Source organism: Mustelus asterias, unplaced genomic scaffold, assembly GCF_964213995.1.
Source record: "Mustelus asterias unplaced genomic scaffold, sMusAst1.hap1.1 HAP1_SCAFFOLD_291, whole genome shotgun sequence".
In the NCBI taxonomy this organism is placed as follows: Eukaryota; Metazoa; Chordata; class Chondrichthyes; order Carcharhiniformes; family Triakidae; genus Mustelus; species Mustelus asterias.
In genome coordinates this window covers 250,457-322,545 of record NW_027590256.1, presented here as the reverse complement: position 1 = coordinate 322,545, position 72,089 = coordinate 250,457, and the positions used below count along the sequence as shown (strand labels likewise).

The following is a 72,089-nucleotide window of genomic DNA, read 5'->3' as shown; positions in this document are numbered from 1 at the left end:
CATTGCTCTTGCAGAGTGTCGCACTGGCTTGATGGGGCTGAATGGCCTCCTGTGCTGTCACCGTTCTATGATTCAGATGCAAGTTATCTTCTCAGTGTCTATTAGACCCCACTCTTTCCTCCATGATCAGTTACAGCATTTTAAGTTCAGATCCCAGAACGTTTTATTTGGGGATTTGAGGAGTGATTTGTTTTCCAGCCTGGCCGAGAATTTGATGCTGTAACTGAAGCCACAATGGAATGATCCTGAGGTCAGATTATGATCCACTGAGACACAGCTGGCTCCGAGCTTCTCTGAAAAATGTCGCTGTTGTGTTCCCGGCCAGATGATCTCTCCGTCTTGTGTCGGCCGGCTGTGCCACAAGGATCTGGACTTTGTTCCCAGATGTTCACAATGTTTATCAATGATTTGGATGTGGGGACCGAATGTAATATTTCCAAGTTTGCGGATGACACAAAGCTCGGTGGGAATGTGAGTTGTGAGGAAAATGCAAAGTGGCTTCAAGAGGATTTGGACAGACATTGTCTCTCAGTGCCTCTCTCAATCTGGCTCTCTCTTTCTCTCACTCTCCTTGACCCTGTCATCTGTTGGTCTCTGCATCTCTCGCTCTCTCTCTCTCTCTGGGAATTTGTAAAAACATATCCACGAACATGCACACAGACAGAAACATACACACACACACACACACATAAACACACACACATACGCGACTGTGAGAATTGTCACAGATCAATCCCAATATCAGTGAGTAATCTCCAATTCAATAGTTTGTGACCAGGTTGTGCAACATGCATTGAAATGTGGCAATATGGAAGTTGGTTCACTCAGTTGGCTGGACAGCTGGTTTGAGATGCACAAAGTCTCCAACACGTCATGAAAGCCCAACCCTTTCAACCTTTCCCCCGGCCTGAGGTGTGGTAAATCACCGCCAGTGAGTTCTCCCCCTCAAAGGGGAGAGCAGCAGATCGTCATCTGGGACTGTGGTCACTTTCCCTTCACCGATGTTCAACTTTATTTCCCTTCCTCAATTTCTGCTCATCTCCAAGAGACTCGAGCGAAATTCACCCAATGTTTCAACACCAATATTACACACACAATACTGGAGCAATTGGACATTTCACACAACACCCAATAGCTGGTAACAAGACCAAACAAAAACTGTTCCAAACAAGAGTGGTGGCACCAGCTGACCCACACAAATATATAACTTTAAAGGAATATTCGTCTATCCATCCAGCTGACTCTCTTTCTCTGTCTACCTAACAGAGAGATTTTTCAGTGCAGTGACAACTGAAACAGGGTAGAATGTAGGAATAAGAAAGACAGGAACTTGTGTAAAATAAAACTGAGACACAGGTGAGTTGAGTAATGAATGAAACAAGGCCGAACACAGCAGTAACTCCGATGATGCTGAATGAAAGAGAAACAGATCAAATCTATTCCTGGGGAAGTGCAGCAACAGCTTAGAAATTCTCGGGTGTGGTGTAGATAGAGGCATGGCTGCGTGCGTTAATAACTGTGACTTCACTGAGTGCATTGGAAACAGTGACATAGTTGAGTGAAGCAATAACTAAGTAAAGACCAATTGGAGTATATACAGAGGGATGGCCCCATGCATTAAGAAGAGAAACTGTATCTAGTTTCTAGGGGTGGCACAGTGGTTAGCACTGCAGCTTCTCAGCGCCAGGGACCCGGGTACAATTCCCGACTTGCGTCACTGTCTGTGTGGAGTCTGCATGTTCTCCCCGTGTCTGGGTTTCCTCCGAGTGCTCCGGTTTCCTCCCACAGTCTGAAATACATGCTGTTCGGTGGATTGGCCATGCTAAATTCTCCCTCAGTGAAGCCGAACAGCACCGGAGTGTGGCAACTAGGGGATTTTCACAGCAACTTCATTGCAGTGTTAATGTAAGCCTACTTGTGACACTAATAAATAGCATTGAAACTGTATAAAGTGTTATATGCACAGATACAGTGCTGAGGTAAAGAGAAATGGAGACATGCTCCACATTCATTACCCTGACATGGTCTAGTTTATTTTTTATAAAGAGTGACATGGTTAAATGCAGTGATAATTTAAGCAGGTTCCCTCCCTAACAGCACTGTGGGTGTACCTACACCACATAGACTGCAGCGGGTTCAAGACGGCAGCTCACCACCACCTTCTCCAGGGCAACTAGGAATGGGCAATAAATGCTGACCTAGCCAGTGACACCCACATCACAAGAATCAATAAATATTCATCTAACCCAGCACATTGTCCAATGAAATATCAATCCATCCACGGTATTAATACTGTGAGAACTCAGAAAGGGTTGATTGTAGTGTCCACAGCAGCATGGTGTAATGTAGTATTCACTGAGACAACTTAGCGTATAAACAGCGACTGGGTTGAGTGCAGTGATAACTGGGAAAGGAGCTAATGTCCGGGATTCTCCGGCTGTTCACTCATGGGGAATTCTCTGCTCTCGTTCCCCTGCCTCTGGTTTCCTGCTAGCGTGAGGTGACTTCAATGGGAAATCCCATTGACAGCGACAGGACCAAAAACTCCCTCTGCTAGTGAACGGTGTGTCACCTCTCACTGCCCAGAAAGCTGCTGAGGGGAGACTGGAGGATCCCAGAAACTATGTTAAAAATAGCCATATTGGCAACAGCAGGAAATTATTACATCCCAAACTCAGTAATATTCAAAATGATATTCTCCAATCAGCTGAAGGGCAGAATTTACTGATACAAGACCCAGATTGTAATAACTGAGGGAAGTTTAGGGCAGCGATTACTGATACCAGGCCCAGATTGTAATAACTGAGAGAGGTTTTGGGCAGAGATTACTGATACCAGGCCCAGATTGTAATAACTGAGAGAGGTATCAGGCAGAGATTACTGATAGCAGGCCCAGATTGTAATAACTGAGGGAGGTTTAGGGCAGAGATTACTGATACCAGGCCCAGATTGTAATAACTGAGAGAGGTTTAGGGCAGTGATTACTGATACCAGGCCCAAATTGTAATAACTGAGAGAGGTATCGGGCAGAGATTACTGATACAGGCCCAGATTGTAATAACTGAGGGAGGTTTAGGGCAGAGCTTACTGATACAAAGCCCAGATTGTAATAATTGAGAAAGGTTTAGGGCAGAGTTTACTGACACAAGGCCCAGATTGTAATAACTTGAAGAGGTGTAGGGCAGAGTTGACTGATACAAGTCCCAGAATGTAATAACTGAGAGAGGTTTTCGGCAGAGATTACTGATACAAGTCCCATAATGTAATAACTGAGAGAGGTTTTCGGCAGAGATTACTGATACAAAGCCAGAATGTAATAACTGAGAGTTTGAGGTCAGTGATTACTGATACAAGTCCCAGATTGTAATAACTGAGAGATGTTTAGGGCAGATTACACTGACTCAACGCCCAAATTGTAGTAACTGAGAGAGGTTTCGGGCAGAGATTATTGATACAAGGCCCACATTGTAATAACTGAGAGAGGTTTAGGGCAGAGATTACTGATACAAGCCCCAGATTGTAATAACTGAGAGAGGTTTTGGACAGCGATTACTGATACCAGGCCCAGATTGTAATAACTGAGAGAGGTATCGGGCAGAGATTGCTGATACAAAGCCCAGATTGTAATAACTGAGAGAGGTTTAGGGCAGAGATTACTGATACCAGGCCAATATTGTAATAACTGAGAGAGCTTTCGGGCAGAGATTACTGATACAAGGCCCATATTATAATAACTGAGAGAGTTTCGGGCAGAGATTACTGATACAAGGCCCATATTGTAATAACTGAGAGCGGTTTCGGGCAGAGTTTATTGATACAAAGCCCAGATTGTAATAACTGAGAGAGGTTTCGGGCAGAGTTTACTGATTCAAAACCCAGATTGTAATAATTGAGAGAGGTTTATGGCAGAGATTACTGATACCAGGCCCAGATTGTAATAACGGAGAGAGTTTAGGGCAGAGATTACTGATACCAGGCCCAGATTGTAATAATTGAGAGAGGTTTAGGGCAGAGATTACTGATACAAAGCCCAGATTGTAATAACTGAGAGAGGTTTAGGGCAGAGATTACTGATACCAGGCCCAGATTGTAATAACTGAGAGTGGTTTAGGGCAGAGATTACTGATACAAGGCCCATATTGTAGTAACTGAGAGAGGTTTCAGGCAGAGATTACTGATACCAGGCCCAGATTGTAACAACTGAGAGAGGTTTGGGGCAGAGTTTACTGATACCAGGCCCAGATTGTAATAACTGAGAGAGGTTTAGGGCAGCGTTTACTGATACAAGTCCCAGATTGTAATAACTGAGAGAGGTTTCGGGCAGAGTTTACTGATACCAGGCCCAGATTGTAATAACTGAGAGAGGTTTAGGGCAGAGATTACTGATACAAGGCCCAGATTGTAATAACTGAGAGAGGTTTCGGGCAGAGATTACTGATACAAGGCCCAGATTGTAATAACTGAGAGAGGTTTAGGGCAGCGTTTACTGATACCAGGCCCAGACTGTAATAACTGAGAGAGGTTTCGGGCAGGGATTTCTGATACCAGGCCCAGATTGTAATAACTGAGAGAGGTTTCGGGCAGAGATTACTGATACCAGGCCCAGATTGTAATAACTGAGAGAGGTTTCGGGCAGTGATTAATGATACAAGGCCCAGATTGTAATAACTGAGAGAGGTTTAGGGCAGAGTTTACTGATACCAGGCCCAGACTGTAATAACTGAGAGAGGTTTCGGGCAGAGATTTCTGATACCAGGCCCAGATTGTAATAACTGAGAGAGGTTTCGGGCAGAGATTACTGATACAAGGCCCAGATTGTAATAACTGAGAGAGGTTTCGGGCAGAGATTACTGATACAAGGCCCAGATTGTAATAACTGAGAGAGGTTTAGGGCAGAGTTTACTGATACCAGGCCCAGACTGTAATAACTGAGAGAGGTTTCGGGCAGAGATTTCTGATACCAGGCCCAGATTGTAATAACTGAGAGAGGTTTCGGGCAGAGATTACTGATACCAGGCCCAGATTGTAATAACTGAGAGAGGTTTCGGGCAGTGATTAATGATACAAGGCCCAGATTGTAATAACTGAGAGAGGTTTAGGGCAGAGTTTACTGATACCAGGCCCAGACTGTAATAACTGAGAGAGGTTTCGGGCAGAGATTTCTGATACCAGGCCCAGATTGTAATAACTGAGAGAGGTTTCGGGCAGAGATTACTGATACAAGGCCCAGATTGTAATAACTGAGAGAGGTTTCGGGCAGAGTTTACTGATACCAGGCCCAGATTGTAATAACAGAGAGAGGTTTCGGGCAGAGTTTACTGATACCAGGCCCAGATTGTAATAACTGAGAGAGGTTTCGGGCAGAGATTACTGATACAAGGCCCAGATTGTAATAACTGAGAGTGGTTTCGGGAAGAGTTTACTGATACATGATCCCGACAGGATTTACTGTTTGATAATACAGCTGTTTGGCCCCGTTATGAGCACACCTTCCATGGCCATCAAGTCCGGAAGTCGGCCTTGAACCCTTGAAGAATGAGAGGCGACCCCATTGAAACAGACTTAAAATTCTTACAGGGTGTGACAGGGTGGATGTAGATTGGATGTTTCCCCTGGCTGGTGAGACTAGAACCAGGGGACACAATCTCAGAATCAGGGGCAGACCATTGAAGACTGAGATGAGGAGGAATTTCTTCACTCAGAGGGTGGTGAATCTTTGGAATTTTCTATTCCAGGGGGATGTGGAAGCCCAATCATTCAGCATGTTCAAGACGCAAATCGATTGTGTGAAATAAAATAGGAATCTGTGTGTGTGTGTTTGTTTGTGTGTGTGTGTGTGTGTGTGTGTGTGTGTCTGTTTGTGTGTGTGTCTGTTTGTGTGTGTGTGTGTGTGTGTGTGTGCATGCGTGTGTGTGTACGCGTGTGTGTGTGTGTGTGTGTGTGCATGGACATGTTTCCGTGTGTGTTTATTACTGTGTGCGTGTGACTGTTACTGGGTGAGAATATCTGTTTCTGTGTGTTTTCATAGAATCCTAGACTCCTCCAGTGCAGAAGGAGGCCATTTGGCCCATTGAGTCTGCACCGACCACAATCCCACTCAGGCCCCATCTCCATAACCCCATGCATTTACCCGATCTTGTCTCTCTGACGCGGAGAGACAATTAAGCACGGCCAATGCACCCTAACCAGAACGTCTTTCAGACTGTGGGAGGAAACCGGAGCACCCGGAGGAAACCCACGCAGACACAGGGAGAACGGGCAAACTCCACACAGACAGTGACCCAAAGCGGGAACCGAACCCGAGTCCCTGGCACTGTGAGGCAGCAGTGCTGTGTTTTTGATGTGTGTGTGTGTGTTTCTGTGTGTGTGTGTGTGTTTCTGTGTGTTTGTGTGTGTGTGTGTTTATTGTGCGTGTTTTATGTGTGTTTGTGTGTGCGTGCTTTGTGTGTGTGTGTGTTTTGTGTGTGTTGGTGTGTGCGTGTTTTGTGTGCGTACGTGCCCCATGATCTGTTTGAATGCTGGCGCAGGATCGATGGGCCAAATGGCCTACACCTGCTCCTATTTTCCTTTGAGATTTAAATACATTGACACACATGCACGCTGACACACACACACACACAGAAAGATACGCACAGTGTTGACGTATTTATTGACCACTTAATGTGACTGAATGCTACACATCCCAGTTTACCAAAGACACACAATATTCAGCAGCATTGTAAACAGCGCAGCTGGAAACATCAAATTGGGAATTTGGTTTGAAAAAGGGTCAAAGCCTCTCTTGCTAAAGGCTGTTTGTCTATTGTGCTGACAGTGATACACTGCCATCCTCTGCTGCCTGCTGGACATTGCTCCAGCCGCAGAGAGAGTGAAGTAGATCAGAAACTCACTGGGAGAGAATGCAGCTTCACACAGTATCCATCCAAAATGACAGGAGCATCAGCACACACACAAGCTCCGTGTGGAGACTGAGAGGGGCTCAGTGTGGAACACAAACCTTCACACTAAACCTGGAAGGACATTGATAAAGAGTTTAAAACAAAACTTCAGCAAATGTTTTGAAACATTTTGGTCCGTGGAAAAGTGCAGTGTGTAAAAAGCTGAAGATGTTTCCATTTCACATCTTCCTGCTTTGGGGAAATGGGAGTTATCTTTGCATTTACAAGGATGTGGGGAGGGAGATGTTTGAATGGACATTCAGCTTTTTGGGTGATTAAAGTGGTAACTTTGTTTCCAGAAGCTGTTTACAGTGATTGTCCCGAGAGATTGTATTGTTTCAGTGATGTCGACGTCTCCAATACTTCAGACAGACGAAGGAAACAATATACAAAAGGAAAGATTGGGGGAATCACTACATTGAAGGTGTGAGGCCTCATCACTCTCTGTCTGGTTTTGTTCTGAAATCTTTACATTTTTAAACAGTGAAACCTCTTGCCCTTGTTGGGAATATCAGTGCGGTTTGAGAAAAGCAAACACTGATCCCACACTAAACACCGCCCCCCCAACACAGGACTGAGCAGAGAGTGTGAAATGTGACTGGTGTCAGAGTGGATTGTCAAACAGAAGGGATTTGAAAAATCTCTAAATGATTCATTGATTAAAAACTCTAACATTAATGTCCCGCATCATAAACATCTGCTTCATTATTGTATCTTTCTTTTACAGATCAAGTGATGGGTTGAATTTTGGACGTTGTAGATTTCCCTCAGCTGATTATTAAGATTCCTGATTGACACAAATACAATATCTGCTGTCGGTGACTCCAACAGTGAAATTCTCTCAGTTTATCATTCTGAATCTGTCACTGAGACAATTGTGGGCGGTAGTTCAGTTTTCAGTGTGAAATGTAGAAGGTAACTTTTGTTGTAATGTAATTGTAGTTAATAGTTTTCCTGTAGTTTAAATTCAGGTATAAATTAATAACTTTTCTCGTTCCTGATTCACAATTGTTCATTTCCCGTGATGTTGAGCTCTGGTTTTCTCTTTCTGGTGTCTGGTACAGCTGTACAGATATTGGGCAGCTCAGAGCGTCGGGGTTCAGATCTCATTGTGAAGCTCAAAGGTCAGATTCACTTTTGTTAACTTTAAAATCAATTTTCCTGTAAAATATTCTCTGAATTTTTAAATAAATATTGAATGGAAAATTAAATCTGACTTTGCCAAACTCTCTTTCTGTATTTCTCTGTTAGTGTGTTTATGTGTGTGTCTCTCTGTCTCTATCTCTCTGTGTATCTGTGTGCCTCTCTGTCTCTGTACTTCTCTGGATCTGTGTCTCTCTCTCTGCCTCTGTGTGCATATCTCTCTGTGTATCTGTGTGTGTCTCTCTGTATCTGTCTCTGTGTTTCTCTGTCGCTGTGTGTCTCGATGCTAAGGGCCTAGTATTTCAGGCTCTGACCTGAACCCACAATCTCTCTGACTCTGAGCGAAGATGACTCCATTGAAGGTGTGAGGCCTCATCACTTTCTGTCTGGTTTAGTTTTGTAATGTTTACATGTTTAAACACTGAAACCTCTTGCCCTTGATAAGTTGGGAATATCACTGCGGTTTGAGAAAAGCAAACACTGATCCCGCACTGAACACCCCCCAACACAGGACTGAGCAGAGTGTGTGAAATGTGACTGGTGCGAATGTGGATTGTCTTTTAAAAGTGGGTGAGAAACACTTCATTTTCAAATCTTTACCCTGCTTCTGTAGCGTCTCAGATTCCACCTAATCTGCACATCTTTGGACTGTGGAAGGAAACCGGGGCACCCGCAGGAAACCCATGCAGACACAGGGAGAATGTGCAAACTCAACTCCCAACCGAGAATTGAATCCTGGTGCTGTGAGGCAGCAGTGCGAAACACTGTCCACCATGTCGCCCTATCCCATGTATTGGGACACGGTGAAAAGTATTGTTTCTTGCACGCTACACAAAAAAAACATACCGTTCATAGAGTTCATTCGGGAGAAGGATAGGAGAGCGTGCAGAATACAGTGTTGCAGTTACCGATAGGGTATAGAGAAAGATCAGCTTAATGTATGGTAGGTCCACTCAAAAATTAACATTCTGACCAAACACTAAAGCTTTCCACAAAACAAGGCTCACAAATTCAACACCACTTTCCTTTGTCCAGTCTCCCTTCATGCTGTGTTCGGAGTCTCTGATCGATGCTAAGGGCCTAGTATTTGAGGCTCTGAGCTGAAGCCACAATCTGTCTGATTCTGAGGGAAGATTACTGCCACTCAGATACAGCTGGCTGCAATATCCCCTTGAAATATATCTGTTGTGTAAAGAGTCACATGTTTTTTTTTCACTGTGTCTGCTGTCCTTAAAGAACTATTGAATAATCTAAAATCCGCATTAATTATCACAGAACAAGGCCAACATGGGGGAATCGAGTATCAGGTTTAAAAGTTTATTTATTAGTGTCACAAGTAGGGTTACATTAACACTGCAATGAAGTTACTGTGGAAAATCGGTAGTCGCCATGCTCTGGCGTCTGTTTGGGCAACTTGGGGAGAATTTAGCATGGCTGATACACCTAACCAGCGCGTCTTTCGAACTGTGGGAGGAAACCGCAGCACCCGGTGGAAACCCACGCAGACACGGGGAGAATGTGCAAACTCCACACTGACAGTGACCCAAGCCAGGAATCAAACCCGGGTCCCTGGTGCTGTGAGGCAGCAGCGCTAACCACTGTGCCGCCCCTCATCGAAAAATTGTGCAGTTGTGGAATGCACAGGATAGGAGGGATGTGATAGCACTGGAAAAGGTGCAGAGGAGATTCACCAGGATGTTGCCTGGCCCGGAGAGTTTTAGTTCATAGAATCATAGAACCCCTACAGTCCAGAATGAGGCCATTCGACCCATCAAATCTGCACAGACTCTTACCCAGGCTTACCCCGTAACCCCACGTATGTTCCCGCTAATCGCCCTAACCTATACATCGTGGGACCCTCAGGGCAATTTTGCATGGACAATGCACCCGGAGGAAACCCACGCAGACACGGGGAGAATGTGCAAACTCCACACAGATAGTAAGCCGAGGCCGGAATTGAACCCGGGTCCCTGGCGCTGTGAGGCGGCAGTGCTAACCACTGTGCTACCGTGCCGCCACTCGGACTGAAGAGATTTTATAGACTGAGGGTGTGATCTTACCACCTGTTCACGCCACACTCCCGCTCAGCGAGGTCAGAGAATCCGGTGACCAGCCAAATCTCCTTTCACTGCAGTGGGATGGGAAAATCCTGCTGGCTTGAACGGTGATAAGATTCCTGCAGTCGGGAATGGGTTAATGACCCTTGTCACACTTAAGCAGTAAGACCCGAACTCTGTAGTTTTCTTTAGAACACTGCAGAGTCCATGTTTTTGTCAGAATTCGGTGTTTTTCATGTCTGTGCCAGATAATAGGAACAGCTATTCCTCTGTCTCCATTTGTTATCAAGAAATGCGATTAACCCAGCTCGAAATAAGCTAAACAGTCTCCATTTTTATGTACCTTTGTTTAACACGATGGAGTTGGCATGTATGCCTTCTGTCTTTGAATCACCATAGATTCATATATATAAATTCATCATACGTTCTTCATCTTATCCTGATATAAAGTATTATACAAACCTGTATGTAGATTAGTTAACTTGTTTGTGCAAAACCTGTAATATTGTTTCAAGGCAATGGCGAACGATCGTGGCCTTGGAGATCGAACAAACTACGCAGAGGAAGATACTGCTAAAACAACAAGAATCTCACCATGAACAATGACAGACATCTTAGAGAATTGCAATGTAATGAGGGCGGGGCCCGGGACATATATAAACTCTGTTCTTACTTGTGTTCGATGAGAAGCCCTGGGTCCACTGTTAGGAACCTCACTTCTCCCACAATTGTGAAAATAAACCTGCATTTTGATCCACTAATAGTGTCAGAGGTTTTTTACCTACAACAATTCGGGGCTCGTCCGGGATAATCTGTTTACGGTCCGGTCGAATGGCCACGACCGGAGCACCGGAATAGATTATCGAACTCTAAATAGAGTGGGTCAAAATGCAGTGCGTGATCATCTGTGATAAGAGTGTGTGATGTTTAGACGTGAGTGAGATAGAGACTGTCTGAGTGATCGCTGGGGTTTGAAGGAAAAGCCGGCTTAAAAAAAATAGTATAAGCGGTGGTACGGAGGGATCTGATCAACCCTTACAGGTATCACCGGACTCCGATAAGAGCGACCTGAGAGAGGGAGAGCGAGAAGGGAGAATAAGTCACTCCAGGTGGTGAGTATAAACTTATCAGTGTTATGGCGGGACAAAGACAGTGGGGACCCCCTGGGTCCCTGATAAATGAATTCATGACGAAGAGGGACAGACTCATAAAACAGATGATAAAAGGGGGATGGGATTTGGACCATCCACTGGACCAACAACGAAAATGGTTGGAAAAGGAAAAGAAAAACAAAACTAAGAAAATTGGAGTTCTCTTAGTTCATCAATTGGCTGGATTAATTGAACAGGTTTCAGTCTCGGGTAAGAAATGGGCTGATGTCAAAGAAAAAATTAAAATGTTAATCAACAAAGGGGTGAAAGAGCCTATGAATTTGCGGAGCGACTCTTTAGAATATACCAAGAATGTTGGGAAGTACCCGAAGCTGCACGAACAGATAGAGCCTTTTTACAAGCATTTAAAGACGGGCTGTCGCCAGCTCACCAAAAAATCCTTAAAATGGGAGTTCTCAATACCCAGACTTATGATGAATTAGTGGAATGGGCATCTGGAATTAGAGATGGACCAGATGAGAAACCATACCTACAAATAAAACAGGAAAACGTCAGTGCAAACAGCAGAGAAGATAAACCAAAGGATGTGTGCCATAATTGTAGGAAACTGGGTCACTTTGTCAGGCACTGTAGGGCTCCAAAGGGGGATAATGCACGTAGAAGAGGGTATGTGTATGTGATAATGAGCCTAAACTTGGGTAATGTTGAAATGAGAATGTGAGGCGTATGAGAAAGACAAAAGAGATAGACCAGAACGAGAGAGACTGCAAAGGAAAGACAAGACCGAGAAAAAGATTAGAACAGCAAGCCAAACAAAGGAAAGATAACAAACCGGAGATAATAGGCTTGCCAATGTTGTTCCAAAAGCCCGATACGAATGAACAGGAGGGTAGAATCTACGTGTCTGCACAAGTAGGGGGCAGACCATGCGAAATGCTGGTGGACACGGGAGCCTCCATATCTATCACTGATCTACCCTTGCCCACCACAAACAAAATGATTTATATAAGGGGTGTGAACGGACAGAAGACTCCTGCCTACTTAAGTGAAACCACCCTAGTAGAAATGAATAACCTGTATATACCTATGCGATTTTATGTATGTCAAAATAATGAAGGAACTATTATGGGAAATGACCTGATGAAAGAATACGAAGACTTAATAGATTGCGGGAAAGGCGAACTGATTTGGCCCCGCCCCGATGGGAGAAAAGACAGGGTAGGAACATATGTTAACCATTTAGAAACCATCCATGCAGCATCTGCAACTGGACGCAACTGGCAGTTAGAATGTAATGGATTTGGCACCATTTGCGCCTCAATCCCTGGGGTATAGGCGGAAACAAACCTGGATACTGGATTAGTCAAAATTCCCCCCATCCTCGTGGAAGGGCCAGAACATAAACCACACCGACATTACCCAATTAAGCCCGAGGCCAAAAAAGCAGTTGAAGAAATTGTAAAGGGATTGGTAAAAAGAGGGATACTACGGGAAACCACTAGTACCACCAACTCCCCCACCTGGCCGGTGCCTAAACCAGACGGGAGTTATAGATTAACCATTGATTATACCGCTTTAAATAAAGTGACCCCCAAGTTACACCCCATCGTGGCTAGTCCATCTACCATTTTAAACGGGTTATCATCATCCCATGGAATCTTTACGGTATTAGACATCGCCAATGGATTTTGGTCCATTCCCCTGGACTTTAATTCACAAGATAAATTTGCATTTACCGTCGGTGATAAACAGTACACATGGACTAGGCTCCCGCAAGGCTTCCACAATAGCCCGGCTATATTTCACCGGGTAATGAGTAAGATATTAGAACAAGTAGAGGTCCCAAGGGGGAGCACAATCCTGCAGTATGTAGATGACATCTTAATAGCCTCCGAAACTAGAGCAGAACACCAGACGGCACTATACTCAGTCCTGAAACACTTAGAAGAACAGGGACTAAAGGCAAGCCCCAGGAAGGCCCAAATAGGGAAAGCGCAGGTGTTATATTTGGGACACCTGATATCCCAGGGGACCAAAGAAATGCCATTGGACAGGAAAACAGCCATACAGCAAATGCCAAGACCAGTAACCGACCGGGGGTAAGGAAGGTTTTGGGGTTGTTTAATTACAGCCGCAACTTTATACCAGAATTCGCAAGGCTCGCCGAACCAATACAAAGGCTAGTAAAGGGGGGGAAACCCGCTCTAGAAGTTATAGAATGGGGATCAGAACAGGAAAGGGCATATAGTAAACTAAAAGTAGAACAAATGAAGGCTCCAGGGCTTGGACTGCCTGACGCTAGTAAAGATTTTCCTATCTATTGTAATAACGAGTGGGGGTTTTATTCGGCAGTAGTCACACAGGTCCATGGGGACAAACAGCTACCCGTGGGTTATTATTCCACAGCGGAGGGCCCCGTAGTAACCGGGTTACCCAGATGTATAGCCGCACTAGATTGAGTGGCATGGGCAGTAAAGGTCAGCAAGCCCATCATAATGACGGGGAATATTGTTTTCCACACCAAACAGACTTTGGTGGAAATGCTGAACACAGGAAAATTGCGGTCTGTCTCAAATATGAGAAGGGCGAAGTGGGAGGCTTCTCCCACCCACTAAGTCCATCACCATTGTACGAGACATGGGAATGAACCCCGCAGAAGGAATGTTAGGTGAAGGGTCTCCCCACTCATGTGGGGACGGAGACGAAGAGGTAGAGGAGAGTAGAATAAAAGATGCGCCCCTGGAGGCACCAGATTTGGTCCTGTTTGTGGATGGATCACGGAAATATGCAGATGTAGGCCCATTACGGGACAGGATTAGACGATATGTATTAGAGTTAAGCTCCCAATTAAAAGATATGCGGAAAACAGTACGGGACAAACAAATAGTGATAGATGAGCACAACAAACTAGAACAGACCCCGGAGGTACCCCCGGCGGGCAGCAAGGTTATGGTAAAAACACTACCAGGAAAATCTGGATTTGCCCCCAAATGGAAAGGCCCCTATGAGGTCATTATCAGTGGAGACACCTGTGCCTGCATAGATATGCAAGGTAGGGGTGTCTGGAAGCATTGGACTCAGTTAAAGGGATACACCAATTACCGCAACAAAACAGTTAAAAGGGGAATAAAGGGTTAAAAGTAAACAAGCAGGTTGTAAGTTTCTCTCACTCGAGGGAGGGAGAGAGAGAGAGAGATGTAAGATGTAATTGCGATCGAGAGCCTCATGTGATGGAACGGGGTATAGCAGATCAATGCGAGTTTAATAAATTAATAAATTTTACAACAGGGGCATCGGACAGAGATTTGGGGAATGTGGGAATAATAACATTAGATTACATCTGAAGAGTCGTAAGGAGAGTTACTGCATCTGCCTGTGTATAGATAATTATTTTAGTAGGGATATTTAAAAGTGATAAAATAAATGGATTATTTGGAGCAGGCTTTTGTTAAATTTGAAAATGTATTTTTGATAGAACGAAAGTTGAAAAGATAAATAGAAAGAATTATTCCTGCGTATTTGAAATGATGATGAATCACTTGTTTATGTTCCTTTAAGTTATAAGACTTGCAGTAATTTTAAGATATAGTCAAAATTTAACAGAGAAGGGAGTTACATAAGGTAGAATGTGAGTGCGTGTGTCATACTGGGAATTATTGTACTGCCATGATGCATTCTAATTAAAATGTGTTACATGGATCAACCATGAAACTGTATTAAATAACAGACAGGCTAAAAGGGAGTGCCCGCCTATAATACCAAATTGACAAATCAATATAATTAGAGATGAGGGAAATAATTCAGTGGAATAATGAGATAAGAAAATGCTGGGGAAGTATTTGTTACAAACGGTTAAAGATTAAAGTGATAAGATTTCTTGAATTTACTTCTGTTTTGAGTTGAATTACAGCTTGGAAGGCAGCAGCATAAAAGCGACTGTTAATCAACGGTCTGTATTCTTAAATGTTTTACTTCCATCCCAGCTTAAGATGTTAAGTCTGAATAAATGTTGGAAGCTTCCATGTGTATCTGTGTGTATCTGTGTGTTTAACAACGTGATTGCGTGAATGTTTTGTTGTTGTTCGTTTTAATGTTGAGAAAGGAGTTAGACCTTGGAAGGACCATGTGCTCTTTCCTTGTCTTGAAGTTGAAATTATAAGAGTGTAGTTGAGAAGTTTTTAAAAAAAGTAATTTTGTGAAAAATAGAAAAGCAGGAACAAAAGAATGAGGTGAATATACTGTCTATGGGTCAGTTTAAAGTCCATCAAATCAATGAATCGTAGTTCCGATTATCCCAATTTACAGCAGGAGATGAATCAGTTAAAACCTCAGTTGTTAATACAAATAAAGATGTTGTCCTTGAGTATTTTTAATTTGCATTTGATGCCAACCATTGAATACCATGAATTATTGGAACTTGTGTTGCCAGTTAGTTACCGATATGAAATTCAAGACTTGTGTGATGTTCCGATAACATGCAACAAATTACATCATTTAAATCATCTCACATTGATGATAGTTCTGATAGTGTAACTAGTTAAAATTATATACTGCCATTGGAATTGTTCTATCTATTGTTCAAGGTTTTCCAAATCTAAGAACACTGCAAAGCTTAGAACCTAGCCAGCTAGGAAGCAAACCAAAACATTTCTAATCAAGTAACTCTTGTTATTGTTCTAAAAGTGCAAGGAATTCTGATCTGGAGCTCAGTCTAAAAATGGAAACAGATTACTTTAAAACTAAATTAAGAGTGTTTTGAAATACCCGATTTAATTTGTAATATCTTGCACAATTAATATTAACATGACAGGGGGTGAAACCGGTTTACTGGAGAGAGAGAGACAGAACACGAGTTGGAGACTGGCTTTGCAGCCAGACTCAGAAATCTTGCATCATTTCGGTTACCTGTGTTTTTAAAGAGCGGTGTCTGACAGCATAAACTATTGACATCTGTGAGACCTTATGAGACAATTGGCGTAGTCTGGAGAAGGATCATTTCTGCTGAAACATTGCACTTTCAAGTATGGACAAGCAAATGATCAAATGAGATATAATGTAAGAATACATCATACAAAGATCGGAGTTGTATGATATGTGATATAAATGAGAAAAGCGATGTCTTTTGATAGAATGTCCAGCTGCAGCCAGTGCAAAGTGTTGTGTGATTCGCCCCAAGCCAACTGAAGGGTCTGTTTATTTCTTCAGAATAAACTCGACTGATCTGAAGTAAATATGCCTTTCTTTAAGCATTGTTTTCGAAATAACGGTTATTTTAGAGAAAGAAGGAGAGAGAGAGAAAACAGCCATACAAGCAGTCTCCAGCTACATCAACAACTTGGCCATGAGAAAGTTTGTTTACCTTACATTGTACTTTCAGAGATGCAGCTAAGTTTCTAAGTTGGACTCAGAATTCCAAGCTGCCGAGGCCAAATGAGCTTAAATTACCTTAAAGCATAGCACAATTATTACATTGGGCAAAAATACTTTGCACTGGCGAAGGCCATACAGACATCGGAAAAAAAATGTGGATGAAGGTATTGCCCACCATACTAAATGAGATTAAGGGTTGCTACAAACCGAACCGGATTAACCCCTTATGAGCTAATGACAGGACGGACGACGCAATTACCAAAAAGCATCATAACAGGTGGGACCGATGTAGATCCACTAAAAGATAAAATCAAGAGATATGTTTTGGAACTAAGCACCCAACTAAAAGGGATGCATAAATCGGTAAAAAACAATCAAGAAATAAGAGACGTAGAGAGAGCTTGAAATGCTCCCTGACAGTCCCAACAGTGGGATGTCCTAGTAAAAATATTACCTAACAAATCAGGGCTTGTACAAAAATGAAATGAGCCATATGAAGTTATAATTAGTGGAGATATCTGTGCCTGTATATACTCAATTGAACATGCTGAAATTAATTGGAAAAATATGTGATATACTCCACTTACAGATATAAGCAAACAAAGTGACCTCCAAGCAAGCTGAACGGGTTCGCGGATCCGCGGTGTTGCGCGTGGGCGATATAGCCTTTGGACCATTGTATAACGGTCGCGCGGGATATTAGTCAGTGATAAGATGCTTCTCATGCTGATGCTCACGACCCTGGCCCTGTTAGCCATAGCGGGAGAATATAGATTGAATTATGAGTTAGGGGTGAAGCACAGTGATCATCTCTGTAATGATGACTCTGTCTATTGTATGAACACCTTTGTGTATATGTCTTATCTGTATGCATCACAATCGAATCTGAGCAAGTGCTGGGTCTGTTCACACATTCCCATGCACGGAGGAAAGGGAGGAAGTCCCTTATTTCCTATCCCTTTATCAGCTCCAGAAGTAATTGAATGGGTTTTAAATAAGGAATGGAACCCAGAAAGGGACAAGGCAACTGACATTTAAAACCCCATCGGGTACCACTATGCAGGGTATCAGCAACAGTGATGTTGTTCCAAGGCCAGGGGGCGGAGGGTGCACTTTATCGTCCTTTAAGAAGAATTACCAGCCCAGCTACAACAAATCAGATTCCCCACCCTACTTCATTGTGAAAAATAAACAAAGGGGATCTATCTGCCTGATAAGAAATGGAACCATACCTGTTGGCCGTAGCTACTGTATACAACAGATTGATATCACTGATGACGCTGAGGCCATGATACAGGTCACAATCCAGTGCCCCACAGCCACTGTCCCGGTTAGCCTCTCCTCTGCTTATGTAAGCGAGATTACTGCATATAATGGGACCTATTTTGTCTGTGGAAACAATGCCTATCCGTGGTTTCCCTGGAATTGGACAGGATCGTGTTATTTGGCATATGTGGTGCCCTATATTCACCATTACATTGACTTACGGGACCACCCCGAGATACACCTGCTTAGGGCTAAGCGAGCCATTAGTGAGACAGAACGATTCTGCATGATAGCCTACCCATTTTTTGGGACAGCAAAGGCAGCACAGGAACTTATACGGATGGCCACAACCCTAGAGAAAGTTGCAAATAAGACTAAGGATGGGTTCGAGGAGGTGAGCACGGCCATCTCTGAAATGTCAGCAGAGGTCGTAGCTATTCGGACTGTGGCGTTACAGAACTGATTGGAACTCGATTGTGTGCTAGCCTCCCAAGGTGGAACATGTGCCATAGTTGGCTTCGAATGCTGTACGTATATTCCCGAAGCTTCGGAGAATATAACTCGCTTAGCAGATCATATTAAACAAGTAGCAAAAGCAATACAGGAAGAAGGGAACCAATATCATGATTATAACCCTCCGGGCTGGCTGGGGCAATGGTTCGGGTCGTGGGGTTCATACCTGATGCATGGATTGATTGTATCAATTGTAATTGTAATTACTTGCTGTGTTTGTATGGCATTATTGAACGCCTGTTGCAAAACAGTAACAGCGCGAATTATGACAGTCGCAAGTGTACAGGCGAAGGGGGCAGACCTCCCGACCAAGGAGCTAGGCCCATTCCCCGATACAATGTGGTTCTGAGTTGGTCATAAATGCCATGTTTGGATCTGTCATCCGACCAGAAGGGGGGAGTGCAGTCGGGAATGGGTTAATGACCCTTGTCACACTTAAGCAGTAAGACCCGAACTCTGTGATTTTGTTTACAACACTGCAGAGTCCATGTTTTTGTCAGAGTTCGGTGTTTTTCATGTCTGTGCCAGATAATAGGAACAGCTATTCCTCTGTCTCCATTTGTTATCAAGAAATGCGATTACCCAGCTCGAAATAAGCTAAACAGTCTCCATTTTTATGTACCTTTGTTTAACACGATGGAGTTGGCATGTATGCCTTCTGTCTTTGAATCACCATAGATTCATATATATATATATATATATATATATATATATATATATATATTCATCATACGTTATTCATCTTATCCTGATATAAAGTATTATACAAACCTGTATGTAGATTAGTTAACTTGTTTGTGCAAAACCTGTAATATTGTTTCAAGGCAATGGCGAACGATCGTGGCCTTGGAGATCGAACAAACTACGCAGAGGAAGATACTGCTAAAACAACAAGAATCTCACCATGAACAATGACAGACATCTTAGAGAATTGCAATGTAATGAGGGCGGGGCCCGGGACATATATAAACTCTGTTCTTACTTGTGTTCGATGAGAAGCCTGGGTCCACTGTTAGGAACCTCACTTCTCCCACAATTGTGAAAATAAACCTGCATTTTGATCTACTAATAGTGTCAGAGGTTTTTTTTACCTACAACACCTTCTTCACCACCTTCTCCACCTGTGACGTCACCTTCAAAGATCTGTGGTCTTGCACACCCAGGTCCCTCTGCGTCTCTACACCCTTTATGGTTCTTCCATTTATCGTGTAGCTCCTTATCTATCCGTAAACTGTCCATCTTGATGGAGAAAGCATAAAAGAATGATTCCATGAGCGACACGTTTGAAAGAGCCTGCTCTCGAACTAATAAAAGGAGATCAGTGATCATGGTCTTTGGTCTAAACAAATCTGCTGTATGTGTCTTAATCGCTGCAATAATCGTTCACATGCACGTATGGGTCTGTGGAAGAATGAAATTGTCAAGCCCAGCTCAGTCATGTTCGGCAAAAAGGAGCAAGATGGTCATTTTCTAACACTGATTAAATGGGAACCCTCCACATTTCAGTGTATTGTTCACATAGTCAGGCAATGAGCAATTGATTTCAGTTGAGATGTGAACATTCCACAGTTCAGTATATTGTTCATATAGTCAGGCAGTGAGCCACTGATTCACATTCTGGGGCAATTAGTTACTCCCCTAGATTGTTGCAGGGTGTTCACGTTTGTAAGACCGCCTGGCAGGAGGTGTGCGATTTATTTCCTTTCCTAGAAATGTATTTAATTGGACGGCAAACCGCTGTAAATGAAGACAAAATAAAACTACTTGTTTACGAGAGAGGCAGGAATAAATGCGACTGTGTGTCATTGCATCTGATAAAGCATTTACAGGATGTGTTAGCAAACGGGTTGGGACACATAGGGTCAATATCAGTGGGCCGCTTTTTTGATGCTCTCGCTCAATGGTATATTAAATACCCGTTATCAGTCTGTACAGGACATTTCAGGAAACATAAATGGGTGTGGTGGAATTCGAATTACCGAGAACAAAGTGTGAATGTGTAAATTAGGAAAGAAGGATGACAGGGGTTATCCTGCATTGAAATGGGGCAATAGCGGGACTCAGGGGCGAAGCACTGTGGCGAGAACCAGGAAAAATGGGGATATCCCGGCTGCACCGAACATATTTGCCAAGGTTACTTCTACATATATCTGGAGGCAACTGGAGCTGAGGGGAAATAAAAATGGCAAGTGAAGTTAAGAAGAGACATCTGGCGTACGTGGAAATATCGTTGGAATGCAGAGTTTAATGAGCATTCCTAGCCGATTATAGTCTCTGAGTCCCATCGGGAATGTCGAAGTTGACATGAGGTCACCATTTATTCTTCTAAATAACAACATGGTGTAACATATCATGAAATTGCAGTGATCTCAAAACACAAAAAGCGCCTCTTGGTCCATCATTTCTGTCGCCATCCGAAAATGAAACGAGCAACCTTATTCCACCGTTTGCATTTGCTCCGTAGCTCTAAAGTTTCTGGAACATGCGATGGATATCCATAAACCGTTGAGGCATTCTGTACATATTACCCTCAAGGCTGTGAATGGCAGAGACCCACAGGTCTCTGTGTGATTTTTGTTTCTGATCTCCCCTCTAATATTTCCAAAAACCTGTGGAAATCTATCACCCTTAGTCATGAAATTATCTGTTAAAATAAGCACGCACTTCCCATATAGTCTATCCTGACACCTCACAATTGTGTACAGTTTCTTGGAATCCCCATCATCCTCCACTACCCCAACGAAAAAGAGAAGACAATCCATTCTTTCCCATCCCTTCAGCTTACCAATTCTAGATGCATCACAACTTGCCATGGCTCCTGCTCTGTCAAAGACGACAAAAAAACTACAAAGGGTCGTAAACGAAACCCAGACCATCACGCAAACCAGCCTCCCATCCCCTGAATCTGTCTTCACTTCCCACTGCCTCGGAAAAGCAGCCAGCATAATGAAGGACCACACGCACCCCGGCATTCTCTCTTTCCACGTTTTCCATTTAGAAAAAAACGTACCAACCGATTCAAGAACCGCTTCTCCCGTGCTGCCATAAGACCTTTGAATGGTCCTCGCATCAATTTGATGTTTCTCTGTACACCCTGGCTATGACTGCAAAGCCACATTCTGCACTGTCTCCTTTCCTTATCCATATATAGTATGCATTGTCTGTATAGCGCGCAAGAATTGATAATTTTCATTGCATTTTGCAGATTATCCCTGTTATCCTTATGAAATAAAGGAACAACATTGGCTATTCTCCAATCCCTCGGGAGCTCTCTTCTGGCTAAAGACGATACAAAGTTTTTGTAGGAGGCCCCGCAATTTCCTGCCTCGTCACCCTCAGTATTCTGGGATAGGTCCCATCAGATACCGGGACATGTCTATCTTAATGCTTCTCAAAACACACAACACATCCTCCTGATTTATACTGACATGCCCGAGAATATCAACATGCCCCTCTCCAGATTCATCATCCAACAGCTCCTTCTCCTTTGGGAGTAGCGATCCAAATGTTTCGCTGAGAGCCTCATTCACTTTCTCCGACTCCACGGATGAACTCCTCCCTTTGTCCTTAAGTGGACCTACCCTGTCGCTGGCTACCCTCTTTCTCATTACCAATCCAGAAAACGCCTTGAGATTTTCCTTAATCCTGTTTGCAAAATACATTTCATGCCCCCTTTTAACCCTCATACCTCCATATTAATTTTAATTTCTGCTTTGTTAATATTCGTCGATGGCTCTGTCTGTCTTCAGTTTCCTAAAGCTGCCCCCTTTTCTTTTGACTAAGCTCACAATTTTTCTTGTGATTCAAGATCCCCGAATCTTTCAATCCTTCTCTGTCAGGTTCACAGGAACATGCTGATCCTGAACTCTAATCAACTGGCCTTTAAAATGTTCCCCATTAACAGGGGAGACTAGGACGCGGGGGCACAGCCTTAGAATAAAAGGGAGTCACTTTAGAACAGAGATGAGGAGAAATTTCTTCAGCCAGAGAGTGGTGGGTCTGTGGAATTCATTGCCACAGAGGGCTGTGGAGGCCGAGACGTTGAGCGTCTTCAAGACAGAAATTGATAAATTCTTGATTTCTCGAGGAATTAAGGGCTATGGGGAGAGAGCGGGTAAATGGAGTTGAAATCAACCATGATTGAATGGTGGAGTGGACTCGATGGGCCGAATGGCCTTACTTCCGCTCCTATGTCTTATGGTCTTATGGTCTTATGATTTATCCTCAAACAGCCGCCCAAATGAACATTACCCAATTGCTGCTTAATATTGTCGTATCGCCTTTCCACAGGTTAGCGCAGAGGTCTACTCTGTTCCTTATCCATAAGTAACTTAAAACGTAGTGATTATGGTCCCTTCCCGAAATGCTTCCACACTGATACTCGTGTCACCTCGCTGCTCTGATTCACCAATAGTAGATCTGGTACGGCCCATTCCCTATTTGACTGTTCCCATATTGCTTCAAGAAACCTTGCTGGACGCATCAAACAAATATCACCTCTCCTCCACCCCATCCCGCACACACACACACACACACCCCGCGCCCCTTCCATCCATGCACCCAGACATTATGAGAGCCCATGTCAATACAGGAGACGTTGCCATTAACTACCACAACAACACTGTTTTCTTTCATATTCTCTAAATAATTGCTGCGTTAAAAGAAACTGAAATAATTGCAACATCCAAGTTTTAGATAGAACATAAACAACGACGGAACACACATTCTGACTGAAGTGTTTAGTCAATGTACGTTTATTGATAAAATCCAGCAACGTTGCATATGAATGCAGACAGACTAAGGGAACATTCGTTCCTGCATTTGGGACATTTGGCGGCGGCGGACGATGTTAAAATAAATCGCGATACAACAGTTTGGCCAATTGTTTTACAACGTATTTAATGGGGTTTCAAATACAAAGCAGTTGATATTCCTTGATGCCTTTCATTCATACACAAGTTTCGCAGTTTTGTAGTAGAGATAACGTATGCAAACAGAGCAATAGTTTTCATTATTAATATAACCAACTAAATTATTTAAAACTAACGCTGTTTAAAAATTTAATTCAACATCTGCATTACAAAATCTGAAAAAAGGAGAAAATTGAACTGCAGTTATTTCAGCACAAAATATCATGGTAATTAATTGAAATAAAGGTAAATTCGCATCGACACAATCGTAGTCAGCATGTTCATACAGTTCGCTAAGATAATGACAATTTTCTCAGAACGCATCCTGAAGTTCTGTCTTATCTGTTGTGATTAGACGTTGACATTTACCTGGAATGGAGAAAAAAGCGAGAGTAAGGGCGATGTGCATTACCACTCAGTTGGTCGATCTCTCATCTGTCAATTCCCAACTCAATGTTTCTTTATTTTTAAATATGTGGTTGACACGCCAAAGCAATCGCGAGGAAGTCCTACGCTGACAAATGTGAAAGCCATCTTAGCGAGCAGAATTGGCAGTTAAGGCATTATGTCAACGGAACTGAATGTGAAGTACCAGAGAAGTAATTTCAAATAGACCAGAGGAATTATCCTGTAGTTTGCCAGCATCTGACCATTATCTGCCATTCAATCAGCCATCCCATTTAGCAACTGATCTTGTCGTTCTCACTGAATCAAGTTATCCGTTTGTGTAGTGCAAACGGCGTCCCCATGTCCGTTATGTCAAGAGTGATTACATTTCAAACACGAGGTTAAAGCGTGCTTTTGACCTGAGTTGTTCATACGTTGTCTATCTTCATTTTCTTTTGCTCGATAAAAAAAGTTCCAACCGCCACTAGGACATGATAATTCTCATCTTTACTCGTCAATCTGAACCTGTTCACCTCAAATATCTTTGATTAATCAATACATAACTTGTTCGCTCGCATAATTTTAACCTTAGCTAATGGATGGAGTCACATCACAAGCGACAGAAACCACACACGGCACAATCTCATCACCGCCGCATAAACATTGGAAGAGATAATTAAACATTGTTGTTAACCGGTTGGTAATGATCTTTCTTCATTTTCAGGCACAGGGTCGTTGGCCTTCTGCACGGGAATCACACAACTTGTAACTGTCAGGGCGAAAGCACTCTTTCTTACCAAACTAGGAGGATGACAATTGAGTGGGATCTGTGTTGTTATGAGTGCTGTGTTTTGTGATGAGATAAAGAGTATAGTGTTATGATGGGAGTGAAGGAATAATGCAACTCTTATTTTTCTAAACAATTGACTGCCAGACATTTCTCATAACTTACAGAGAAGTGCTTGCAAACAAATGTTTACATAAAGCAGCATAATGGCAAAATCAGGCAGATAGCAAAGTCATTGCATTTTAGAAAGTTATGCCTGGAATTGTGACCTCAAGACACAAAGAGCGGTAGTGTGGCCTTCAGCCACAAATCACGTCGGGATTTCATTGCGGGGTTTCCAAATGGCCAGGATGTACGGGAAGATCTATGGCTGGAAAGGTTTGCAGAGAGCGTGCTTAATTAATGGAGGGGGGGTTAGAAAAAAAATCTGGCTGGTGATGAACTGGGATCGATGATACTCCAGGAACAACAGGAAGATTCGACCTTAAAGTTTTTTTTAAAACAATGAACTCAGGTGTATGGAGAATAAAATGTGATTGCAGGGGCAAAACTGATTCGGAAAGTAACGATCGAAGTTTCCAATGGAATGGCTTTGTTTTCCCCAGCTGAGCCATTTGAGGAGACGGGAAAGGATACAGAAGAGGGCCCACTGATACTTGAAAATATCCATTGCCTTAACAGCAAACAAGAACTACACCATCTCAAATCGTCCCCTGATAAACCTGGTGTTTCATTCTCTTTCTCGGCAATATGTATTCCAATTAAACAGCGGATTTGCTGACTGCCTGCAATTACTGGAATGTAATCAGGCTATGTAACTTACAACCTGTTCTTCACATCTCCAGTAAGATAAGACTGTCTTGTGCTGAATAGTTTACGTTACACAAGATGTATTGGGGATGAGTCTGTTTAAATTGAAAGTGTACCGCAAATATCTTACCATGGACATCGTCTCCAGTACAACTGGCGCTTTGCAACGACACCTTCTGCCCAGCGAACTCAGATATTTTTGGAGGTTGCCTCTCAATTTTCTGGCCGTTGGTTAGAATTGAATTGAAAACAGCCTTTTTACACAGATCACTTTTACTGGGTAAGTGTCAGTGATTGAACTCACCAAGAAGAGAGAGATCGCCGTCAGCAGTCCTTTCTGTGAAGCGGTGATCAGGATCTCTGTTCATCAACAAGTTACCTACCCTTGTTCCATATGCTTCAGTCTCAGCATCATCATAATCGCCCAATACCGGATCTGCAATGAAATAGAGATTTCCATTAAAATTCTTGCTAACACTGCACACACAGAAATGACCATATTTGTGTCAATCTACCCGGGTTTGAGCACAGGAAAATTGATGAACGTTGACCTTATGTGTCGAAAGATGAGAACATCAAGAAAGTTTGCAGCTTGCTAACTGGTGTTCGGATCGTCTCAATTTGGAAGGCACAAGGATCACAATGTAGCAACCATCAAATACGAACAGGCATTTCTTATTTTTTCTGGCAGAAAGTCGAAAATTGTTTTCATTTCCTTTACCGCTGGGTGCAGTCAGTTTGATAATGTGTCAGATGTATATTATTCCAGCATTGTTAAATTTAACCACTACATCACTGCGCGTTCATGGCAGCGCCCTTAGACCGTTTGGTCGTTTTGATGCTGAGTTGATACTATTCGATAGCAGAGAGAGAGTAGTGGGGGGTTTGGGGGGTGAGGGGGGGGGGGACTTGGAGTTGGGTAAGGGAACAAAATTGACAGTCACAAAATTGAAGTCATACTGACCCTGAAAGCAGGAGGAGCTCCAAGCTGGATTTTCTGATCCCAGATCCGTGCTACCTAAGCTGTGACTGGTGTAATATTCGATCTGATTGAGGGAATCCATGGAAGCAGAAACTGCTGAAGACAAAATGATTTATCATTGGGGAGATAACTTGAAATGTAGGGGCAGAGCGCCCAGTACGTACATCGTTCCTGTGTCACTATACTGGAAATTTAATAGGGCACCTTTCAGTCATAAACTTAAATACACAGAAATACAATAGTTCAAGGAGAATTATCCGCACCTTCTGATCAGAGCAACACTGTCCAAATAAAGCCGTTCCTATTGCAGGCGACATACTGTAAGTGTTAGACCTCTTCCAAACAAAGGGAATGATTGCAGATTATAAAGCATAATGTATGTTTTTCATATAGAGACATTGAGCGGTGTATGCTGATGACGAATCCTCTCAGAGCGAACACCCACCCCCGACCGCACGGAGTTGTTTATAATTGCTAACGTAAGTTCGCCGGCAGTGACTGTGGGAATGAAAACCCAGATACATGCATCATACTATATTTCAGTGCGTTAATGTATTCTTACCTATTCATTCATTCCCAAAATAGAGCGTAAGTGTCTTTGAACTGATATTGCGGCACATAATTGGACAATTAATATTAAATATCAGATTCTGGAATTTCAGAATTTTCAGGTGGATAAGACAAATCGCAGAATAGGTGCTTCCATTATGAACACATTGCAAAGAAACGAAGAGAGTCACGAATGAACACAAATTTTAAGGTTATAATTTATTATTGCCCGAATGTTGAAATCCCCACCCTGGGGGGGAATTCAGTTTCATTGACAAATGTAGGAAGTGCAGGATTAATCCCCATGTTTGTATCATAAATCTCTGTTCTGCATGGATGCTTGTGAAACACAAGGTCCCGCATTCTGCCATTCTGTATATCTATGCAAGACTCGTAGGTAGTGCTTTCTAAACTGTGACCAGAGAGATCATCATAATATCTGCATTAACATTGTATGCTCTTAGCCAGACGGCATTGACAAGTTATTGCGGCCATTTAGGAATTTGTTTATGTTCAAACACTGATGTAACAAACAAAACATGACAGCTGATTTACTCAATTAAATGCGAACAATTAAGTGTGATGGTCTGATTACGTGATGAAACATGATGGAAAACATATTTGCCAAAGCACCAGGAAAATTGCCATGCCCTGCTTCAGTTTGGTTCTGTGGTATATTTCAGTCCAAAATGAGAGGGGAAACATGGACCTCTCATTTGGATTGAAATATACCAACGTATATTTGAACGTTTTGAACGTCTCATCCACTTCTTGCCCTCGGTATGTGGATCTTTCCCTCATAATCGCACTGATAATTTAGCCTTGCTTCTGTAGAATGAGTTGAAACCAGCGCTGCCTAACAGTGCTGGCACCTGAACAAAGGCTGACGCATACATGAGGCATTTTCATGAGGTAATGATGCAATAGCTTATCAAATGGAATTTGAAATGTTGATCAATTTGGTGATCATCTCATCTACCATTTGAGGCATACGTAGTTTTCATTCTCGAAGTCCACTTACTAATCACAATATGTTTGTATTTTGTGTCGTATTTTCTCATTTAGCAGGTGTCCCATTGTATTTTGTCTAATAACCTAAAGATGATTTGTCTGTTGTGCAAGGGACATGTTGCATCACACATTTCAAATATAGTCATTATTAATTATCAGGTAGAATTCAGATATTGCACACTTTTTGCTTTGTATATTTTTAACAGATGTAATGTCGCCACTGTCATGTTTTAGGTCATTGGATAAGCTTTCAGCTTATCTAACTTACGAATATTCTAAATCCTCACAATTAGATAGTGATTGCATTTGTTTTCTAACCTGAACTTCTAGTGCTATGGCCATTTGATCTTTCTCGATTTTGTAGTCTGCTATTTTTTTCTCCGATGTCATAGGCGAGTCGGCACCAGAATGTGGCATCTGGAGGATTTTCACGTTTACTTCATTGCAGTGTTCACTAACTTCTGACAGAAATATCTAAAATATCCGATACAATATGTTGCAATATTATTCTGGTTTGCTATATAATTTAACTTCATTGCCTTCTTCATTGTTTCTCGTGCCTCCTACCATCCTGTTTTCTTTCTTGGTTTCTCCATCTCCAGCTTTCCATGTTCTTCGTGCATTCTTGTTCCTTCAGCTTCAATTCAAACAATGTCTCTTTCGTCCACAATGTGACATTCATACTTGACTTTTTCTTACATATTTGACAGCTTATATATTCGCAGCTCTTTGCGGGACAACATTTCAAATTTTCTGAGGATCGACATAGGGCACCTTCCTAAATATAATGACTTTTTCATTCCTAAGGCATCTATGTTGTCCCTCAGCTGGCTCCTCCCATCTATTATTTTGCCATTCTAGTTGCGATCTAAAAGGCAATTGCATTCAAGTGACTCGGTTCCAGCTGTTGCTTTACCTTTTGATTCCATCTGCTCTGAATCATTCCCCCTTTCTCGATATAGTGGAGATTCCTATTCTTTTGTACTCCCACGCGGATTATATTATTATTTATGCATTGTAAGTACATTTTCCCTTGCTATTTGTTTCCTGCAACAACATTCTATGAATTTAACGGCACTGGAAATAATCTCATGATTATTTTTATATGGATAATTGTATAATTTATCCTAAATTAACTGCACATTCTGATAAATATGAGCTGATGTATTGTGGGAGGTCCAACGAAGGTAGCATATACACAATGAACAGTCAGCCACTGGGGATTATTGACGAGCAAAGGGGCATTGGTGTAGAAGTCCATAGTTGCCTAAAGGTGGCAGAACACATCGATATTATCGTGAAGATGATGTACAGAATTCTTGCCTTCATTAGCCAGACATGGAATATCGGAACAACGAGTTCTTGGTACAACTTTATAAAACATTGTTTCGGCACAGATGAAGGATTGTGTGCAGTTTGATTGTCTGCCTTTCAGTCGGACATGATTGCACGAATAGGTGTGCTGATGAGATTCACAAGGAAGGAACGTTTCAGTTGTGAGGAGAGACTCGATAAGATGTGTGTGTTTTCCCTGGAGCATAGGAGACTGAGAGAAAATCTGATAGAGGAACACAAACTTATGAGAGGCATAGATCGGGTAGAACACAGTAATGATCCTCCATAGCTGAGCTGACGATGGCCACGGGGCAGAGATTTAAGGTGAAGAGTTAGTGATTTGGAGGAAATCTGAGGAAATATGTTTTGCTGAAAGAGTGGTGGAAATATGGAACAAATGTCGAAGAGGTGGTGGAGGCAAGTGTTCTCGCAACATCTAAGAAGCATTTGACCGAGCTCTTAAATCGCCAAGGCATAGTGGGTTATGGGCCAAGTGTTGGAAAATGGAATTAATATGCTTTAGTATTTGCCATTTGGCATACATACGGTGGCTCGATGGGCCTGTTTCTGTGCTGTATGGTTCTATATGTTCCTCAATAGAACTTCTTTTGTTTGTTGTTCCGTAGCAGCCAGCTTCCCGCCCCCTCCAGCACACTCCCCCCACGACACCACCCCCCCTCGCCCCTCCCCCCCTCCTCGCTTACCCCTTTCATCCCACCACACCCCTCCTCGCCACCCCACCCCACAGGCACACACACACATTCCGCCAAGGGAGTGACTGAATTATGTTATAGTCAATAAAGTTACTCTTCACAGCTCAGACACCTGAAGTAGTCAGTATGCTGCTGAGTGAGAAATAGGAAAAGGGATTCCTTATCGTTGTCTACAACCAAACTATCAGAAGGATGTGGAGACTTTGGAGAGGGTACAGAAAAGATTTACAGGATGTTTCCTGGTATGGAGAGCATTAGCTGTGAGGAGAGGATGGAGACACTTGGTTTGTTCTCAATGGAACGACGGAGGTTGAGGGGCGACCTGATAGAAGTGTACAATATTATGAGAGGCATGGACAGAGTGGATAGTCAGAAGCATTTTCTCAGGGTTGAAGAGTCATTTACTTGAGGGAACAGTTTAAGGTGCAAGGGGCAACATTTAAAGAAGATATTCGAGGCAGATCTTTTACACAGAGGGTGGTGGGTGCCTGGAACTCGTTGCTGGGGGAGGGAGTGTAATTGGATACTGTCGTGACTTTTAAGGTGTATCTTGACACATACATGAATAGTATGGGAATAAAGAGATATGGTCCCCGGAATTTCAGGGGCTTTTAGTAAAGACGGGCAGCATGGTGGGTGCAGGCTTGGAGGGCCGAATGGCCTGTTCCTGTGCTATAATGTTCTTTGTTCTTTGTTTTTTGTTCAAATAAGACAGGAAGGAGCAGGGGCAATCTTCCCAAACCCATCACTTCTCTCTGCACTCATCTTCATGGAGACGCTCAATGTGAAAGTATTCCATCACAAGAGCATACTGATTATACTGCTGATCATGTCATTTCGGTGAATTTTCAATTGGAAATGGGAATTTCAGTGGAAAGGGCATTCCTTCAGTGAACGTTCGCGATCAGCCAGAATGTGTATAAATACCTGAGCCACAAGTTTCATCGAAAATCTTGCCAGATGGAATACTCTCAATTTCTTCATAAATTCCTTGATACGAGCCAGCAGGTGGACCACTGGCGCCAGTGACGGCATCTGTTTCAGGAAGCAAAGAGTGAATTGATTTTCAGTACATTCCCCCGGGTTTACATCTGAGGTTGTGCTTAATTGCGCCTTAACTTAATAGAGGAGCAGTTCCTGTTTATCTTGAAATAGGGTCAGTGTGTCAGCCTCTGGCTCTTTGCTGTAAAATATATTTCCTAATTGAAGTTATTTGCCTTTGCCTCTGATTTATGTATTTCCTGAAAGTTGCTGCCTTATATATTTATGATTCATAATTAAGATGGAGCTTAAGTTGCAATGCTATTCATGGAGCAATATTGAAGAAGGACCTGCAAATCATTAAGAAAATCAACACTGATTCAGAAATAATTCTTCACTGGTGAATGCAACACGCCTGAAATTGACAAAGGAATATTTTGTTGAACCACTTCCCACTGTGAGTTTCTGAGAAATGAAAGTGACATTTGTTCTATGAAAAATAAAGATAATGTGCAGTTTGACCAGTCCCATTGTCTAATAAGTGAGAAAAATTGTCTGTACAGAACGCCCCCCCCGCCTCTCCCCCCTCCCCGCGCCCCCCCCCGCCCCCCACAAACTATCCTAACTTGGACATCAGCTCCTCAAGTGTTCCGTTGAGCAAAGAACATTAATAATTTTCACATATATTGATATTTATTGATACCATTTCTAAATTTCGATTTTTTTTCATGGTTTAGTTATAATCATAAACCATGTTCCATCATCGATTTAAACTCTGGAAACTTCTGAAGTTTTGCTCCATTTAGTTTGAGGTTCAGGCGCGCCTCATGCTCCGGACATTATCATTCTCCCAGAATTTACAAGCCAGATTCCGGAGGGATTTTACACTTTACTGAGTCTGCTTAGGAGAAATGTAGTGCAGGACGGGTTCTCATGTGTAACAGGAGTAAAGAAAACCGAGGAAAACAGTGATTTTACAAAGCCAGTCAGCTTGAATAAGGAGGAGACTATTTGTATGTAATAGGTATATTTTTTAAATGTGTTTGCATGTGTATGTGCTTGTGCGAAGTGATTGCGTATGACACCGGCTGAACTCTGCGGACTGTATCAGTTTTGACGGGCGAATGAGGACAAAACTGTTCTTTGTTTTATCTCGTCAGTTTGAAAAGTCATCAGTTTATCCATATTCAGGGTGGTTTTTAATATTATATATTAGTTGAATTGGAATGTTTTGTATATTATTGCGCGTTAGGAATGAGAAGAAGAAGAAGAATGGAACCCGAGTGGGAAAGGATGAGTGACATGTGAATTTTTAATTGAAGCAAATGTGATTCATCGGTACAACAAGTAACTTATTTTGTATCGAGTACACTGTGTGATCTTGGAGAACGAATATGAAGTTTGCAACTAATTTACATTTCCATAATTGCATTGAGGAAGAGGCATATCGTCTAAGAACGTTAGGCCTGTTTCCTCTACATATGCTGCTCTCTGTGCTGATGTGTTCCAGTTTTTTTTGTTCTTTGTCTTCATCGTAATCAACAACTGCATTGAACATTTAAAAAAAGGAAGTTAGTAGATTAACATGTATTTCTCACGTTGTCAACTCAGACTCTCTGGAAAAGTGTAATAAATGCAGACTGTCCGGGATGTGAAATATGATGACTGGTCCAGTGTTAGATCAGAGGTAAGATATGAAACTCACCTTTCCTTTTTAGAGTTCTCTGTATGACAGCCATTAGTGCTGATAGCTCACAGATTAACAAAACTCCGAGTGTAATGCAGATGACAACAGGTATGGGAGTCTTCTCAATTCCCTGTGCTTAAGCGGAAAATCACAGAGGGATTTAAGAAATAGACACAACGATTGCATTTCTCAAACAAAAGTAAATCACTGATGAAAACACTAATATTTTCTTTTAAATTTACAATGCCAAGAGAATGTCAATAACATGAGTATCGCTAGTGCGAGCACTGTGAAGAACAGGAATAATATTCAAGATATTGTAAAGATTTTAAGGAACATTACCTGCAGTTGAGGATGGGGAATCTGTCAGTGCGGCCTCGGGTCCTGTGGAAGGCATTGCATATTAAGTCATGAGATTGATACCTTAGAGTTTATCTTAAGAAACGGAACTGCTGACACTCATTTATGAAAAAACTCTGCCTCCTTCTAACCGAACAAAACAAACTCATCACGTGTCTGGACCCTTACCGGAGCAGATCACACTGGCATCTTCTTTATGATTACAATCTGATTGTGCGGACGATGATGTAGGACAGTCAGAGAGAAAGTATTCCATTCCAGTACACTTCACCTCTTCTAGCCAGATATCACCTTCACCCTGAGTGAAATAGGCCCCTCCTGGGGCAAATAGAGCGGAACCACAACCCGACTGACGACAAACGACATTGGCATCTTCAATATCCCATGGGTCATCACATACTGTGCCCCAGAGGTGATTGCACAATATCTCTACTCTCCCTGAACAGTTGTTGTCTCCTCCAACCAAGCGCACAGGTAGTCCCAAATCTGGAAATAGAAACTATTATTGACATCTCCATTCCTAAAGCCACGAATACCTCAAATGTTCAGTGTAATGAAGAAATGCAAACACCTGATTTGCGAACGCATTCCGGTGGCCTGTCGACTTCCTCTTTACCCACGATGGATTCTGTTAGCAGGAGGAAAATATAATTGAATTGGGCACCAATGTCTGAAAAGGCTACATGATTTATACGTGTGCTGGCTTACCTGAGCAGACAACACCCGCATCTTCCGAGTGCTGACAGTTGTGTTTACCCCAAGGGTCTGTCTGACACTGCCAAAGCGTTCTCTCATTTAAATTACACTCAATATTATCAAGCCATATGGGTCCGGTTCCTGGCCCGAACAACTGAGCGTCATAATTAATGTAAGAAAAGGCGCCGCAGTGTAGCTGTTTACAAATCACTTCTGCATCATGGTTATCCAGTTTGTCCGAGCACACTGTTCCCCAGGTGCCATTGTAGAACACTTCCACTCTCCCCTCACAGCGATGCTTTCCATTCACCAACCGTAACTCTTTGTACTCTGTCAATGAAATTGGAAATGTGCAATGGTTCATTCGTAAGCTCGCTGCATGATCGATGAGCAGGTCATAAATAATAAAAATACGAAGTTCACTGCCTATTGGTCATTGTTTCGGTGGGTAAAGATGTAAATAAAATCTACTCTAAAGTAAGTGATTATCTCACTCTTGCCAGTTGTTATTGGATCATTTGAAGAAGTTACAGATGTTTTCAACGAATTCTCAACCAGAATGGATTTCGACAAGGGATTCCACAACGTATCTCGCCAAGATTAAAGCCCGAAGGTAAAGGCCCACCGTTTTGGAGGCAGTAACTCGGCATTGATAGAGAATTAGCTAATGGGCAGGAATCAGCGAGCAGGGAGATGGGGTTCTTTTTCATTTTGGCGACCAGTATCCAGTGGGGTTTCGGAAGGAACAGTGCTGGGACAGCAGATACTTGTAACATATTTTAATGATTTGCAGGAAGGAAACGATTGCACTTTAGCCGAATTTACAGGCAACACAGAAAAGAACGTGGGCAGGCATGTTGCGACAGGGACGAAAACAGTTTACAATGAGAGCCTGGTAGGTTACGTAAGTGGCCAAATAATTATCAAATTAAGTATCTGTGGGAAACCGTGAAGTTGTTCATTTTGGATGGGAGAGCACAGAACAAAATAATACTTAAAGGGTGAAAATCCTCAGAAAGCTGCAACACAGATGGACTTGGGACTCCATGTGCAAAAGCACAGAAAGCTAGTACAAAGATGTAGTAGGTATTCTGGAAGGCTTATTCAAAGAGCAAAGAAAATTACAGCACAGGAACAGGCACTCTGCCCTCCAAGCCTGCACCGAACATGCAGCCTGATTGAACTAAAGCCCCCTACCCTTCCGGGGACCATATCTCTCTATTCACATCCTCTTCATGTATATGTCAAGACGCTCCTTAAAAGTCGCTATCGTATCTGCTTCCAATACCTCTGCAGACAACGAGTTCAGACACCCACCTCCCTCTGAGTGAAAAACTTGCATCGTAATCTCCATTCAACATTCCCCCGCATCTTAAACCTATGCCACCGAGTAATTAACTCTTTCACCCTGAGAAAAAGCTTGTGACTCTACACTCTGTCCACGCCCCTGATAATCTTGGAGACTTCTACCAGGTCGCCCGACAACCTCCGTCGTTCCGGTTACAACAAACTGAGTTTCTCCAACCTCTTCTCATACCTAATACCTTCATGCAAGGCAACATCCAGGTAATTCTTTTGTCCAAAGCCTCCTCATTCTACTGGAAGTGTGGCGACCAGAATTGAACACTATATTCCAAATGCAGCCGAACTAAGATCATATAAACCTGCAACATGACTTGCCAATCTTTAAAGTCAATGCCCCGGCTGATGAAGGCAAGCATGCTGTGTCCCTTCTTGGCTACCTTCTCCACCTGCGTTGCTACCTTCGATGGCTTGTGCACCTGTACACCCATATCCCTCTGCCTATCAATAATCTTAAGGATTCTGCCATTTACTGTATATTTCCTATCTGTATTAGAACTTCCAAAATGCATTACCTCATATTTGTCCAGATAAAGCTCCATCTGCCATTTCCCCGTCCAAGTCTCCAACTGATCTGTATCCTGCTGTATCCTCTGATGGTCCTCATGTTTGTGAGGATGAGAGTGTGATGCAGGCTGATAGGCTGGAGGAGTTAGATGTTCTGAGGGAAGATGTATTAGCAATTTTGAAAAACCTGAGTGTCGATAAGTCCCCTGGGCCAGATGGGATATATCCTCGGATTCTTTGGGAGGCAAGGGATGAGATTGCAGAGACTTTGGCTTAGATTTTTGGGTCCTCACTGTCCACGGGGATAGTTCCAGAGGAGTGGAAAGTGGCGAATGTTTTTCCTCTGTTTAAGAAAGGAAATAGGAATGACCCTGGTAATTATAGACCGGTTAGTCTTAATTCGGTGGTCGGTAAGTTAATGGAAAAGGTCCTGAGCGGTAGGGTTTATGACCATTTGGAAAGATGCAGCTTAATCCCGGAAAGTCAACACAGATTCGTGAAGGTGAAGTCTTGCCTCACAAATTTGATTGACTTCTTTGAGAAGGTAACGAAGTGTGTAGATGAAGGTAGAGCAGTTGATGTCTTTTACATGGATTTTAGTAAGGCGTTTGATAAGGTTCCACATGGTCGGCTCATGAAGAAAGTAAGGAGGTGTGGGATAGAGGGAAAGTTGGCCGATTGGATAAGTAACTGGCTATCTCATAGAAGACAGAGCGGGGTGGCGGATGGAAAATTTTCAGACTGGAGACCAGTTACCAGCGGTGTTCCACAGGGATCAGTGCTGGGTCCTCTGCTATTTGTGATTTTTATCAATGACTTGGAGGAGGGGGCTGAAGGGTGGGTCAGTAAATTTGCTGATGACACCAAGATTGCTGGAGTCGTGGATGAGGTGGAGGGCTGTTGTGGGCTGCAAAGAGACATTGATAGGATGCAGAGCTGGGCCGAAAAATGGCAGATGGAGTTTAACCCTGATAAGTGCGAGGTCATTCATTTTGGCAGGACAAATTTGAATGCGGATTACAGGGTCAACGGTAGGGTTCTGAGGAATGTAGAGGAACAGAGAGATCTTGGGGTACATATCCACTGACCTCTGAAGGTTGCCACTCAAGGGGAGAGTGCCGTGAAGAAGGCCTATAGTGTGTTAGCGTTTATTAACAAGGGGTTTGAGTTTAAGAGCCGTGGGGTTATGCTGCAACTGTACAGGACGTTAGTGAGACCACATTTGAAATATTGTGTGCAGTTCTATTCACCTTACTATCAGAAGGACGTGGGAGCATTGGAAAGAGTGCAGAGGAGATTTACCAGGATGCTGCCTGGTTTGGAGGCTAGGTCTTACGAGGAAAGGTTGAGGGAGCTAGGGCTTTTCTCTTTAGAGCGGCGGAGGATGAGAGGCGACTTAATAGAGGTTTATAAGATGATGAGGGGGATAAAGAGGATGTTCAGAGATTATTTCATCGGGTGCATGTAGCTGTTACTAGAGGCATAACTATAAGGTTCATGGTGGGAGATTTAAGATGGATGTCCGAGGTAGGTTCTTTACTCAGAGAGTTGTTGGGGTGTGGACTGGACTACCTGCTGTGGTAGTGGAGTCGGGCACTTTAGGAACTTTCAAGCGGTTATTGGGTAGGCACATGGAGCACACCAGTATGATAAGAAGTGGGATTGCTTGATCTTTGTTTCGGACAAAGCTCGGCACAACATCGAGGGCCGAAGGGCCTGTACTGTGCTGTACTGTTCTATCTTCTATTTTCATCACTATCTGCAAATCCACCTCCCTTTGCGCCATCAGCAAACTTACTGATCATTCAGTTACATATTCCTCCAAATCATATACATATATATATATATATATATATATATATATATATATACATGTATATATTACAAACAGCAAAGGTCCCATCACTGATCCCTGAGGAACGCCACTTGTCACAGCCCTCCATCCAGAAATGCACCCTTCCGCTGTTACCATCTGCTTTCTATGACTGAGACAGTTCTGTATCCAACTTGCCAGCTCACTTCTGATGCCATGCGACTTCACCTTCTGCACCAATCTGCCATGAGGGATCTTGTCAAAGGCCTTACTGACAACATCCACTGCCCTACCCTCATCAATCATCTTCGTCACTTCCTCGAAAAACTTGATCAAACTAGTGAGAAACGACCTCCCCTTCACAAAACTATGTTGCCTCTCTCTAATAAGTCAATTGATTTCCAACTAGGAGTAAATCCTGTCTCGAAGAATCCTCTCCAATAATTTCCCTACCACTGACGTAAGGCTCACCGGCCTGTAACTACTTGGATTATTCTTGCTTCCCTAATTAAACAAAGAAACAACATTCGCTAATCTCCAATCATCTGGGGCATCCCCTGTAGCCAGTGAGGCTACAAAGATTTATCTCAAGGCCCCAGCAATGTCCTCCCTCGCCTCCCTCAGTATTCTGGGGTATATCCCATCAGGAATCCCAATACCTCCTCCATTTTGATCTCAACATGACTCAAACTATCTTCACAACCTTTCCCAGGCTCAACATTCATCAAGTCCTTCTCTTCGGTGAATACTGATGCAAATACTAATTTAATACCTCACCCAATCCTCTGGCTCCACGCGTAGATTCCCTCCCCTGTCCTTGAGTGGGCCAACCCTCTCCCTGGCTGCCCTGTTGTTCTTTATATATGTATAAAAAGCCTTGGGATTTTCTTTAATCAATTATGGCAATTGTTTCAAGGGGGCTGGAGGGTAATTTGTGGAAGTTTAAGTATATTTATTATTGTCACAATTTGGTTTATATCTGCAATGAATTTACTTTGAAAACTCCCTAGCCACCATACTCCGGCGCCTGTTTGGATAGACTGAGGGACTATTTTGCATGGCCAATACAGTTAGTCTGTCTGCAAGTGCACAAAGCATTGTCGAGACTACATCTTAATTTCTGTGAACAGCTTCGTTTCCTTATTGAAAGAAAATAATACTTCATTCGAGGCAAAACAGAGAAGTTTCACTGGGATGATCTCCAGTATGGAGGGATTGTCTTATGAGAAAAGTTGAACAGTTTAGGACTCGATTCATTGGAATTTGGAAGAATGGGCCGTGATCCCATTGACAGAACTGTTTCGATGAAGAATTATGTTTGCTTCATAATTAAATAAAATATCCATTCGTAATTCGAGGTTATTTCTGTGTGCTGCATTTCCATTTCTATCAATGAAATATCTGTTTTGCGAACTCATGTTTTTGTCTGAGAACAATTAACACATTGAAATCTCCGTTACCTGAACACATAATGTTGACATCCTCTTTCTGATTACAGTCGTGGTTACCCCGTGATGCAGAGGGACAGTTCCATAGAAACAACTCGTCACCGGAACAGTTCACTTCATCCAACCAAACTGAGTCCACACTGGGTCCACTTGAAGCAGGAAGTGCTGCGTCCAATGCAGTTCCACATGACAGCTGTTTGCAAACCACATGGGCGTCCGTGAGATCCCAGGAATCATCACACACTGAGCCCCATGTCCCATTGTAATAAATCTCCACTCGGCCAGCGCATCGGTCTTCACCGTCTGACAGTCTTAACTGTTCATGTCCTGTTGGGCAAGAAGTTAGGTAGATTATATTCAACACCATTGAATACTAACATTGGATGGTCAGTAGCCTGGGATAGGCTCCTCGCTCTGTGATTGGATCCTCGATGTCCTGAACCAAAGACGGCAATCAGTAAGGAACGGCAACAACAACTCCTCTGCAATTATCCTAAACATTGGTACCCCACATGACCATGTCCTCAGCACCTTTCTATACTCCTTATACACCAATGAATGCGTGGCCAAATTCCCCCCCAACTCGATTTGCAAGTTTCCTGATAACACCACCGAAAGGGGTCGGATCTCAGACGATGTTGAGACGGGTACAGGAAGGGGATACAGAATCTGGTGAACTGGTGCAACGACAATAATCTCTCCCTTAATGTCAGTAAAACGAAAGAGATTGGCATCGATGTCAGGAAGCTCAGTGGAGGAAATGCCTCTGCTGAAATCAAAGGGGATGAAGGGGAAATGGTCGAGAGCATCAAGTTTCTAGGTCAGCAGTTCACCAGCAACTTGTCCTCGCCCCTCCACGGCGACGTTATAGTTAAGAAAGCCCACCAACGCCTCTATTTTCAAGCGAGGCTAAGGAAATTTGGCAAGTCCCCAACGACTCTCAGCAACTTTTATGGATGCACCATACAAAGCATTATTTTGACTGTATCAGAGCTTGATATGGATGCTGCTCTGTCCAAGATGGCAAAAAACTACAAGTGTCGTCAAAGAAGCCCGGTCCTTCCCACAAACCAGCCTCCCGTCAATTGGCTCTGTCTACACTTCCCGCTGCCTCGGAAAAGCAGCCAGCATTATCAAGGACCACACGCACCCCGGGCATACTCTCTTACACCTCTTTCCCTTGGAACAAAAATTCAAAGGTTTGAGGTCAAGTCCCAACCGATTCAAAAACAACTTCTTCCCTGCCACCATCAGCCTTCTGAATGGACGTCACTCATATTAAATTCATCTTTCTCTACACCCTAGCTATGATTTTAATACTACATCCTGCGCCCTCTCCTTTCCTTCTCAATGTTCACAATGCTTTTAATCTATAGTGCACAAGAAAATCTGAAACCAGGTAAGTACAAATAAAGTCAGGCAAACAAAAGGTGTTTAAAAGTATTTGTGTTTATTTATGAACAATCTAACGAAGCAAAGAGGGTTTCATTGCAGGTACATTTCGGTTGAAAATACTTGAAATGTTGTGTTGACAATTATTAGCTTTTTTCCATAAGGCCAGTAGTGGCAGAAATTGAAGTGTACTGCGAGCTGTGAACTCAAAAGATGTTGCAAAAGCATTTGTGTGGACATAAGATAATTCACTGTCGGCTCTGGAGATGCGATCGAGAGACGTCTTCAAAGGTGGGCAATAGGCACATGAAATTTGAATGACATCTACTTTTCGAGGAATAGATTTAGACAGACGAGCTACCAGTGAATTTGAATCACCAACCGTAAGGGTAACAAAATGAAATAAAGAGCTTTGGTGATGGTATGAACAGGTGCAGAGAAAGACACCTCGATGTCAACAATCACATCAGCATTACAGATGACATGACAAAAGGAAAATACTGCGGATCCTGGCATCTGAAACAAAAACAGAACATTCTGGAAAATCTCAGCAGTTCTGACAGCGCTATTGGAGACAGAATAGAGCTAACGTTTCGAGTCTCTCAGCGAGACGAAAGATCACCCAGACTCGAAACATTAGCTCTATTCACTCTCACAGATGCTAAGAGTCATGCTGAGATTTTTCAGCATTTTCTGTTGTTGTTTCAGATTCCAGCATTCGCAGTCCATTGCTTTTGTTTGGAAATGGACACTCTCTTTCCGCAGGATGCTACTAAAAGACAACAAGTAAACAAAAATCAGTTTTTGATCAGGATATCATGCTTGGAGGACACCACAATAGCCTACTGTCGAGGAAAGTGAAGATTGTTGCTGATAATTCCATCATATTGATTGATTAGCTTAGAGTGGAACCAATAGATTGCATTCCCAACCAACCTCAGTCAGTGGACAGCAGTTTTGGGATAAAAGATCCATGACCAACTGTATCGTAAACTGAAGAGTAATACAGAAGGAGAAGGAGCAATAGTTTGCCTTTGGCACGTACACTAAGGGTTGTTTCTGTGGTAGAGTAGGGCTGAATATATGATTCTCGTGTTTCAAATATATTGCAATTAACTCTCAAATGAAAGGGGCACAGAACATGCAGGAAGAATCGGCAACGTATTAACTAACCGAAAAATAGGGATGAATGTGTGATTTCAGTGGAAGTAGAATCCAGAGGGAAAGAGATTGAAACCATCAACAAGCTAGCTCGAATGGGGCATGATCAAATATTGGAGAGAAACTAGATATGTCAATTTCATGTGATGGTGCAGGTGAAACTGTTATTAGATTGAACACACTGATGGTGTCAAGGTAGGGGCTGCTGAGGAGAATAAACTGTGAATAGTAAATCCAATGGTGGGATTTAAATTTTCTTGGATGCCAGGATAAAAGAGAGTTTTCGATGATTCAGAAATATTTTCCTTGATTGTGATGGTGATTGATGAGTGTTATTTGTTTTTTTTAGGATGCTCCTTTAATAAAGAACAAAGAACAATACAGCACAGGAACAGGCCCTTCGGCCCTCCAAGCCCGTGCCGCTCCCTGGTCCAAACTAGACCATTATTTTGTATCCCTCCATTCCCACTCCGTTCATGTGGCGATCTCGATACGTCTTAAACGTTCCCAGTGTGTCCGCCTCCACCACCTTGCCTGGCAGCGTATTCCAGGCCCCCACCACCCTCTGTGTAAAATATCTCCTTCTGATATCTGTGTTAAACCTCCCCCACGCTCTTCACCTTGAACCTGTGACCCCTCGTGAACGTCACCACCGACCTGGGGAAAAGCTTCCCACCGTTCACCCTATTTATGCCTTTCATAATTTTATACACCTCTATCAAGTCTCCCCTCATCCTTCGTCTTTCCAGGGAGAACAACCCCAGTTTACCCAATCTCTCCTCATAACTAAGCCCCTCCATACCAGGCAACATCCTGGTAAACCTCCTCTGTACTCTCTCCAAAGCCTCCACGTCCTTCTGGTAGTGTGGCGACCAGAACTGGACGCAGTACTCCAAATGCGGCCGAACCAACGTTCTATACATCTGCAACATCAGACCCCAACTTTTATACTCTATGCCCCGTCCTATAAAGGCAAGCATGCCATATGCCTTCTTGACCACCTTCGCCACCTGCGACGTCACCTTCAAAGATCTGTGGACTTGCACACCCAGGTCCCTCTGCGTATCTACACCCTTTATGGTTCTGCCATTTATCGTATAGTTCCTCCTTTCATTATTTCTACCAAAATGCATCACTTCGCATTCATCAGGATTGAACTCCATCTGCCATTTCTTTGCCCAAATTTCCAGCCTATCTATATCCTTCTGTGGCCTCTGACAATGTTCCTCACTATCTGCAAGTCCTGCCAATTTTGTGTCGTCCGCAAACTTACTGATCACCCCAGTTACACGTTCTTCCAGATCATTTATATAAATCACAAACAGCAGAGGTCCCAATAGAGAGCCCTGCGGAACACCACTAGTCACAGGCCTCCAGCCGGAAAAAGACCCTTCCACTATCACCCTCTGTCTTCTGTGACCAAGCTAGTTCTCTACCCAACTAGCCACCTCCCCCTTTATCTGATGAGATCCAACCTTTTGCACCAGCCTACCATGAGGGACTTTGTCAAACGCTTCACTAAAGTCCATATAGACGACATCCACGGCCCTTCCCTCGTCAACCATTCCAGTCACTTCTTCATAAAATTCCACCAAGTTAGTGAGGCATGACCTCCCCCTCACAAAACCATGCTGACAATTGTTAATGAGTTTATTCCTTTCTAAATGCGCATACATCCTATCTCTAAGAATGTTCTCCAACAACTTCCCCACCACGGACGTCAAGCTCACCGGCCTATAAATACCTGGGTTATCCTTCCTACCCTTCTTAAATAACGGGACCACATTAGCTATCATCCAATCCTCTGGGACCTCACCTGTGTCCAGTGACGAGACAAAGATTAGCGTCAGAGGCCCAGCGATTTCATCTCTCGTCTCCCTGAGCAGCCTTGGATAGATTCCATCAGGCCCTGGGGATTTGTCAGTCTTTATATTCTCTAACAAACCTAACACTTCCTCCCTTGTAATGGAGATTTTCTCCAACGGGTCAACACTCCCCTCCGAGACACTCCCAGTCAACACATCCCTCTCCTTTGTGAATACCGACACAAAGTACTCATTTAGGATCTCCCCTACTTCTTTGGGCTCTAAGCATAATTCCCCACTTTTGTTCCTGAGAGGTCCGATTTTTTCCCTGACAACCCTTTCGTTCCTAACGTATGAATAAAATTATGGACATTGTTAGAGAAGCGAAGCATGCCCTGATGTTTTGTTCTATATGACCCACTCATCAATCTTGTGCAAAGTTGCATCGACCTGCTATATAACCTCGACTTCAAAATATAGCTCGAATTAAATGTAGCTGTACATATCTCCTGCATTTTTTCCTAAATGTGCAACATGTTTGGAGGTAATGCGAATATTATTAGAAACACGTGGTACCTCCTATCTCATTCTTTTACTCATGTGATTCCCAGCATCGGACTCTCCCTTTGACAATGTGCTAAGTTGAATATCTTTCGAAATGCTATTTGCCTCTTCTGAGCAGAATCCATTTCGATATATCAAACTGAATACGCTAGTAGTACTCGGAAAGAGATTATGGGCGATGTGTAAGCCCTGTCATGACCTTTCTTAGCAAAGTTAAAACATTCGATTAATTTAGCTACTGATTAGCTACCGTGTGGCTATTGGATGGTACGAAAGAGGGGAAAAAATCATAGAATCTTGGTCAGAATAAACAGGACCATTTGTACGATAAACAATTGCAGCTCAAAAAGTAAAGGAAACACGATGAAACATAATCAGTCTTAGTGCAGCTTGTGACCAGGAATTTGAAAGGAGTGGACGTTCAGAATTGGAAAAGAAAAATCTCGTTAACCCTTAAGCTGAGGACAATGCTGCTGTGTACGAACTGACAGCAAATTTATCAAGACCGCACTTACTGGATCCAAAGATTAATATGATCAACATTCTATGTTGTAAAAGATTGCCGCAAAGTATTAGATTCAGACAGTGCTGAAAAGGCCATTTGGCCCAATGAGTCGGCACCGACAGTCATCAGCACTAAATACGCGTTTATCCTATTTGCCTGTACTTGTCCATGTTCTTGAATTTTATGATATTTCAAGTGCTCATCCGATTTTTTTGTAAAGATTGTAGGTTTTCCGGCCTCCACTACATTCCCCAGCAATGTTTTACAGATTCCCACCATATCTGGGCGTTTTTTTTCTTTCACTGAAATCCATTCTGAATCTCTGGCTCATATCCAAAAACTATGCTCCTTTGTGAATGACCCCTCTACCAACGGGACCAGCTTCTCCATAATCACTCTGTCCATGCCTCTCATAATCTTATATACCTCAAATATACCCCTACCCCTCAGCCTTCTCTTATCTAAAGGAAACAATCCATGCCTATCCAGTCTCTCATTGTAGCTCAAATTCTCCATCCCAGGCAGCATGCTTTTGAACCTCCTCTGTACCCACTCTAGTGTTATCATATCCTTCCTATAATGAGTTGAACATAACTGCACACAATACTCCATTTGCGGTCTAATCAACGTTCTGTACAGTTCCAATATTACCTCTTCACTCTTATAATCTATGCCACGACTGATAAAAGCAAGTATCCCACATGCCTTTCTAACTATACTATTCATGTGCTCCGCCGACTTCAAGGAACTGTGCATAAGTCTGTTCCTACGAGCTTCCCAGTGCCCTGCCATTCATTAAATGCATCCTGGCGTTGTTTCTTCTTCACCTTGCACTTATCAGGGTTAAATGACTGTTGTCACTGTTCTGTCCATCTGACCAACCCACCTGCATGTTTCTGTAAATTCAGTATTAACACAGTATTATCCTTCAGTATTAACCACCCTCCCATTTTACATGTCATCTGCAAACTTGTTTAATGCTCCCCTCATATTCTGTCTATATCAGTTATGTATATAATACACAATAAGGGTCACAGCGGTGATCTATGTGGCACACCACTAGGCACTGGCCTCCAGTCACTCGACGGCCTTCTAACACTAACATCTGTGCCCTATTACGAAGCAGTTCCTGAGCTATCTCGCCATGTCGTCCTGAATTCCACATGCTTAAACCTTCACAATCTGTCTGACAAATGGGACCTCGTCAAAGCTTTGCTAAAACCTCAACTACATCAATTGAACTTTCCTCATCCCCAAACTTGATTGCATTCACAAAAGTCCGAACAAAGTTGTTAATCATGACCAACCTTGGACATAGCCAAGCTGATTTTCCATAATTAACTCATGCCTATCCGAATGGATACTAATTCTCATCTCAAAATATTTCTCCAATATTTCTCTGCCACTGATGTGAGACTCAGAAATATGTATTTAAATTGTTCATCTCTATCACCCTTCTTGCAAATTGGAACCCTATTAGTCATCCTCCAGTCCACTGGCACTTCCCCCAGAGAAGAATTCAGAAATTATCTCTGTGCCTCTGCTATATCCTGCCTCGCCTCCCACAGCATGCTGAGATGCAATTCATCCGGGCGGGGGGATTCCCCCATTTTGAAGCTCGTCAGGGCAAACTGCAAGTTCATCACCACTTTCCTGAATTATGTATCTACTTTATCCTATTCCTCAGTGAACGTTGCAATGGATTAATTTCAACTATTTCCTGCTGAACTGTTTAATCCACTGTCTAATATGTTTATACCCTCAAACATATGATTCTGTGGTTTGCTTTATGATATTTGCACGGTGCTTTATGACACTATTCCACTAAATTGGCTTCAAAATTACTATTTAACATTTGTAAAAAGAATTACGATCTGAAGCTGCATGTTTCAGATCGGAAATTGCCACTAACTACACCAGAGCAACACCCATCGTTATATTGCTATTGTGTCAGCAATGCGTATTGCTGATAATATCATAACCCGGAGAGATTATTGATGTCCTGGGCCACATGTTTTTTTTCTGCATTCAGAAAACGTGCAAATTAACCCACTGAAGTGAACAACGCGAAATTTCCCCATAATTTGAGAATTTTCTGTTTAAGTTTATATATTATAATTTTATCATTTTAGTTTCCTAAAGTTAGAAAGCATTATTGACCTGAAAGAGTTATTAACCGAAAGAAAACTGAATTCTTGCACGCAAGATTACAGTTTCAGATTTAAAATCAGTCCTTCAAAACAATCCCCCCCAAAAATACTAACCACTTTGTCATACACACAAGTAAGCAACCCAACTCCCACATTGGTGCTTATTTATAACAATGCAGCGATACTACTCAATACATAGCTGCTCTGAATTCAATGAGGTAGACAACACAGACTCGGAAAATTCGGTCTATCTACTTTCGAAATTCAGTATTTCGGCTTCGACCAACCTCATGACGTTCCAAGTATGTCTGATTCATTCTGCACCATCACCCAGAGCAGAGTAATTCAATTTGCAGGCTGTCTTCTTCACTCACGCACACACACACACACACGCACGCAGCCAACCCCTAACCTCTATATATCTAAGGGTATAGTTCAAAATTCCGAAATATGTTTAGATTGTCATCAGTATTTGACTGAAGTAAAATATTCCAAAAGAAAAAAAATCATATTTTCCGATTCAAAAACATGCTCAGCTTAAGTAAACGTCAGTAACCTTCCTTTGTCTGTCGATGAAAGTACTATTAGCTGTAACAATCCATCACTTCACTGACAATTAAAATGTAACAACTGAAATAAATAGATCTCATGTATCTCGTAATGCAAGTTTTAATCCTCAACTATTCATTAAAATGCATTGGACCATAATATCTTCTGGACAGATGTTTATCTCCTGTGCCTTTATCCGGATTTGGGAACTGTTGCAAAAAACAACTGTGTCATTTGAGCTTGCACAAACAAAGTTCTTCACAGAATAACGCAATTTCCACAAAAGATATCAGTTCCAACAATTCAAAACATAATGAAACTTTAATGTGAAGTTAATGCGATAACTTCACTCCAACTTTTCTACGGTTCAAATCGCACAAAAAAATCCATAACTGTGCTTTAACGGAAACGGCCTTTCTGTCCCACAAACTCCTCTTCACAAGTCTGAGCAGTTTGACCAATATCAAGGCTCACATTTGCCTCGTTCATAAGCCCTTTGGGTGCTATTTTTCGCTTTGTAGCCAGGATTTCATATATTTAACTCTCCTTCTGGCCTATATTCTATTATTTACTCTTTAAAACTTTCACTCACATAACCCGTTGTTAACCCATTCCTAAGAATTCTGCCTCAACGTCGCTGCTCTGCTTGCTCTACACAGGAGGTCCGCTCAACAAACGTCTTCAATTTTAAATGAGGATCATAGTGTTCAAGCATATCCATTTTGTACATCACACCCACAATCATGTCACATCTCCTCAGCGTTTCCAGATCTAACCATGTCAAGTTCACTGGATTTCTGATGTCTTTTAAAAAGAAAAAAAATAACAGTACAGCACAGGAGAAAAGACCCGACTAAAACTGCGCCAATACATGGTTTCTATGCTTCTGATCGACTCCCGTTCATGTGTATACACCTTTAATGTTGCTAATTTGCCTGTTTCCACCACCTCCACTGGCAGTGTTTTCTTTTCATTTGATTTGATTTGATTTATTATTGTGATATGTATTACACACAATGAAAAGTATTGTTTCTTGCGCGCTAAACAGACAAACCATATAGTCCAAAAGGAAGGAAACGAGAGCGTACAGAATGTAGTGTTACATTTATGGCGAGGGTGTTTAGAAAGTTTAACTTAATGCAAGGTAGGCCCATTCAAAAGTCTGATGGCAGCAGGGAAGAAGTTGTTCTTGAGTCGTTTGGTACGTGACCTCAGATTTTTGTATATTTTCCTGACGGAAGAAAGTGGAAGAGAGAATGCCCGGGGTGCGTCGGGTCCTGAATTAAGCTGGCTGCTTTGCCGAGCAGCGGGAAGTGTACACAGAGCCAATGGATGGGAGGCACCCGCCATCCTTTTTGTGCTAACGTTTCCCCGCAGGACTCCCATAAACTTATCACCTATCAACTTAAACCTGTGCCCTCTTGTCGTCCACCTATCCACCCTGAGAAAAAAGCCTCTGACTATCCACGTGACCTCAGATTTTTGTATGCCTCTTATGGCGTTGTTGACTTCAATCAGGTCATTCTGAACCTGCGTCCTGCCCGTGAAAACAATCCTGGTTTATCCAACCTTGCCTCATTCCTAAAATCCTCCAGGCAAGATGCTGGAAGAGCCTTTTTTGCACACTCTAAAAAGCATCCACGTCCTTCTGACAGTGTGATCACCATAACAGCACACATACTTCAAATGCTGCCGAACTAAAGATTTAAACGGCTGTTCAAAGTGCTTCGAGTACTCAGTCCTAACAGGAGCTTCAACCTTGTCCTGAACCCTTCATATATTCTGAAATGAATTCCTCACTCACATCACCGTCTTTCATTGTGCTGTGAAACGCATATAGCTACCAATTTAATGACGTTTTTGGCATGTATTTTTTGGCATTATTTCATGTTGCGTTCTCTATTTTGTTCCTGTGTTGACCGTTGTGAGTTTTGCCTTGCTTTAATCCACCATAAAATCTGTTCGCCGTGCACATCCAGCTCGGTCACCCATCTCTACCTTCATTACCTTAACAACATGTTTTGGTGACACCACAAAAAGGGAAAATAACATTACTAAATGCCTCAGCAGTTAGAATGTGTTCTTTATGTTTCGCAAGCAACGACAGTTTTATTCACCTGAGCACAGAACACCAACGCCGAATCTGTCATTGAGAGAGGAATCCAGTAGAAATGATCTGCAGCTCCGGAGGTGTGATTCGTTTCCTTCACAATGGACATCATTCAACAACACAGGCTCATCACTCTCTCCGTACTTTGAAGAGTTATAAACGGATATTGCGTCGCCGCATTCCAATTGTCTACAAACAACGTTGGCATCATTCAGATCCCAGAAGCTGTCCTGCACTCTGCCCCAAGAGCTGTTGTGGTAAATCTCCACTCGCCCATCGCAACTGCTTCCCCCATTCGTTAATCTCAATGACCAGCTTTCATCTGAAAAATAGGAACAAATTGTAAAGCAGAAGTTGAACTAAATAAGAAAGAAGGTTATTAAAACTGACACTTTAAGTCACTGTCATTGTTTGCTCCTTTTTGCAATAGCTGACAGAAATTTAAGAAGAGCATTCAGCCTTATATTTTTCACCAGTGAATACGTTTTGAAGAAATATTCAATTTGATGCCAATACCAAGCACAGTACAATGTTGGGGAAATTAAAGGAACACATATCTGCCATACATTCGAAATGTACTTAAAACTGAATATTACGTGACGCATTTAAGATGTCTGATGAATTATTCTCAAAGCAACAAAACTCACCTGCTATATTTCCCAGTATCACGCAGGAAAAGAACGTGAAATGTATTGTTTTAGAAGGTCCTCATGTTAGATAGAGGGCTCTAGAATTTTGAAGCAGACCAATGCGCCATGGCTTGTGTAAGTAGCAGGATGGATGGAACCTTACCTGCTGCCGTTCAATTAGATTGCTTGCCTGGGGATCATTTAATTCCTTGAGATTTGCTTGCAAATCGATTGCAGCGTGTTTAATCCTAATTTTGACATCTGCCTCATCAGTAATAAAGAGGAGTTGTGTTGCTAAAGCAATCGTTGCGCAGATTTCATCAACTGACCTGTTCTGTCACCTGTGGCATTTAAGTGCGTGGTCAATGTTGATTCCCTTACCATTACCGAAAGAGATGTTGCAGCAAATAACTGAAACAATAGCCAATTAATGTCAACTGAGGGGACTAGACGTAGAAGGGTATGGAAATTGAGAACAGTGCTGATGTGGTGATTTGGGAAGGTTTTCTGGCAGAAGCGAATGTTGACAGAGCTGGAAACTTAACGCCATTGCTCGGGGAAGGAAGGCAAGAGGGTGTGTGCAACATCAGATCAATGAACTCAAATGAAATTGAATGTAAAAGACAGCAAATACATATTTATTTAACAAGGTGCGCAAGTGGCAAATTGTTCCCTCTGCACTTAACCATGAGATAAACCTACGAAATATATATATTTTTAGATCTCAATGATTCAATTTTATATGAGTGCTCACTTGGCAAGTTATGTAACCGTATGGTTAATGAAGCGAACGAAAAGTTAATGACGCACTTCTGGATGAAGTTCTTGAGGTTTTGCACGGTTAGTGATAGGGCACAGTACTACTCATTTGACAATGAATGGTACATCAAATATGCAGAAAGGAGACCCAACTTCGAAGTAAATAAAAATATGTATCAAATTACCCAGCAACAAACGTCATTTTGATAACTTCCTCATTTAAAAAGTGATTGCGGATTATTGGTAACGTTTGATGAGGCCAGTGTCAAAACGATTTGAACTGTTAGACTGGTTTGGATATGCTTTTGTTCGTGGGAATGGCAATAATGTCATTTCCTTTGGTTTTATTCATTACAGGGATTGTTTGGGTTTTTTTGTTTGTACTCACTGGAGCAAATCACATTGACATCGTTTCTGTGTGTGCACTCGTGTTGAGTTACTGGAGAAAGAGGACAATGGAACAGACTTGTCTCATTCCCTTTACATTCCAAGCGATTCCTCCGTATGAGACCAGTGCCCTGTCGAAACTGGACGCGTCTTGGTAGATTCACAGCGACTCCACATTGCAGCTGAGCACAGACCACATCTGCGGCATTCCAATCCCAGTGAAGATCACACACTGTTTCCCAGTGTTCAGCGTGCTGGATTTCCAATCGACCCGAGCATCGGGACTCTCCATCTGCTCGTGCAGCATTTCGGCGACCTGAGTAATATCAATTCACGAGAGTGCAATTTACTTATCAATGACCACTTATCACATAGCTCATCAACATGAATTTGTCAGATTTCGTTCTTAGTTTGATTGGATTTCCGTCCAATAGCAATTGTTCAGCACCGAGACCACCTCCCAATGCCTAATGTTCCTCCACCGTCACACCCGGCCAACGCTTCTGTTTGAAATATCACTGTACGCTTGTCGGTACTATATTTTTATTCTGACGAATCCAATGCGATCAGTGTGATGTAAAAAATAAACACTATCCCCACTGAAAGCTCTGCAAGCATCTATGAAGAGAAAAAATGAGAAATCCAAGACAAATAATCTCTTTCAGATCGAAACCAATGTATTTTTTGCTCCCTTTTCATTTCTTTAATGTTTTCATTCAGAACCCAGACAGCAACATTAGGCGTCACATTTCACTTTCATTTTTACCCTGTGTTGAACGAGAGAAACTTGAGTATCTGGAATAACCATAGTCCCTACAGTCATCCCAGCCTGCAACATTGTCTACACTTGATTATATTTCAATCGAACACTTGAATCCAAAATGACGCTGAAGTGTTATTTCTGCAGCTGACATTAAGTTGCAACTATTGATGAAACAAAAGGAAATTAGGGACAGAGTAAGTCCGTGAAACTCTACGTGTTAGTGTAGTCAGAACAAGAAATGCAGTGGCCAGGTACGTATAACATTTCCGTTCAGTACGACATTCATGTCTAGTCAGCTGGACTGTAATGGGAGAACAGTTTGGCACAATAATATAATGTGGAGATGCCGGCGTTGGACTGGGGTAAACACAGTAAGAAGTTTAACAACACCAGGTTAAAGTCCAACAGGTTTATTTGGTAGCAAAAGCCACACAAGCTTTCGAAGCTCGAAGCCCCTTCTTCAGGTGAGTGGGAATTCTGTTCACAAACAGAGCTTATAAAGACACAGACTCAATTTACATTGTACTTTAGTAAAGCGTTTGACAAAGTCCCTCATGGTAGGCTAGTGAAAAAGGTTGGATCCCATGGGATAAAGGGGGAGGTGGCTAGATGGGTGGAGAACTGGCTTGGTCATAGAAGACAGAGGGTGGTAGTGGAAGGGTCTTTTTCCGGCTGGAGGCCTGTGACTACTGGTGTACCGCAGGGCTCTGTATTGGGACCTCTGCTGTTTGTGATTTATATAAATGATCTGGAAGAAGGAGTAACTGGGGTGACCAGTAAGTTTGCGGACGACACAAAACTGGCAGGACTTGCAGACAGTGAGGAACATAGTCAGAGGCTACAGAAGGATATAGATAGGCTGGAAATTTGGGGAAGGAAATGGCAGATGGAGTTCAATCCTGATAAATGCGAAGTGATGCATATTGGTGGGAATAATGTAGGGAGGAGCTACACGATAAATGGAAGAACCATAAAGGGTGTAGAGACGCAGAGGGACCTGGGTGTGCAAGTCCACAGATCTTTGAAGGTGACGTCACAGGTGGAGAAGGTGGTGAAGAAGGCATATGGCATGCTTGCCTTTATAGGACGGGGCATAGAGTATAAAAGTTGGGGTCTGATGTTGCAGATGTATAGAACGTTGGTTCGGCCGCATTTGGAATACTGCGTCCAGTTCTGGTCGCCACACTACCAGAAGGACGTGGAGGCTTTGGAGCGAGTACAGAAGAGGTTTACCAGGATGTTGCCTGGTATGGAGGGGCTTGGTTATGAGGAGAGATTGGGGAAACTGGGGTTGTTCTCCTTGGAAAGACGGAGGATGAGGGGAGACTTAATAGAGGTGTATAAAATTATGAAAGGCATGGATAGGGTGAACGGTGGGAAGCTTTTCCCCGGGTCGGTGGTGACGTTCACGAGGGGTCATAGGTTCAAGGTGAAGGGGGGGAGGTTTAACACAGATATCAGAAGGACATATTTCACACAGAGGGTCGTGGGGGCCTGGAATGTGTTGCCGGGCAAGGTGGTGGAGGCGGACACACTGGGAACGTTTAAGACTTATCTAGACAGCTATATGAACGGAGTGGGAATGGAGGGATACAAAAGAGTGGTCTAGTTTGGACCAGGGAGCGGCGCGGGCTAATTGTTCCTTGTTTCTCGTTTTAAGGCTTCATTCTATGATCATCTTGCTGGTGCCAGTACAGAGCGAGACTGCGGATAGTTGGGAACCTGTCTCGGGGGCAGGGAATTCATATGGTGTTCGTGGAAGTGGAAATGAATAGGGTTGGGAAGCATTTTCCGATCAGGGCCATTGTGATCTCCTGGACTCGTTTCGATCGCCTCAGGGGGTCGGAGAGGAATTTCCCAGATTTTTTTTCCCCATATTGGCCCTGGGGTTTTTCACTCTGGGTTTTCGCCTCTCCCTGGAGATCACATGGTCTGGAATGGGGGGGGGGTGGGGGTGAGTTAATAGGTTGTGATGAACAAAGCATCGTAGCTGTGAGGGACAGCTCGGTGGATAGGATATTAGGATGTAGATAGGCTGGAAAATTGGGCGGGGATCCTGGATTCAGGATTCAATCCTGGACCGGGGAGCGGCGCGGGCTTGGAGGGCCGAAGGGCCTGTTCCTGTGCTGTATTGTTCTTTGTTTGTTCTTTGTTTGTACATGAATAATGGTTGGAATGCGAATACTTTTTTTTTTTTCCCCATATTGGCCCTGGGGTTTTTCACTCTGGGTTTTCGCCTCTCCCTGGAGATCACATGGTCTGGAATGGGGGGGTGGGGGTAAGTTAATGGGTGTAATGAACAAAGCATCATAGCTGTGAGGGACAGCTCGGTGGATAGGATATTGGTATGTAGATAGGCTGGAAAATTGGGCGGGGATCCTGGATTCAGGATTCAATCCTGGACCGGGAGCGGCGCGGGCTTGGAGGGCCGAAGGGCCTGTTCCTGTGCTGTATTGTTCTCTTTGTTCTTTGTACTTAGAACTAATCAAGTCTTTAAGAAACAAAACAATGGGAGTGGAGAGAGCATCAAGACAGGCTAAAAAGATGTGTATTGTATCCAGACAAGACAGCCAGTGAAACTCTGCAGGTCCACGCAACTGTGGGAGTTACAAATAGTGTGACATGAATCCAATATCCCGGTTGAGGCCGTCCTCGTGTGTGCGGAACTTGGCTATCAGTTTCTGCTCAGCGACTCTGCGCTGTCGTGTGTCGCGAAGACGCTGCGACAACGGGTGAATGAACACCGCTCGACAATCACCAGGCAAGACTGTTCTCTTCCTGTTGGGGAGCACTTCAGCGGTCACGGGCATTCGGCCTCTGATATTCGGGTAAGCGTTCTCCAAGGTGGCCTTCGTGACACACGACAGCGCAGAGTCGCTGAGCAGAAACTGATAGCCAAGTTCCGCATACACGAGGACGGCCTCAACCGCGATATTGGGTTCATGTCACACTATTTGTAACTCCCACAGTTGCGTGGACCTGCAGAGTTTCACTGGCTGTCTTGTTTCTTAAAGACTTGATTAGTTGTGGGTATTCGCATTCCAACCATTATTCATGTAAATTGAGTCTGTGTCTTTATAAGCTCTGTTTGTGAACAAAATTCCCACTCACCTGAAGAAGCGGCTTAGAGCTTCGAAAGCTTGTGTGGCTTTTGCTACCAAATAAACCTGTTGGACTTTAACCTGGTGTTGTTAAACTTCTTACAATAATATAAAACAGACTTAGATACCATCTGAGTCATGAGCGCAAATCAGGCCTCTAAACTGTCTTCTGAACAGAAATTGAGTTTAGCCACGCCAGGTCAATACCTCTGCCCTCACTTTTTATTCCCCTCTCATCCATACCCGCACCCACGTTTCAAGAATTCAGTATTCGTAAATTGAAAGATAGTGGAAAGGGCAAATGCCTCAGCCACATTAAATGGACTGCAGTTGCTGAAGAAGACAGCATGACACCACTTTTTCTAGGGCAGTTAGGGATGGACAGGAGTGCGATAAGAACTCGAGAACCCTGAGTGAGATGTTGCTTTGGAGGGTCGGTGCAGAATCGATGGGCCAAATGACCTCCTTCTGCACTGTATGAATTCTGTGATTGACGAAATATAGAGGAAGCTCGTTATTCGGGAATGTATATGAATCACTCTGCAATTATAGCAGAGCAGTATTCGGTTTTCTTTTCAAAAATCTCAGCGCTGTCGAAGCCAATGGCTTCTCTTCCTCGGTTATTATAAATTGTGCTGTGCCCGGCAGTGATCCAGCCATTCGCTTTTGCATGTAGGAGGAACCTGAGCAGTGAGTCCAGAGGCGCATTAAGTCAACCTTCCTGTCGCCCAATTAAATATTGCAACAAATTTATTATTGCAAAAGTAATCTAATCAGTAATGGATTATTATAGTCATTCAAGTAATATTGTATTTGTTTTCGTCCAGAAATTGTTGCAATGTTGCAGCAAACCGCGCAGGAACGCGTCCCTGTTATTAAATCGCGACATTATTAATAAGAGTGTTCGGGAATACCAAATAGGAGCAGTGATCTGTTATTCACTTCCTCGACACTGCACCGCTATTCTATAAGACAATGTCTGGCTTATTCGTATTTAGATATATGCATTACGACCTTCACTCAATAACGTTTGATCCCTTTGTCCAATAATCATCTATCGAACTGTCTTAAAAAAGAAAGCTCCGCATTTGTCCGCTGCCTTCTGAGGCAGACCACGTAGTATTTGTGGATAAGACATTAATTTCCCGAATTATCAGGGTTTGTACCTGAACAGATTACTGCAAAATCTTGCTGGTGTCCACAACCTTCTCGACCAATCACAGGCCCTGACCCTGGACCAAAATGAGAGATAAGCGGCATCGCTGTGACAGAACCACAATCCAACAGCTGGCAAACAGCTTCCGCCTCAGGTGATGACCATGCCTCATCTTTGCAAACTGTTCCCCAGTTTCCATTCCAATAAATCTCCAGCCTCCCAGCACAGGGATGGCTTCCATTCAGCAGCCTGGGCAGTGTACTTCCTGAGAAATATATTTGGATACACATAATTCTGAAAGTATTTTCGATGAAAAATTCGAGAAAATGTCGGCAAAACTCAACATTAATCCCATATCGTTATTGATCAACGTCACATGGCACATTTAATCGCATGAACTCTATCGTCCCCCTGTGTGCGAAAGTGCTGGAGATATCAGTTTTAACGTAGTTGCTATTCTATTAATTATTTTTTTAGATATCACTGTATGTTGCCTTGCTTTCTTTTCAACAATGAAAATGTCACTGAAATGCTGCAGTCTAACCATTTCTTACGAAGTAAAATGCTTATTGAATTATATCACAAATAATATTTGTCCTATTGATATTAATTATTTTCTAATTATGCTAACAGAAACTTGGCCTTTTATCTTTCCGACACATGCTTAATAAACTGTCCGATTTCAACATTTCAACTGTACATTCCTGTCACCTGGCTGTGTTTGTGGAACCTGATGAGATTTAATATTAGGAAGTTATTGCAAACAAGGGAATCCCATCAAACTCAGATAGGAATTGGCCATCTCTATTCTGTGGGACAAATGGTCATTCTGTTCACACCCCGAGAATATGCAGTGGAGAGAAATTAGAAGGATTTGTTTGGGACATTCGGAATCTGCCAAATCAGCGCGAAATCGGATAGGTAACTGAAGACATTCGGTTGGGACAATGGAAGATAGGTGTGCAAAAGATGTATGGATTGTCAGCTTCAATGTGGCTATGTGCTTAAAGAGAGACTTACGAATGTTCATAAGCATTCCACTGGAAAATTATTCACAAAATACACAAGCAGTTGATCAGCAAACGTCATTTCCGTTTACGTAGTCACATCCCACTTAATATACATTTTGTAAATCGCCAACGAATCAACTGTGAGTGAGGCCGGGAGAGCAATGTGGGTCAGGGACACTGATGAATTGTGTTTTCTTTCTCAATCTGTCCCAGGGACGTGTCTGTGTTTCTTATGACCAATCTGTGTTTCCATCTCTGAGTGCACGGCATAAATATTCAAATGCGAATCAATATATCATGAAATTTGCATCTTACTATGTCTCTTCATTCTCAGCTACCCATACTAACTGCTGATCCATTGGAGCTCAGAAACTTCCTTGGCCGACTTCACCTTCATGTACGCGATCAGACGCACCACAAACGGCCAATGCAACCAAGAACTTTTGGTTGATCAATGCCTGGGAGCGGCTGCTGGCTTCGCGAATGGAAATTTAAACTGTGATTGTGACATTCCCCGCAATCTAGCTCAGCGGCTGTGGCTTTCGGGAAAACTTCACTGGACGACGTGATGAGCGGTAAAGGACAAATATTTACGTACTGCTTACAGAGGGGTTTGTTCATTCTAATATGAATGCAACATGAGTATGCGCTGACAAATTGGACAATGACTATCATTCCATTTCTGGTGACGGACAGTTCCAGGTTAGTTCCCTCGTCGTCGGGAAAATAAAACATGGAGAAAGCAGAAAAGTAAATACCTGAGCAGATGACAGAGGCATCATAGGAATGTGACAAGTCATATCGCGACCATCCACCTGACTGACATTTCCGCAGGGCGTTCTCGTTCCCTCTGCACTGAACATTGTAGGTCACAATGTATCCGGATCCTTCGCCAAAGTAAGCCCCACGGGGAGCAGAGAGTGCAGTCCCACAGCCGAGCTCCCGACACACAACAGCAGCATCTGCCAGGTCCCAGGGAGAATCTTCCACAGTCCCCCACTGCCCTAAGTAGCGAATCTCCAATCTCCCAACGCATTCACTGATCCCGCTCACCAGTCGTAGTTTTTCTGTCCAGTACAAATGATAGCAAGATTCAAAACCAGTTAAACCCCCAGTCTCCCAGCACAGGGACAACACATTCACGATTATAATGAAGAATCAATCTGCCAGTTGGACTATCCTAGGTTCGCAATAAAGGACGAAATTAATTTGAAACATGAAACAATAGAAAGATAAATATATGGAAACCACGTGAGTGAGCAGGTACCAGGAGTCAGAGAGAAGATTCCGCCAAGGCAGCTGCTCAAGAAGAATCTTGGTCGCTGTGGGCCCGGAATTTATTCTGTATTCCAAGGAGAGCTGACGGGGAACGGGACGAGCAGGGTGACAGTGCTCTTAATCACCTTGATTGGCACTGATTGATAGAAAACCGTTCTCAGAGTCCCAGGAATGCTTGGGCCCGGAGTGAATGCTGAAATGCACCTGTCTCTGGCAGTCAATAAGAAAGGCTGGTGTGTGACCTTCTTGTCTGCACGTCAATGTTGCTGAGATAGAAAGCATAGCCCTTTTGTCAGAGACAGTCGTGTGAGTGAAGAGAACCCTACAACCTCTGCACTGAAGGGAACCACCTCAATTGTCACTATGCATGAACATAACAGCAGTCCCTCAACTGGGATGACACACCTTCCGGAAATGCCCGGACGAGCCTCTCTTCTTGTGATTGCTAAAGGGCAGGGGCGCTGTTTACTGACCAGAAATGCACTGAGATTCTCGGCCAGTCTCTGGATGTAATGATCTGGATTGGAAATGATAGAATCAGATAATGTGTAAATAAAGGGCAATTACCTCGACGTTGACTGTTTCCGGGTCCGCCTGTAATGAAATGCTGAGAGTTGGAGTTTGCCCAGGCTCGGAATGAGTGAAGGTTTCATTTAAATACACCAAATGGCTGTGGAAAAAAAATCCCTTCACTTTGCAGAAGTGGCATCTGTGATTTCATTAGATTCGCATGAAACAATATATACAATTCCTGCAGAAATCCAACATTGGTAATGTGATAGAAGAAGGCGAATTGTTTTCACAGATACACACTGATAACTTGGTACAGTCTCTCTTTGTCGTGTCTGTGGTTGGGTCTCTTGTTTGAACAGTGCAAATGCGGTTGCGTTTGGGCTGTTCATTTTGGAAGAGTCGACTGAAACACCATAGTGTTGCCATCCCTGCAGAGAATAATGACATTTAAAAGACGATATTACAGTTTTTAATTCTGAATACCATTGACCAATTATCCCTGATGGTAGTCAATGACCGAAAAAGAACATATTTTTGCTGTAATACGATATTAGAATCTACAGCGAGTAACATTTAATTATATTCGGGATAATGTTCAGAATGTTAACAGTTCTGGGAGGATTCTTCAATATATTTGACTTTTCATATTCTCCTTCGCTAATACTTGCAGCCCATGACCATTTAGATAAATAGCTTGATTTGCTGCTTGATTGCTAATCAATTCAAATTTCAGTTGGCCTTATTGCGGCTGCTGATACTCAAAGACTCACGGGCGACACGGTAGCACACTGGTTAGCACTGCTGTTTCACAGCTCCAGGGACCTGGGTTCGATTCCCGGCTTGGATCAAAGTCTGTGTGGAGTTTGCACACTCTCCTCGTCTCTGCGTGGATTTGGTCCGGGTTTGCATGTGCTCGTCTCTGCGTGGATTTGGTCCGGGTTTCCTCCCACAGTCCAAAGATGTGCGGGTGAGGTTGATTGGCCATGCTTAAAAAAAATGGCCCTAGTGTCCTGAGTTGCGTAGGTTAGAGGGATTAGCGGGCGGGATATGGGGATAGGGCCTGGGTGGGATTGCGGTCGGTACAGACTCGATGGCCGAATGGCCTCTTTCTGCACTGTATGGTTTCTATGGTTCTAATTCGCTCACTGGCATTCTCTGCTCTCATTAACCTACAGCGACTCTGAAACATCAATGCTTCCTGTTATTTGGAACTAAGAGTATTTGTCAACTAAAATCAATAGGTGTCAGTAAAAGTGGTGCTGGAACTGATTATAATCGCCAACAAAATACAATGAAAAAGAAGAATATTTAAGGCTGATGTAAAATGTTGGAAATTATGTTTATTAAAACAGGACATTTCTGAAAAGAGAAGGATAGATTCGGACAATTCAGAAGTTAGCTCTGTTGTGATCTTTTGATTAGAGCACATGGTTACTGTGTTGTTTTACATTCATGTTTTTCAATACGGATTCGAGCAGCTCCCTGTTAAATATTGTTTTGCTGGATGTCCTGAGAACGTTACTTTTAACCATACATTTGAGACAATGTTAAAATACTGGCCAAAAGGAACACACACTATACAAATATGACCAGTTGTACGAATCACATAACTTTCAATAATTATGTATTCAAATAATCAGCTCTTGACTGAATAAATATTTTCCTGGTTGTAAAATCAGAAAACTCTGATCACTATAACTGTAACCATGAATTCCGTTTTACTGCACGACATAATGTAAATACCTAACAAGTGAGCAGAGACTAATGAACATAAGAAATATGAGCAGGAGTAAGGCACAGATCTAATTCATGCTGCGGATATAATTGAAATCAATGATAATGTCATTCCTAACCTATTCCGTCAACTTTAGGCTAGCAAACAAGTTTATCTCCAGAGATTGTGAAATTTTGATAAGACATACAGAAAAGATATTGGCCATTATGTAAGGTGATACAGAAAAAAACGTATGGCCAAAGTGATATGGGCCATTAACAAAGAGTCTGTGAAGACGATTAATTATCGGAAAGAACTAAACATAAAAATATATGAAATAAAAGATGCCATTGAATGATATAGTTCAGAATGTTGGAGGCCATCAATAACCAGACATAATTGTTCATGCAATCCATGTACGTGAAATCAGTGGTATTATTTTGAATGTTCTCGCTGCTATGTCAGTCTTAATATTTAATAGCAAGAAAGCTATTTTTTCCTTCCTCCCCTGAATACATATCTGCAGCATACTTTTTCTGAATATTCTAAATTCAGTGCAAGTGATTTTAAATTAATAACTTTAATTCCCTGCGCCACACGAAAATTCTAGTTTGAAATCCCATTGACAGAATGGTTGGTGTGGGAGGAGTCGGCACAGCTGCAGTTTTCCCCCTGGATTCTGATTTAGAACTCGCAATATTCTGACACTGAGCTCTCTCTCTCTCTTCCTATCTGTCTGGAAATCGCAAGAGGATAAATCCCCCTCCAGGCTGACGGCAAGGAAAATGGGAAATAAAATCGCCTATTTCAAACGGTAGAGCTGAAAGTCAAATAACACTACATACGTATTAACTTGTGAATTTTCCTCGACACAAACTGTTCCATATTCGCTACAGATGATCATTCATCGGAATTAAATGCGCACTTTTCATGTTCATTGATTTTGATCAGCTGTCGATTGGTAAAAACGATTCATGGTGCAACATGCATTTCAGTCAAACGCAGGAGTAAACTGCCAAGTACATGCTACATTCCGTGTCCATTCACTCCGCCGCTTGCTGAGTGGAATCAGTATTTTAAATGGGCATATTTGACAAAAATGAATGATTTCTTTCCTTCTGCCATGAGGTGAAGAGTGAAATTGTTTACTTTAATGGCAAAACTCATGCTTAAAACAAATCTTGGAAAATTCTATTCGAAATTTCAACAGCAGCAAGAGAGATAATTTACCTAATTTTGTCATAGGCAATACTTTTGCATTATATAATTCATTGGAACTGATTAAGCAACATTCTAATTTTGCAAATGTGAATATTAGATTTTAACATTTTACGGACTGCAGCCCATTTTTGCTGCCACTACGACTCTTTCAGATGCATAATAGACAGGAACTGCAAACCCGAACACATCTTGCAGGAAGCAAAGTTGTTAAAATGTGGAGTGTGGAGGGAAAGTTAACTCCCTGAATGCAGAACATCAACCAAACCAGCACATGCTACCGACTGAACTCACGCGGGTATTTTTCCCATCTATTTCTCAATAAAATAAGTTTCTGAACCCGTGCAAAATAATCTATGGAATTCCCTTCCCCACATGAAGCGTAGTTTTTTGATCCAGTTAGTTAATATTCCATGATGTACAATTCGTGAAAAGCATAAATGTTGTGACAGCGATATCCCGTCAGTTAAACAGTATATTTTTAAATTATTGGTTGAGTAATAAATGCCACCAAACACGATCTGACAATAGTGAGCAAGGAAACTGAGCAATCTGCATTGGAACTCAAACAAACAGACTCGCCCTCGGAAGGAAGCCTATAATACTGTGCAAATACAGCATATTCATCAAAGCATTTTTACAAATGTGCAATTCAAAGTACATGCAATCATGAATATATGTACTGAACATATCAGTTAGGTATGTAACAATTGGATCGTCACACAAATTTCTGTCACAGAGATTTCTGAACAGACACCACCACTGTGTGTCAACATTCATAGAAATAAAATATATGCCGAGAGCCCACACTAAGTGCATTATCTCTTACTCCACAGCACATTACATTCTGCGTAATAAAATGACGCTCCAATTCTATAACATTTGGTTCACAGTAAGTGGGGAGGATCAGTATTTTAGTCTGTTGTGCCTGGAAAAGAACTGCAGAGTTCAAAGTCACATAATCAATGGGGTTGGACTGGGTGTCAAATCTAAGACTGACACAATTCAACAGAGAGCATAACACATATTTGTATCGATGGAAAGTAACTATTGAAAGCTGCCAGTAAAAGGGAAACGGTGAAAGTTGGCTCATTGTTGGCACTCTCAGTTTAATATCATTGTATCAGTCTGTTTTCAAAGTCTCGTTCTACAGACTTGAGCACAATTTCTCGAGAGATATCTCAGTTCAGATCGGAGTGTGTGCTGCATTGTCTGAGGTCCCCGCTTCTGGACAAGACCTTAACGCAAATGTCCCATTGTCCGTTCATAAGGAGCACTCGAACAAGGCAGGGGAATAACCCGGCTGGACTGTTTAATATCTGCCGCTCAAATATCATCGCAAAAGTGGTCTCAGGTGGCCGTTATCAAACTGTTGCACGGAGCAGCACATATAGTTTAAACTGACTTCAACTTTTCCTACAGTACAATAGTTGATACAGGGATTTTAAATGTATCTCATTGAGGTTAAGCTGGTGAAATTCCGCCACGAAATAAATGGCATGAAATTTAATGGTGTTTTTTTTTTCTCGATCGGGCGCGGATGATTACCTTTCAAAATTTGATAGAACTACGAAAGGTACACTCCAAAATTTGTTTTATTAAAACAAATGAGTTAAAATACTTCAGTTTCCAAATTAAGCGATCATGCAAAAAGACAAATTTGAATGAGATCGAACATTTTTTTCTGTAAATTGAACCCAGGCACCACAACAGCCTGTTCAAAAGCGTTCAACTGTATTTCTCACAAGATTCAGCTTAAATAATTAGATTGTCAGTTTCAGCCATTGAGCTGTGCTGGGGAGGCGGGTGTCCCACACCCCGCAGTTACATTCTCACACAGCAGAGTATACTCTAATGTAACAACAGTGAGCTCTTATCCTAGCAGATTATGTATAACTGAAACGGTTATCATCCGAATTTGAGGCCTGTCTGGTAAACTAGCGCAGGGGCCCATCACACGGAATCAGCCGTGCTAATTGTATTTGATTCGACTTACAATCTGATTTTGACAAACTCTGAGTAATAAGAAAAAGAAGCTTTAATTTAATCAGAGTCAAAACATTGTAAACTCTCGTCCTGCCTTCTGTTAAGCACTCTTACCTTTGTGTCAGTCTATCTTCTGTTTAAGTCTCATTGTAGAGACTTGAGTATAGAGTCTCAGCTGATCTCCCAGTTCAGTGCTGAGGATGTTGTCCGAGATTTTCCCTTTCTATTTAGACATTAATGCGTTTTCTTGAACGTCTGCTCAAGTGGATAATTCAGACAAGGCAATGGTGTTCCCCCTTGCTTTTATGGCAACAACATATCACTCAAAACACTTACAAAACACCTTTAATTGGAAATTGCCACAGAATTGTCCGTAGCAATAGTCTGGATTTAAGTAGACAGCAGCGTTTCCTACAGTGGAATACGTGTTGTGGACATTTTAAATGTATCTCATTGGCATTTTAGTATTTCACTTTCCCTGAAAACGTGAATGGAGTGATCTGAAAGAGGATTTTTTTGGCATGAAATAAGGCTGAATTTTTATTGAAGTGTGACAGAAATTAAACATGAAGCAATCATTCAAAAATATACAACACAATATAAATTTGAGACCATAAGGCATTGAAAAATTTGAATTAATGAGCACATAATACTGTAAATTGAAACTTGGCCCCAGAACACGCTGTTCAAGAGGAATCAGATTCTATTTCTGGGAGATACAGGGTAAATAATCAAACTAGAATGTTAACTTCATTGTCTGTGCTGTGCTGAAACTGTGGATTGATTGTGATCGACAAATAAGTCATGATACCCAATACAACTTTCCACAATTTCTTTAAAATATAAGAAAACATCTTTCACTTTCCAAAATAAAGTAATACGTTCCATAGCAAAAAACTGATTAAACAAAATAATGGTGCTCATATCTGAGAAAAGAACAGCGTTAGAGTAGATAGAACATAGAACATAGAAAGCCACAGCACAAACAGGCCCTTCGGCCCACAAGTTGCGCTGATCATATCCCTACCTCTAGGCCTATCTATAGCCCTCAATCCCATTAAATCCCATGTACTCATCCAGAAGTCCCTTAAAAGACCCCAACGAGTTTGCCTCCACCACCACCGACGTCAGCCGATTCCACTCACCCACCACCCTCTGAGTGAAAAACTTACCCCTGACATCTCCTCTGTACCTACCCCCCAGCACCTTAAACCTGTGTCCTCTCGTAGCAACCATTTCAGCCCTTGGAAATAGCCTCTGAGAGTCTACCCTATCCAGACCTCTCAACATCTTGTAAACCTCTATCAGGTCACCTCTCATCCTTCGTCTCTCCAGGGAGAAGAGACCAAGCTCCCTCAACCTATCCTCATAAGGCATGCCCCCCAATCCAGGCAACATCCTTGTAAATCTCCTCTGCACCCTTTCAATGGCTTCAACATCTTTCCTGTAATGAGGTGACCAGAACTGCGCGCAGTACTCCAAGTGGGGTCTAACCAGGGTCCTATAAAGCTGCAGCATTATCTCCCGACTCCTAAACTCAATCCCTCGATTAATGAAGGCTAGTACGCCGTACGCCTTCTTGACCGCATCCTCCACCTGCGAGGCCGATTTAAGAGTCCTATGGACCCGGACCCCAAGGTCCTTCTGATCCTCTACACTGCTAAGAATGGTACCCTTCATATTATACTGCTGCTTCATCCCATTGGATCTGCCAAAATGGATCACTACACACTTATCCGGGTTGAAGTCCATCTGCCACTTCTCCGCCCAGTCTTGCATTCTATCGATGTCTCGCTGCAACTTCTGACATCCCTCCAAACTATCCACAACACCACCTACCTTGGTGTCGTTAGCAAACTTACCAACCCATCCCTCCACTTCCTCATCCAGGTCATTTATGAAAATGACAAACAGCAAGGGTCCCAGAACAGATCCCTGGGGCACTCCACTGGTCACTGACCTCCATGCAGAGAAAGACCCCTCCACAGCCACTCTCTGCCTTCTGCAGGTAAGCCAGTTCTGGATCCACAAGGCAACAGCCCCTTGAATCCCATGCCCTCTCACTTTCTCAAGAAGTCTTGCATGGGGGACCTTATCGAACGCCTTGCTGAAGTCCATATAGACCACATCCACTGCTCTTCCTTCGTCAATGTGTTTGGTCACATTTTCAAAGAACTCAACCAGGCTCGTAAGGCACGACCTGCCCTTGACAAAGCCGTGCTGACTACTTTTGATCATACTAAACTTCTCCAGATGATCATAAATCCTGTCTCTCAGGATCCTCTCCATCAACTTAGCAACCACTGAGGTTAGACTCACCGGTCGGTAATTTCCCGGGCTGTCCCTGTTCCCTTTCTTGAATATAGGGACCACATCTGCAATCCTCCAATCCTCCGGAACCTCTCCCGTCTCCATCGACGATGCAAAGATCATCGCCAAAGGCTCCGCAATCTCCTCCCTCGCCTCCCACAGTAACCTGGGGTACATCCCATCCGGTCCCGGCGACTTACCAACCTTGATGCCATTCAATAGTTCCAACACATCCTCTTTCTTTATGTCCACATGCTCGATCCTTTCTGTCCACCGCAAACCAGCAGTACAACCACCCAGATCCCTTTCCACCGTGAATACCGAGGTAAAGTATTCATTAAGCACCTCCGCCATTTCTAACGGTTCCGCACAAACTTTTCCCCCTTCACCTTTTAAGGGTCCTATGCCTTCACATCTCATCCTTTTACTCTTGACATATTTGTAGAAAGCCTTGGGATTCTCCTTAATCTTACCCGCCAAGGTCTTCTCGTGACCCCTTCTCGCTCTCCTAATTTCCTTCTTAAGCTCCTTCCTACATCCCGTATACTCCTCTAAATCCTTAACACCTCCTAGCTCTCTGAACCTTCTGTACGCCTCTCTTTTCTTATTCACCAGGTTCATCACAACCTTCGTGCACCACGGTTCCCGTACCCTACCAACAACCCCCTGTCTCATCGGAACGTTGTCATGCAGAGCTCCAGACAAACATTCCTTGAAAATCCTCCACTTTCCTTCGGTACTTTTCCCCAAGAATGCCTCCTTCCAATTTACCCGTCTAATTTCCTCCCTGATGACACTGTATTTCCCTTTACTCCAGAGAAACACTTTCCTAGCCTGCCTGATCCTATCTCTTTCCAATGCTATCGTGAAGGAGATAGAATTATGATCGCTATCCCCAAGATGCTCACCCACCGAGAGATCCTCCACCTGTCCAGGTTCATTAGCCAGCACCAGATCAAGTACAGCCTCTCCTCTAGTAGGCTTATCCACATACTGTGTCAGGAAACTCTCCTGGACACACCTAACAAACTCCTCTCCATCCAAACCCCTAGCCCTAGGGATATTCCAATCTATGTTTGGGAAATTAAAATCTCCCATCACGACAACTCTGTTATTCCTACATCTCTCCAGGATCTGTTTCCCCATCTGCTCCTCAACATCTCTGTTACTATTGGGCGGCCTATAGAAAACACCCAGCAAAGTTACCGACCCCTTCCTGTTCCTAACCTCCACCCACAGAGACTCCGTAGTCAATCCCTCCACGGCGTCCACCTTCTCTACAGCCGTGACACTATCCCTGATCAACAGTGCCAATCCCCCCCCTCTCTTGACTCCCTCCCTGTCCTTCCTGAAACATCTAAAACCCGGCACCTGAAGCACCCAGTCCTGTCCCTGAGACATCCAAGTCTCCGTAATGGCCACCACATCACAATTCGAAGCAGCAATCCACGCTCTAAGCTCATCCACTTTATTCACTACACTCCTGGCATTAAAATAGACACATCTCAGACCTTCATCCTGAGCACTTCCCTTCTCCATCACTCGTCTAACCTCCCTCTTACCCTGTCTACATTCCTTATCTATTTGCGAGCTAACCTCCTCGCTCTCAGTCCCCTCATTTCGATTCCCTCCCCCCAACCTTTCTAGTTTAAAGTCTCTCCAGTAGCCTTAGCCAACCTTCCCGCCAGGATATTGGTCCCCCTGGGATTCAAGTGCCACCCGTCTTTTTTAAACAGGTCACACCTGCCCCTAAAGAGGTCCCAATGATCCAAGTACCCAAATCCTTGTCCCTTGCTCCAGTCCCTCAGCCACGCATTCATTCTCCACCGATTCCTGTTCTCACTCTCTCGCGGCACAGGCAGCAATCCCGAGATTACTACCTTTGCATTCCTCTTTCTCAGCTGTCTACCTAACTCCCTATATTCTCTTTTCATGACCCCTTCCCTCTCCCTACCTATGTCAGCAGTACCTATATGCATCACGACCTTCGGCTCCTCTCCCTCCCCCTTCAGGATTTCTGGGACTCGACCAGAGACATCCCGGACCCCTGCACCAGGGAGGCAAACCACCATCCGAGAGTCCCGTCTGTGTCCGCAAAAACGCCTATCTGACCCCCTCACCGTAGAGTCCCCAATTAGCACTACCCTCCTTTCCTTACCCTTTTGCACTACTGGGCCAGTTCTCCATATTCCATATTCTCCATATTCCATATTCTTCATATTCCAATTTTGGAGCAGAATCTGAGAACAAGAGACTGCAATGTTCTAATCGTTGATCAGAATCTGAACAATAGACTGTAATGTTCCAATACTGGATCAGAATCTGAGAACAATGGACCGGAATGTTCCAATACTGGGTCAGAATCTGACAACAATAGACTGCAATGTTCCAATACTGGGCCAGAATCGGAGAATATTAGACTGTAATGTTCCAATACTGGTCCAAAGTCTGGGAACAATGGAAAGGGATTATCCAATAATGGATGAGAATCTGAGAACAACATCCTGTAGTGTTCCAATAATGGATGACAATGTGGGAACAATGGACCGGGATGCTCCAATAATGAATCAGATTATGAGAAAAATAGACTGCAATTTTCCAATAATGGATCAGAATCCGAGAACAATAGTCCATCATGTTCCAATAATGGACGGCAATGTCGGAAAAATTGACCGGGATGTTCTAATAACGGATCAGATTCTGAGAACAATCAACTGCAATGTTCCAATAATGGATCAGAATCTGAGAACAATAGACTGAAATGTTCCAACACTGGAACAAAATCTGAGAACAGTACACTGTAATGTTCGAATACTGGATCAGAATCTGAGATCAATAGTCTGCAAAGTTCCAATAATGGATCAGAATATGAGAACAAGAGAGGGCAATATTCCAATACTGGATTGGAATGTGGGAACAATGTACCGGGATTTTCCAATACTGGACCACAATCAGAGAAAAACGGACTGCATAGAACCATAGAAAATTACAGCTCAGAAACAGGCCTTTTGGCCCTTCTTGTCTGTGCCGAACCATTTTATGCCTAGTCCCACTGACCTGCACTTGGACCATATCCCTCCACACCCCTCTCATCCATGAACCCGCCAAGTTTTTCTTAAATGTTAAAAGTTACCCCGCATTTACCACTTTATCCGGCAGCTCATTCCACACTCCCACCACTCTCTGCGTGAAGAAGCCCCCCCTAATATTCCCTTTAAACTTTTCTCCTTTCACCCTTAACCCATGCCCTCTGGTTTTTTTCTCCCCTAGCCTCAGCGGAAAAAGCCTGCTTGCATTCACTCTATCTATACCCAGCAAAATCTTGTACACCTCTATCAAATCTCCCCTCAATCTTCTACACTCCAGGGAATAAAGTCCCAACCTATTCAATCTCTCTCTGTAACTCAGCTTCTCAAGTCCCGGCAACATCCTTGTGAACCTTCTCTGCACTCTTGCAATCTTATTTACATCCTTCCTGTAACTAGGTGACCAAAACTGTGCACAATACTCCAAATTCGGCCTCACCAATGCCTTATATAACCTTACCATACCACTCCAACTTTTATACTCGATACTCCGATTTATAAAGGCCAATGTACCAAAGGCACTCTTTACGACCCGATCCACCTGTGACGTCACTTTTAGGGAATTCTGTACCTGTATTCCCAGATCCCTCTGTTCAACTGCACTCTTCAGAGCCCTACCATTTACCCTGTACGTTCGTCTTTCGTTTGTCCTTCCAAAGTGCAATATCTCACACTTGTCTGCGTTAAATTCCATTTGCCATTTTTCAGCCCATTTTTCTAGTTGGTCCAAATCCCTCTGCAAGCTTTGAAAACCTTCCTCACTGTCCACTACACCTCCAATCTTTGTATCATCAGCAAACCTGCTGATCCAATTGACCACATTATCATCCAGATCATTGATATAGATGACAAACAACAATGGACCCAACACCGATCCCTTCGGCACATCACTAGTCACAGGCCTCCACTCAGAGAAGCAATCCTCCACAACCACTCTCTGGCTTATTCCATTGATGTGGAGATGCCGGCGTTGGACTGGGGTAAACACAGTTAGAAGTTTTACTGTGTTTATCCCAGTCCAACGCCGGCATCTCCACATCATGACTACCATAGACACCGCAAACTGCCAGCTCCAAGTGGAGAGGATCTCCAAGAAGATCGCGCATATCGACACAGACATCAAGTTTCTACAAAGATGCAAGAAAACAGACAAAATACCGAAAGGACTACGGATCACGAACCCACTCAGGTCAACCTATAACACAGACGACACTGAGAGACTTTGCTGTCGCACCTCTCTCACCCTCCTCAGCCACCTCATACACCAACTCTACAGCAAACGCCGTAGACTGGAAACCAAGATAGAGTCCATATTCTCAACTTGCACTCAGGATGCAGACCAGCTGCGAAACTCTGCCAAGCAGACGAGACAAAGGAACTACACCATCTACATGCACACCAAGAACAGAAAACTTGAGAAACTCGGCATCACCACCAGCAGCAACCAAGCCTCCCCCGGTACCACAGTAGAAAACAGTACCACTGCAGGGAAGTCCATTGTCAACTTATCGGACCACACACTTCAACCAGATGAAATCGAAGTTCTCAGCCGAGGGCTTAATTTTTGCCCCACCACCAAAATAGACCCCATCATTCTCGCAGCAGACATAGAGGAATTCATCAGGCGAATGAGGCTGAGGGAGTTCTTCCACAAACCCCAAGAGGCCAACAACGAACACAATGGGACAGCCAATGAACCGGAACAGCCGACAGAGAGATCCGCAGTGCATCCGAAGAGGAAAGAGTCGAATTGGACTCCTCCGGAAGGCCGCTGCCCTCGACTTGACATGTATGCCCAAGCCGTCAGGATGTGCGTCAACACCAAATTCATCAGCCGCACTCACAAGACAGCCCCGAACATCACCCAAGCACAACGTAACGCCATCCACGCTCTCAAGACCAACCACAACATTGTCATCAAACCAGCAGACAAAGGAGGAGCCATCGTCATACTGAACAGAACGGATTACTGCAAAGAAGTGTACCGACAACTAAACAACGAGGAACACTACAGACAGTTACTGACAGATCCGACCAAAGAACACACCCGTCAACTCAACACTGTGATCAAGACCTTTGATCCGGACCTTCAGAACACCCTCCGTGCTCTCATAGAACATAGAACATAGAAAGCCACAGCACAAACAGGCCCTTCGGCCCACAAGTTGCGCCGATCACATCCCCACCTCTAGGCCTATCTATAGCCCTCAATCCCATTAAATCCCATGTACTCATCCAGAAGTCTCTTAAAAGACCCCAACGAGTTTGCCTCCACCACCACCGACGTCAGCCGATTCCACTCACCCACCACCCTCTGAGTGAGAAACTTACCCCTGACATCTCCTCTGTACCTACCCCCCAGCACCTTAAACCTGTGTCCTGTCGTAGCAACCATTTCAGCCCTTGGAAATAGCCTCTGAGAGTCTACCCTATCCAGACCTCTCAACATCTTGTAAACCTCTATCAGGTCACCACTCATCCTTCGTCTCTCCAGGGAGAAGAGACCAAGCTCCCTCAACCTATCCTCATAAGGCATGCCCCCCAATCCAGGCAACATCCTTGTAAATCTCCTCTGCACCCTTTCAATGGCTTCAACATCTTTCCTGTAATGAGGTGACCAGAACTGCGCGCAGTACTCCAAGTGGGGTCTAACCAGGGTCCTATAAAGCTGCAGCATTATCTCCCGACTCCTAAACTCAATCCCTCGATTAATGAAGGCCAGTACGCCGTACGCCTTCTTGACCGCATCCTCCACCTGCGAGGCCGATTTAAGAGTCCTATGGACCCGGACCCCAAGGTCCTTCTGATCCTCTACACTGCTAAGAATGGTACCCTTCATATTATACTGCTGCTTCATCCCATTGGATCTGCCAAAATGGATCACCACACACTTATCCGGGTTGAAGTCCATCTGCCACTTCTCCGCCCAGTTTTGCATTCTATCTATGTCTCGCTGCAACTTCTGACATCCCTCCAAACTATCCACAACACCACCTACCTTGGTGTCGTCAGCAAACTTACCAACCCATCCCTCCACTTCCTCATCCAGGTCATTTATGAAAATGACAAACAGCAATCCCACGTACTCCCCGTGTTGGAGATCTCTACTGCCTCCCGAAGATACACAAGGCAAACACACCCGGCCGTCCCATCGTATCGGGCAATGGGAACCTGTGCGAGAACCTCTCCGGCTATGTCGAGGGCAT

General features: G+C 43.1%; 1 protein-coding gene across 1 annotated transcript; it reads right to left on the bottom strand.

Annotated features, from left to right (window-relative positions):
• Window positions 1–23,622: 23,622 nt before the first annotated feature.
• Window positions 23,623–61,168, bottom strand: LOC144486164 (antigen WC1.1-like). Its single transcript, XM_078204237.1, has 15 exons — window positions 61,129–61,168; window positions 57,201–57,845; window positions 55,779–56,033; window positions 50,846–51,064; window positions 48,981–49,295; window positions 38,750–39,064; window positions 33,620–33,937; window positions 33,483–33,539; window positions 33,080–33,397; window positions 32,894–32,935; window positions 32,570–32,686; window positions 30,811–30,918; window positions 25,677–25,729; window positions 25,424–25,514; window positions 23,623–23,678 (listed from the first exon to the last, which is right to left on the bottom strand). Exons 1-15 carry the CDS (start codon window positions 61,166–61,168, stop codon window positions 23,623–23,625), a joined length of 2,949 nt encoding a protein of 982 aa, XP_078060363.1.
• Window positions 61,169–72,089: the final 10,921 nt, after the last annotated feature.

Coding starts and splice junctions, on each gene's coding strand:
- LOC144486164 (XM_078204237.1), bottom strand. CDS start 61,168: ATGGAACAGTTTGTGTCGAGGAAAATTCACAAGTTAATAC. Junction 56,034..57,200: donor AGTTCTTGGTTGCATTGGCC/GTTTGTGGTGCG, acceptor TATATTTCTCAG/GAAGTACACTGCCCAGGCTG. Junction 30,919..32,569: donor GAGAACTCTAAAAAGGAAAG/GTGAGTTTCATA, acceptor TTCCTGAAACAG/ATGCCGTCACTGGCGCCAGT.